Source organism: Magnolia sinica, chromosome 13 (genome assembly GCF_029962835.1).
Source record: "Magnolia sinica isolate HGM2019 chromosome 13, MsV1, whole genome shotgun sequence".
Taxonomy (NCBI): Eukaryota; Viridiplantae; Streptophyta; class Magnoliopsida; order Magnoliales; family Magnoliaceae; genus Magnolia; species Magnolia sinica.
The window spans coordinates 49,138,566-49,210,654 of NC_080585.1; the positions used below are offsets into that span (position 1 = coordinate 49,138,566).

A 72,089-nucleotide genomic window follows, 5' to 3' on the forward strand; every position below is an offset into this window, starting at 1 on the left:
TTTAATAAATAATGCTTTAGATGTTAAGGTCAACACCTTTATGACATCATAATTAGAGATTATTTTAATTAATTTCTTGTGAAAGGAGCAAGGACTGGTGTTATGCTTACCATGTGAGAGCCACTCAGATGAACTTGTTTTATATCAACTCCGTCCATCTATTTTTTAGCTCATTTAACTATGTTATCCCAAAAATTAAATAGATCCAAATTTTTAGAGGACCACACCATTGGAAAAGGTAGTGAATGACCATTAAAAGCTTTTTGTAGGTTTGTAGGCCAAAAAGGTTTTGGATCATAAACAAAATATATTGAACTTAAATAATGTTTAGACTTGTGGGTCATATAACACCTAATGAATGGATTTAAATAATTATTATTTTTTTAAAAAAAAAGATATAATCAAACTGCCATTAATCAAATGTTAGTATTATGGGGAAATTGGAACAAAGATAACCGGGGTCAGCCTGAGCGTCCCGAATCAGTTGACGAGGCTTTAGAAGGATGATACCACATCAAGTATGAGCCAACTCCTAAGCAACGATCGCAAGTTAGCTAGGGCGAGTTCTCCACTAATGAATCACGACTCGGAACTACAATCCTGAATGGCCGCTCCGAATCCTCATCCTCATTTGAAGAAAGGTGGCTGAGCCGAGCCCTGATCCTCATCCTCAGATTTGTTCCTCGAACTCCGACCTTAGTGATCTACCGATAGACTTCGACTGCTAGTACTCGGCCTCAGGATCACGCGGTACGAGACCAAGCCAAAGTACGGATACTCCATATGCCGAAGCTGAGCCCTAGCCCGAGTAAAGATGCTCGATATGCCAAGGTTGAGGTCGGGCCTTAGTGTGGACACCCTGTATGTCGAGCCTAGAGATCAACCTAGAGACGAACGTAACCAAAGATCTTGCCCAAGAATACGCACCTTTTAGACACGATACGTCATACGACCCTAAGATTGCAGATAATATCTGAGCGAATCACGTCGAGATTAACAGACGTGGATCGTGCAACCCACCAATATAAATACCAGGGGACCTCATTGTTACAGGTACGCAAGATCTCGCACCCTCTCTCTACATTCAACTTAGACCCATATTCCCCAGCCTGACTTAGGCATCGGAGGGTCCCCCGGCTGAGCCAGGGTCTCCTTTGCTTACCCTTTTGTGCAGGACCAAGGTTCATTGCTGGTTTGCAGCATTGAGTGGAGGGTGGTCCAGATTTTGACCTCAACAGTTAGTATGGCCCAATTTATCTATTTGTATTATTATGATCTATCAACGACCAAACCAATGATCCATCACAACCATCTGCTTATGAACCAATCCACAAATCAGATGGATGTGATACTTGATGAGAATTATAAGCGATCCAAGATGGCGCTGACCGAATGGATGGTTTAGATTGATAGTTGTAAGTATATTTTGTAGTGACGTCCCCTTCAGACCATTCTATTTGCAATCTATCGGTCAGATGGATAGAATTGCACAATGGGTTGCTATTTTCAATCATTTTCATCAAAGATTAACTGGTCCATGGAAGCTAAAATAGCTTAATTTATTACAAAATTTCAATGAGGTAGTGGCGACTGAAAGTTTACCATTGAGCCTTTAATTTGCCTCATTAGGACAATGAGAATGTTTTCATTGAAATAACCTTCTAAAGAAAACGTTTTATCATATATTAATTTAATTCAATGGCACCTAATGTTTAATATTATTGAATGGTTATGATTATTCTATCAAGAATAATATGGCACATGATCCATTACTTTAGGGGTTCTGTTTGAGAGATGCATGTGGATGGTACATAGGTGTGCTAAATATGACGGCATGACAATAGCATATTTTGTCTCATTTTCTCCAAAAGATAGAAATTAAGATAATAAAGACAAATACAATAAATTGCCAATTTTTAAACATTTATGGTTTATTTTTACTAAAAAGATTTTTTTGAAAAAAAGTACTTATTTTCAAATTTCATAATTTTTTTCACATAAATTATGAAATAAAATTTTCAATACTTATAAGTACTTGATTTCAACCGTTAATGCTTTCCATAATTAAATTAATTTTCAGACCTTTTTTTCTAATTTACCAAATGGTACCTTAATGAGATGGGAGCGGATTAGTAATAACTAGAATTACCCAAGATACGGCCTTTACCTTGAGGATCACTGGATATATGTATTCTATATCCACAATGTCCATTCATTTTTAACGATCATTTTAAAGCATTAAAAAATAATAATAATAATAATAAATTAATAAATAATGAAGCATATCCAATTATCAGGTCGACCATGGTATAGGAAAAAGTGATAATTGACTATAAAAGGGCCACAAAAGTTTTCGATCAAGCTGATATTTGTTTTTTACCTTCACCCAGGCTCACGTGACCGTATCAAGAGATTGGATGGCAAATAAACACTACGAAAATATTAAGGTACACCTTAAGAAGTTTTTAATAATAGAAAATTCAATCACCACTGTTTCCTATGATATGGTTCACCTGATAATTGGATCTACTTTATTTTTTGGATAATACCATGAAATAATTTGTTACTTTATTTTTGGATAATACCATGAAATAATTTGTAAAAACCAGGTGAACGGAGTGGATACATAATACATACAGCAAGGTGGGCCCTCATGGTGAGGGCCGTACCATCTTAGGCAAGTCCCGGGTCTCATCTAATCCGATCCCTTCACCCAAATAGACCTGGGGAAGAGTCCAAATCAATAGCCATGAGAAAGATTTTGTGACTTTTTGACCTGACTTGTTCCACATTCATACATAGACTTTAGGTACGCAGGGAGCGTGTTCACCACTTCGCAAAGAGGAGTTACTTTAGGTGCATGAGATCCACCCGTCCATCAGGTACAAAAATTCTATTTTTACTTCTATCTAAAAAACGAGGATGATAAAAGGCTTAGGTGGGCCACACCATAAGGAATTAATACCTGAATACCTCTGAATTCACTTGTTATGGCCCACTTGAGTTTTGGAATAGTGTGATTTTTGTATTGAGATAATTTAGATGGATGATATATAGACGCCACGTGGGCCCTACATAAATCTAATGGTGGGCATTGTATCCTAACTGTTTCGTATGACGTGGCATAGCTGAGTTTTGGATCATCGTCATTTTTGTCTTGAAGGTAAAGAAGAGCGCAGCGTACCTGATTAACGGATTGATCTCACACCTACGTGGCAGTAGGTGAGCGGACTACGCAACACGTTCTATTCCAGACGCTGCCCTGATTGCCTGCCTCTTCCTGCGGTCAGAAGCTAGCGTGACCCACCGTGATGTTTGTGAGAAATCCACTCCGTCCATTCGTTTTCTCAGATAATATTTTGGCATGGGGACAAAAATGAGGCAGATCCAAACCTCAAGTGAGCCACACAACAGGAAAAGGTGGGGAGGGAAATGCCTGCGACTGAGTCCATGGTGTCCACGTGATGTTATATACCATCTAAACCGTTGGTAAAGTCATTCCCACTGGGATGAACTGAAAAAATGAAACGAGAAAAAGCTCGATCCAAAATTTCTGTGGGCCATGAATGTTTAAACGGTTGACGTTCAATCTCCACCGTTTCCTAACGTGTGGGCCACGTGAGTTTTATCTGCCTCTTTTTTGGGCTCGAGTCCTAACATGGCCTGTAAAAACGGATACAGGGGTGGATTTCTCACAAAGATCATGGTAGGCCCCACCTAACTTCCGACCGAGTCGCAGGCAATCCCCGTCATTACAGATGTATGTGCGCTGTTCCCAGGGACGCGGATTGCTTGCCATGCGAAAGTAAGCTAATAAGAGAGGCCAACCATGATCTTTGTAAAAAATCCACTCCATCTATCCGTGTTGCCAGATTGTATTATGATATGGATTTTTAAAAAAAATTGAGGTAGATCCAAAACTCAAGTGGGTGGCATGACAGGAAACACTGAGGATTGAGATTCCACCGTTGAAACATTCAGACAGCAAAACGGATGGACGGGATGGATTTGTCACAAACATCACGTGAGCACCACCGAGATGTCAGTGAGAAATCAGTACGTCCATCAGTTTCAAAAATGGTGCAGATCCAAAACTTAAGTGGGCCACATTATATAAAACAGTGATGATCGAAATGCTCACCGTTGAAACTTTCTTTTGCCCACCGTGATGTTTATATGCCATCCAAACCGTTCATAAGGTCATTCCCACTGCAATGAACTGAAAGCACCCACGTCAGCCTGATCAATCACTTCAGAGGCCCCACGAAGGTTTCAATGGTTGGGCGTTCAATCCTAAATTCTTTCCAGATGAGTGGTTGCTGGAGATTGAAGACTCGTAAGTCGTAACAGAGAGCTGCCATCACTACTCGGGAATGTAGACGTCATAAACATATCAAATGTGCCATACTGCATCCGTTATATACATTCCAGGACCCGAGAATCAAGATGGTCAAATCATCCAGCATGCAGATCCGTTCGTTGAATATGGAAAAATTGGTCAATTTTAACCGTTGATTTTTACAGAAACGGGGCCCACTTGCACAGTATGAATTATTTGGCCCAACTTGCTCCCAGTGGATCCTACCAGATGAATAACCAAATCATTCAAACATCTCCCACTGCGAGTAGGATTTAAAAATGCCACTCTCCTTATTAACCACAGCATTTCTCTTTGGCAAACCTTATCAGCTGCACAGTTCCGTGCAACGCCCTAATTAATTAAAATTTCTATTAATTATGACTTTGTAAAGGTGATGACATCCTAATACCAAGTTACTGTTATTTTAGCCCTTTAGTCGATGAAAATGTATATTGTTGGCCATCTCCTTGTATGGTGGTAACTTTTCACTGCATTCGAAATGACGTTTTAAGAATAGAGAGTGGCCCCCATTAAATTAATGATTGGGGCCATGCCTCAGTTAATCTAATTTTTTTACTTTTATTTAACAATAGAAAACCTACGACAAAGTCATTTCAATAATTTTTTTATTAAAAAAAAATGGAGCTATGTGTGGCCATAACTGTATTAATATCGTGCATTAATTCTGAATTGTTTCCTCTAATGTAGTATATCTGTGAAGATTTTTTCCTCAAACTTCAATAGATGACATGAAATTAAAATTCCTTTCATTTGGACGGCTTGGATTTACTACAAGACGATCTAGTGGACTTCACACGAGATGTGGGATGGGTTCGATAGGTGGGTCCTTTATATATGAAGGGTCATTTAGCATTTTCTTTCTCTTTCTTCTTCATTATTTTATAGGAGGGGACCATTTGACCATTAAGGCTATTGTTACTTCTGTAGGACCCACTTTAGTGAGCTTCAAGTACCATTCCGTCCATTATGGCAAGATTCTGAGCCTTTTTTTTTTCCTTAAGATTTTTAGTTACACTCTTCGACATAGAAATTATGATGGCCAAAGGTAAGTTTAGGTTAAGATAATAATAGCTTTTGTAGGTATTAATGATGGGAGTTTGTAGAATGGAGTATGTGGTAGTTCCATTTATAATTCTTTTTCAATTTTATTTTTTTATCAATATGAATGATAGGAATTTGTAAAAGTGATGAATTTATAATAGAATAATGTTATAATAAATTATTTTTATAATAGAAGAACGTTGTAATTGATAAATTTTGAAATAGAAAAATATTGTAATGGATAAATGTAATGAATGTTGTAACGGAATAATGTTGAAATGAATGAATTTTCATAGTTGTCATAACTCTCTATGAGTCACAATCCCATGAAAATGGCCATAACTCCCTTGTAACATTTTCGATTTGGGTGATCTTGTACACGTTAAAAAGTTAATTTGATAAACTTTCAAATGACTTTAAAATCACCTCATTTGAACACCATTTGGTTTTCCAAAAGTGGGACCAAAGTTCATCATGTCATTTATCACTGAATAAAATATCTAAATAAATGAACTTTGGACTCACTTTTGAGTAATCAAATAATATTCAAATGAAGTAATTCCAAATCTATTTGAAATTTCATTAAATTATATTTTTAACAATTACAAGATCACCCAAATCGGACATGTAACGAGGAGTAATGATTATTTTCATGTGACAAACGATCCATAGTGAGTATTGGCGACCTATAGTAAATTTGGGCTCACTTTTGGGTAATCAAATGGAGTACAAATGAGGTGATTCTAAAGCAATTTAAAATTTCATCAAATTACCTTCCCAATGAATATAAGATTGCACAAATCGAATATATAACAAGGGAATTATGACCATTTTCATTGGATCGGTGATCAACATTACATACTAGCAATTCATGATCCTTAATAAATATTGGGCCCACTTTTGGGACAATCAAATGGTGTTCAAATGTGGTAGTTCTAAATTCATTTGAAGGTTCATCAAATTACATTTCCAATGATTATAAGATCACCCAAATTAAATATGTAATGAGGGAGTTATAACTATTTTCGTCGGATGAGTGATCCACTGTGTGTATCGGTAATCCATAGGGGTATACACGAACCGAGTTAGCTCGGTTAGCTAGCTCGACTAGGCCCGACTCGAAACTAAGTTCGATCCGAGTCGAACTATTTTTTACGGCTCGAAAATGAGTTCGAGCTGACCCCAGCTCGACTCGGCTCAGATTGATACTCGGCTCAACTCGGGGTGTGTGTGTGTGTGTATTAAAAAGTAAAAACCTTAAATCTCATTCCCCTTTTCAAAACAAAGCCACCCGACCCCAGTGCCCTCTCCCTGCCCTGGCCTTGCTCGTCCGATGCCCCTCACCTCTCTCTCTCTCTCTCTCTCTCTCTCGTCCCTTCCCTTACAACCGTTGGTGTAAAAATCCATTCAATAGCTCCACCAGCCAAATCATCCATCCATTCACATTTCCTCACTCATGATTCCAAGAAAAAGACTTTTTCATTTGATGATTCTACCCATTGGGTTGGGAGCTGGAGGCATCCCATTCTGGTGGAATCTATGCCATTCTTGATAAGAGACCAATGGCCAAGATCATCATCAAATCAAGTGGGGCATTTGATTCTCCTCTTTCTTTTTCAACCCTCATTCCATTATAGTTTTTGTTGCTACATCTTTTCTTTCCTTAGCCCAATCCTCAGAAGAGCCATATGAGTTTCTCTTCACATCTAACCCTGCAGTCTCTCTCTCTCTCTCTCTCTCTCTCTCTCTCTCTCTCTCTCTCTCGTGCGCGTGCGCATGCTCGAACTCGGCTCAAAATTAGTTCAAAAGCTCAAAGATCGAAATTGGGTCGAACTCGACTCGAACTGGTCCGATTGCTGACCAAGCCGAGCTCGAGCTGGAGATGTTGGCTCGGTCACCGAGCTGAGCCGAGTTCGAGTTGGGTGTGCCTGGTGACCGAGCTGAGGCCAGCTTGACTCAGTTCGGCTCGATGTACACCCCTACTAATCCATAATGAGGATCGCTGATATTAATTATGGTTCACCGATACTCACAGCGGATCGCTGATACTCACTATGGATCATCGATCCATCAAAAACGGTTATAACTTCCTCGTTATATATCTAATTTAGGTAATCTTATACTCTTTAGAAAGGTGATTTGATAAAAATTTAAATGACTTTGAAATCACCTCATTTGGACACCTTTTGATTGCCCAAAGTTACCATGGGTCACTGATACTCACTATGGATCATTGGTCTCACGAAAATGGTCATAACTCCTTTGTTAAATGCCCGATTTGGATGATCTTGTACTTGTTAGAAAGGTAATTTGATGAACTTTCAAATTATTTTGGATTCACCTCATTTGGACACCATTTTCCATTACAAAATTCTTCCATTCCAACATTCATCACATTCATCTATTATAATATTCTTCCATTATAAAATATATCCATTACAATGTTCTTCAATTGCAAAAATTCACTCATTACTATATTTTTCTACACCCTCCTCCCTTTCACATACTCTCACCACTTATACCTAACCCAAAAAAAAAAAAAAAAAAACTACAAATAGAACCACCATACCCTCCTCCCCTTCACAAACTCTCACCATTGATATCCACCAACAAAAACAAATACAACACACAAAAGAACTCACATTTGGCTGCCATATCTTTTACGTTGGAGATTATGGCCCGAGAACTTTAAAATTTAAAAAAAAAAAAACTCTCTTTTTTGTGCGAGGATCTTCCTCGAAACTTTGTAAGAGGTTGGCCGGAGTTTTTCGTTGTCGCTGAAGAGCGTAGTATTCATCTGTACAACTACTAATTAATGTCGAAGAAGTTTTGGCTCTTCGTGTAGTCTCCTTCAATGAAAAAAAACAAAAAATCAAAGAAGAAATAAGAAAATGCCAAAATGCCTGCCCACACACGTGCCCCACTTTTGAACTCACACAAGGCCTTATGTGAGGCCCACTAGATTGTTTTGGAGTAAATCCAACCGGTCCACATGAAAATGATTTTAATTTCATACCATCGACTCAAGTTTAAGGTAAACTTCATTAGCAATGGACTACATCAAATAAAATAGATTGGCATTAATGCACAACATTAATGTAGTTATAGGCCAAAAAAATATAAATTATTATTTTTTAAAATAACCCTATTATGAGATCCTGACTGTCTAATGAGAGTGAACGAATCATATCACCCGGGGGGGTGAGTCTAATTATTGGTTTAACAGGGCCTACACCCTATTCTTAAAAGGTCATCTTAACTTATTTAAAAAGCTACCGCTGTACTGGATGACAAGTCTAAACTACTCTCATACGAGAGAGAGAGAGAGAGGCCAACTAACGAAGGAACGTCTTCGTCTTGGAAAAAGTCAAGTAGTTTCAAATGAGTTAAAATAATAATAGCTTCACATGACGTGGTCATAACCTATATAACGGAACAAACTAGGGCTATTTTAATTAATAACCTTATTTCAGCACCGTCCAATCAAACAGTGGCAAATGTGCAAATTCCGCAAAGATTGGGGTTAAGCATTTTCTCATTTTCGAATGAGGATCTCCCTCTCTGTTTGCTCGGTTCCTCAGCTGGGGACCACCACAAAACAACAACCCTTGTTGGAACTGTGCACCACGTGTATGCTCAGACGAGTTTGGAAGGCAGTTCATCTAGAACCCATCACGTGTCTCAGTGCGGCACATTGCAGGAGGATCGCACCCCTCAATTGGGTGGGTCCCACTTGTAGATGTGATGTCTGGTTCACTCATAAGGTGGGCCACAGTATTGGAACCAGTTGGACAGCCAAGATCAACCTGCCTCATACTGTTATATCATGCTGGCACACGTGTGAACTGTCTACCATTCATGGTTGTAATAGAAACCAAGTGGGGTAAAGACCACATCTATGCCAGATCCGAACCTTCCCTCCTGTGGCCCACACACTGTTTAGATATTTTGTCCAAAACATCAGGTCGCTTTTCTCCATATGCGAGCCCGTAAAACAATTTATCACAGCCGTCCATATGTTTTGAACAACATCACCCATCCGAAGAGTGAAACAACATCATTTTTAGAACAGCAGAGATCTAAACAATATGGCCCCACCAGATGTAAAGCCTAGATCTCTCACACGTGTGCCATATTGGCATAATGATAAAGGGATGATTCTCTCTCATTAAGTGGTTGATGTGTACGAGGATTATAGATCCGAGGGGGGCATTATCGTCATTCCAAAAAAGAAATGTGTCGGTTCCTTTTCCTTCCAGATTTCGCAAGTTCCTGACACAAGTATCCTCCCCTCCAGATAAACGTACACGTGGCAGGTTTATTCGTCAATCTGAACCGTTCAACTAGTGGTCCTTACTGTCAAAATCCTTCATATCCATAATTTCACTTTATAGCGTTTGATATTGACCGCAGACTATTTTTCTTCATGAGAGTTGCTTTGAGGACCACACTTTTCAGATGGAAAAGATCATGTGATCAATATTTTTCTTGTGTAGTTACCATCCATTGTGTGGCCGAACAGTCCTGATCGACAAATAACACCTCCACGTATACTGTAGAGAGAGAGGGCTCTACCGATTCCCATGCTCCCGAATCTACCGTATCGTTCACTTGTCTAAAGCTTCCCGCGCACGCGTGTTGCAGTGCGAACAGCGTACGCATACACGAGTAGGGTGGAGCCCACCACCAGGGATGGGTGTGGCGTGTAGTCAAAGGCGCAGATTGCATGTACCGAAAGTGAAGGTGGGGCCCACCAAACCCTAAATCTCATCAACGGGCGTTAGAGAAGGAATCATTTCCAAATAAGATCTGCCTGCCTTTGGATGGGAAAGTACTGTCAAAGCTAAGACTGCCTTTTTCCCAACCCAAAGCCTGTCGCCTGTCGGTTGCCAAAACCAAACATGCTTCTATTCCAAGAGATGGTATACGCAACATCTTTAATTTCCATAATGCCCTTGCTCGGATGGCCAAAATTCCGTTGGAAATATTGGCTTAGGGGGGTATTTTCGGTATATGCTGCCATTTGTGCATGTTGTGTCCATATACTTTATCTAAGACGATCTGTCATGGGTCCCACACTTAGTTAGTGGGCATTTGGTCCCAACCAGATGATCTTAACCATCTGATGGTTGGTCATCAGATGAACGGCTAAAAAACGACGGGGCATACTGTGGTGCGATTTGCTATCATTTTAAGCCATCCAGCATACATACAGGGAAATCCAGACCACCTGTTGGGTCTGGACTGTTGGTTATTTCTTTTAAAACCGTCCATTTAATGGGCCCAATGTATGCAAGTGTGTCATGGTAGAGCGCATTAGGTGCGGCCCGCCCCACGGCCGTGACTGTGGGTCCCAACTTGACATATTTATATGTATATCCACACCGTCCATCCGTTTTTCCAGATCATTTTAAGCATTAGCCCAAAAAATGAACTAGACCTAAATCTCAGTATTACCACACCACAGGAAAACAGTGGTGAATGAACGGCCGCCATTAAAAACTTCTTATGGCCCACTGTGATGTTTGTTTTCCATCCAACCTGTTGATAAGATCACACAGAGTTGGATGAATGGGAAAATTAAATATCAGCTTGATCCAAAACTTTTGTGACCCACTAAGTTTTTAATGCTCAATCTCTACCGTTTCCTGTGGTATGATCCACCTTATATTTGGATCTGCTTCATTTTTTGTCTCATGCCCCTAAAATAAGCTGGAAAAATGGATGGACTGCATGGATATGAAATACATACATCAAGGTGGGCTCCACAGTCAGGGCCGCACCTAATCCGCTCCGTGCGATTTTGCTACGACCAATATACGGCAGAGGTCTTAATTTTAAGGGCGGAAAAAAAAGTAAGCGGTTAGAATTCTATGGTTATAACCCAATCATAGTAAGATCATGTTTTTTGAACGGTCTCGATGAGCAGGGCAGGAATGCCACGTGTATGGAGGATGTCTACATGGTACAATCGACCGTAGTCTTGAAATGTATCATAAAAATACCAGATGGCCATTTTGACTTGAGTTTCTCACAAAACAACTCTGCCAACTCTCCATGTGCGCTTCAATCGATGTGCTATTTGGGTCCCACGAATTGAAAAAGGTGACCCAAAAAATTCCATCCGTTAAATACCAGCCAACCACTTGCATGACCAGAATGCTCGGATAAAGCCATTTCTAGTTCGAGAAAAACTTAGATACTCTGGCAGATTGCGATAGATGATGCTCAGGCACTTGTAAAATGCATGCGTATCATACAATTGTTTCAAATCAAACCTGAAAAATATGGGTCCCAACTTTAGATGGATAATGAATTGAAATTTGCAGTTATTTTGGTAATCTGACTATTGGATTAGTGGATATTTATTGGATGGTTAAAAATGAAAATTTCCAGAGGTACCATTTCAAGAATTAGTTGTCCACGAATCAAAGGGTAAGATTGCATTGTAACTTCTTGGCCCACCTTCGGACCTGAAAACATTGATATTTAAAAAAAAAAAAAAAAAAAAAAAACGGTTAGAACCTCCTGACTTATGGAGAGATTTCACTCAGTAAGTATGGCATTATATTAGAAATAATTGGACGGGCTAGAAAACAAACATCTATCAAATTTTAACAACCGTACATTGGTTCAGTTATTTGGGACCCACATGATTAGTGGACCGACCTGAATATTTTGGATAGGAAACCTAAATAACGGTAGCCTTATGATGGACGTCTTAGATATTTCACCTGTATCCCACAATAGCGTATATGGTGTGTGTGTTCATTAGGTGGCTTGTACACGCGCGGGGGCTTAGCCAAGTTACGTTACAAACACTTCTATTCACATACATGTTTATTACGTGATTCTCTGAGTACTAATGGCATTTTTGTGAATAACATAGCCACTCAAACTCCCTTTACCATGCCAATTTGGACCATCCAAATCATTGTGTGGATAAGCATAGCTACAAAATCAGGCTGATCAGATTGATCCTACCCGTTTGATTTTCACGGCTGACCATTATATTAAGGATCGTCCATTCAATGCCCACAATTGGACGGTTAGGATCGACTGACCGCTATGATTACTGCTTGCTTCCATTCAAAAGGTGACCCTGATCTAGACAATCTGGATTGATGATCAATCACAATGGATGAGTTTGCCACATGTTTGCAAATGCAGTAAAGCCGCACAGCACAACTTTTTAACTTTGCAGTTCCTTGTTGTGAAAAAAACCTATTCACGTGCGTAAGCATAAAAGCATGTGCGAGCTGCGAAGCATATTCATGTGGGACTCAGTCAGAATCCTCTACACTTACCTTTTGTACGAAGCTTGCAACATACGTGCTCTGTGGAACCCTCCTTTATGTGTGTATGACATCCACGCCGTCCATCAGATCCGTGCATTCATTTTCACCGTAGATGTAAAAAATTATAGCTCGATTCAAAACTCAGGTTGGCTACAACAGAGAAACAATGTAATATCACGGCCAAAACCTCTAAATTCGCTAGGTGCGTTCAAACTGAAATTTTCTTTTATCAATCTGATTTTTTTGGAGTGCACCAGATTAACAGGTTGCATGCCAAATAAATAACACGATGGCCCCAGGAATGTTTTTATGATGTGTCTCCATTCCCATTGTTCTTATGGTGTGGCCCACCTGAGTTTTAGATCAACCTGATTTCTCGGCTAAGGTACTAAAATGGTCTTTCACAACTGATAAACAGCGTAGATGTTATATACACATCACAGATGGACCAACCGAGCTTGGGTGTAGTAGGCTGTGAAAATGATAACTAGATGAATTTTCAATTTGAATATGGACCATTCGCTCTGTCCATTGGAAAGTCATTATTTCATAAGGCTGTTTTAGAGATGTTAAAGCACTTTCGTCAATTCAGTTTGGCCATGTGGCTTTTCTTTGGTAGAGCCTCTAGCTGAATGGCCTGGATCATCAAATGGAGCAGATGGGAACCGCCTCAGCTCATCCATTGAAAGCTTCGTAACTTGTGCAACTGATTATCACTCACCTTCGTATTGTTGATGAGAAGCTGTGGTCAGTGAGGGTTTTGCAGCCAGGATCACTCGCAGCAAACGAGCATATGATTTTACAGAGTGAGCCCATGAGCTACATGTGCAGAAATCCGGAGAGTAAACACAGTTAATGAGGGTTAAAACCCTTCAATTCCTCTCTTAATTTTTATTGTATTAGAGAGATTTGGGTACCTCTTAACCACCTGATGTTGGATCCTTACTCTTGCTCGGGTGGTAAACTTCCAGGAGTTTCAACACCCGGTCAAGGGTTCGAGTATCCATAGGTGGTGAAATTCCACTAGTGTGAGTGTGTAGGGCGTGTGTGCGTGCGTTAAAAAAAAAAAAAAAAAAAAGGCCCACCTGATGTTGCTCATTTCTGAATGGATTCGATAATGAACACTAAAAAACACTACCTGAAGGTTTTAATGGTGAGCATCCCATCCTTGATGGATGATTCCACATGACCCTCACCAAATTGTGAGGTGGTGGGGCCCACCATCTCACAGGCCCAAAGACGAGAGAGGAGAGTCGAGTTTAAAAAGAAGTCAAAGTCACGTGGGACCGAACGAACGGACTATTTATTGTACATATACTACATGGTACAAATAGGGGCTGATTTATCAAAATAGGGGCTGATTTATCAATAGGCCAGCCCATTTAAGGTTTTTGCATAAATAATTTCGTACACAGGTAGCTACAGGCCACACACGGCCAAGACTGGGGTGAGGCCTACATCAAACAATGACTGCAGCGAGAGAGCTTGGAGTATATTTGAACAATGCAGGGCGTCAGTAGCCACCCCTAAAATGGCTATATGCAATAAGCACTACAGCAGGAGATTGGCCACCGGTTGATATTTTAATTGCGCTAACATGCACGAGGTAATGGTTTTATAACAGAGCAAGCAACGACTAACACTCCATGATCATAGTTATCAAATTCCTGCAACTTTTCTCCAACAAAACATGAAGGGGGCATTTGGATCTTAAGTTTCTTAAGATAAGCTACTTATCCCTCAAAATAGCTTTTTTATCTTGGTTTCTACTTGAATAAAAGTGATTAAGTAACTTATAATTTATCTTTAACCAAACTCATCTCTAGTAAGTTACTTATCGACTGCTGTACGTAGGAAAAGTAATTTATTTGGTGGTATCCAACAGTTTTATAATATACGTGTTTGCCACGAAGTCTACAGGGAACCACATAAGCTGCGAATTAGCTTTTTTCAGGTGTGTTTGGTTGCACCAAATTTCATGAAATTTCACACGGAATGAATTAATTGGAGGAATTATGAAATATCCCAACCAAATGCACCTTACGGGCCTGTTTGGATTGTAAGTTGCTTAAGATAAGTTACTTATGAAACAAGTAGCTTATCTTAGTTTTTATTTATTAAGAATATAAGTACGTTTGGTAAACAATTATGCTTATCAGCTTCTCCCCTCTTTCTTCTCCTATGCATCTATTCAGCAACTCGTGAAAAAGTAGAAAAGCGAAAAAAAATTAACTTAAAAAAGTTACTTATAACTAATCATAAACCAAACTTACTTATCTGAAATAAGTTACTTATCTTAAGCAACTTAAGATCCAAATGGGCCCTAAAATTTATATTAAAAAAACAAAAACAAAAGAAGAGGAAGAGAAAGAATCAGCTAAAAACTTTTAGTGATTGATCATAAGTTTCCACACTACAACAGAAAAATGAATACCAACTACAACAGAAGCATTTCATGATACACATTGCTGCAGATCGCAGGGTCCGCCCTACAAGGTGCAACAAGCTGGCGGTTCTCGCACAGCCCAGATGAGTAAAGGATCAATTGGACCATACATGGACAAGACCTTGCCTGTTCCCAGTGTAGATCTCATTGCGCTCTTCATCATAAAACAAGGCCGTTATGTCCTCTAAAGCTTCTGCAATTGAGTTCCTGAATCTGGGCAAGCGCCGCTTCTTCCTCTTAGGGTCCCAGTCAACAACATCGTGGTTGTCATTGCTTGCACGGATCTTAGCAAGGCATTTTCCAGACAAGATATTGCTGATATTGATAGACCCAGCTGCACAAAGAAAAACCAAAAATAAAAATAAAAATAAAAAATCTCAATTAAGAGACTAGAATGTGATCAGAAGTTCAATGCCCCGAACCGGGAATAAGACAGCTCTGAGGACCCATTTGGACAGACCCTCCAAAGAAGCATTCGAGGCATAAACCCCATTTGAGGCATTTAGATGCTCTTTGAAAACCCTGCCAACTCTTTAAAATGCCTTTCACAGCAACCGAGAGTCCTAACATGCCCTAAAGGGGCCATCCTTGACAAGGAAATCCCGAGTTCTCTAAATCTTCAACTGGAAAAATTCAATTTACGAAGGAAAAAAAAAACACTACGGGCATCCCAGGCCAAATCTTCAACTGGAAAAATTCAATTTACAAAAAAAAAAACACCAAGAGCATCCCAGGCCAAATCGTTAAGACATTTAAGCAGGGCATCTGTCACCAATTTGTTTCTTTCTTCTCCTCGTAAATATAAACAGAGAACATCCTGTCCAAATTCGATAGACGTGGCAGCGCATCCAGGCCCTACAAGTTCAAAGCTTGTTTGGACTTTTGCTAGTGCCAGAGTCCAAGCAATGACAGGAAATAAGTTGGATTGCCAGACCATGTTTGGGCAGCTTTGGAAGGGATTATTTGTCTCATTTATTTTACTCTCTTAGTTTGATCTCAAGTTTTTGTAGAGGCTATTTGCAGATCATTTGCCAAGCCACACATGTGCCAGATAGATAAAATGCTATTCAGGTGTCCCATGGTGAACATTTCCCCCAACCAGAATCAGGCCCGTCCACTAACCATGTCAGTGCATCACATCAAGCCTAGACTGTTAGGAAGCTTTTGTACCAGTAACTAGTTTTTCTTGTACACTTCAGGGACCACCAAGTCTGTTCCAGGGCATGCTTGCATTGGACCTACCAAATGAATCGCACGAATCTAGCTGACCATTGTCACTTGAGCCACAAATCGCCTCTTCAATCTCCCCCGGCAGGAATCACCTTAGAACTGGTCATTCTCTCACGGGATTTACAGGAATGTAACCTAGGCAACATGTGCAGTGTGCTGATGGAACTTGGTGCAAGCGGACCATTCACAGTGATATTGATTTGCCTGATGTTCCCAACATTAATTGGGGGATATCCCAAATATCTCTTGAATCCCAAATCAGAGTACAATGACCCCTTGATTGGCCAGGCTACAAATAGAAAATTATTGAAAAAGGAACCAGTCCACAAGAATCTCCAAAATGGAAGGCCATGCACGGCTAACCCCCAGTGGTGATCCTTTTTTTTGTCAGATTGTTAGTACACCCCACTGTCAGTTGACACTTCACTGTTAGCCACCCCCACTAGGGAACGATACCAAGACCTCAGTGTTGAAACAAGGTATCTTTCACTCAGTCTACCACTTGAGCTATGGATCAGGGTGTCCCCAATAGTGATCTTAATTCTGCTGTATATGGACCATTGTTGTCTCTCTTCCCAACCCATCAACTTGCATCTGGATTGTCTGACTGAATTGTGAATAGAGGATGCCCCATCCACAGAGATGGCCCACAAGCTAATGATGGATTGCATAAGCATGCACCGTGCTTGTACAATCTGAGACCCAAGTATACTGTGCAGGTAGGGTTGGTTGTGCCTCATATATATCCTTAATAGGATAATTTGAACCTTCTGATTCGTGGCCCCCAGAGAGACCTTTAAGAAGAGAGATGAAACGGTCTACGTGCAGCTGAAAAGCGTCCCAGTATGATTGTAGGGATCTTCCAATCTGGGAGCTTTCTGGGGTATTCTCAATCCAACAAGGAATGCACGGACCAATGGTCTGGACCACAGGTCCCACTTTTCAGGATTGAAAACCTACAGATACTGTTGAAAGATGCAGGCTACATATATGCAGTTCGTCATTAACACCCCCAAGCCACAAAAAGGGAATTTACAATCGCCTTCTACCAGTAATCCGGATAAGCAGAACCATTTGGAAGCCTCATCTCCACTCATTAGGTGGGCCACCACATGTACACTGAACAGAGACTGCAGGTCATTTTTTTCCTTCTAACTGATCATTTTTCTAACATGCAGGTGGCTCACCCAATGAGCTCATTACAGCATGTTCACAGTGAGACAGCCTAATGCACGATGGGTCAAAATTGCACTTCTCTTTTGCCTTTTTATTTCTAGTTGTTGCCAATTGAGGGCTTTTTCATAAATTGGCCTCAATGGGCAGGGAGAGGTTGAAGAGATTACCATTTCCTTTCACTGGTGAATCATCAGAGTCAGCTTTGCAGTATGAAATGATAAGATCCTGATCACTTGTGATGTAAATGTTGTTTGTGTTGCAATCAGGGTGCCACAACAGGTGATCTTCAAACGAAGTAACAAGCTCCCCCCGAAAGTTCCAAACAGCAACTGTCCGATTACGAAATGTCAAGAATAGCTGATTCTCGTATAGAAAGATAAAAGCTGATGGAGTCATGAATTCTGTTCTGCTAACTTCAGTAAGCTCAGCATTCCGTACCTGAGAGAACCGAGCCAAGGGTTACAATCATAGCAGGCATAGAATAGCACAATACTGGAAACCATGATAAATAGATCCTGATTGCCTTACTAAGTGCATTGCCCACCATTAATGGTGATGATTCATCCACCCACACACAGCATGGCCACACAAATGATGGTGCATATCCCAAGAATCACATTTATTTGATGATCATAACAGTGTCAACCCAATTGTTAGCTATAAAAATAAATGGTCAAAAAGAGTATGCTCAGTGGTCCGAATTTAGCGGTCATGTCAGATGGTTAAGATTGCCCAACCAGTGATAATTCAGACGCTCTGGATTGACTTAAAAGGTTTGCCGCGTGATCAGAAGATGAGCCACCAACATTTAAGAGATGGAAAACATGAAATAGCCTAGCCCTTTTTTTTGGGGGATAATGAACAGCAAAAGCTTACATCGAGAATCTGAAGATTCTCATTTTCTTGCTTGACGAGCAGCTTTTCATTGAACTGTTCTATGAAGTCCACCTTCTTATTCCGATGGAGGAGATGATTGAAAGCTTTGAGAACAGTTCCATCCTCTATGGATAGGATCTTAAGAGGGACATGACTGCTGGCTCTATTAAATATCAATAACATAATACCTGGACTGTTGCATGAGAAACAGGGTTGCATAAATATACATACACCATACATGGAACTAAGGCATTCATCCAAATAACCAAATGCTCTAATCTAGAATGGAAAATCATACAAAGCAGCTTATCAGATTGTATTCAACTAAAAGTGAGACTAGGAAACATGAAACTAAATTAATAAATAAATATAAGTACTAGAATCAAGCATGAATACATGAGAGCACAAATGCAAACACATACCATGGAATGTGGACATTGAAAGACGTGCCACCTCTCATTGAGGATGGAAAAGAATCACACATCAATATTGTTATAGAGAATGCTAGTGTATTGTATTTATTGTGTGTCCTTTTAGTGTAAGTGCATGTGCACACTTCCCTATTCCCCCGCAGTGTACTATATGCTTTTTCATAATAAAATATTATGTGTTAGGGCATGCAAGCCGAACACATCATCTCTCCCAAACTCTCCTCCTCCTTCTCTCTCAATATTCTCATCTCTTCTTCACATTATCCTCATCAAATCTTTTTCTACTTGGTATCAGAGCAAGTTCAAGGCATTCCGCATCCAACAGGTTGAGAGGCGACACGTCACCTTGCTGACGTCAGCAGCCGTATGGCTGACGTCAGCGTTGTACCGACGCATGGGCTCTGTTTGAGCTAAAAGTTTAGGGGTTTGATAGATCTTGATTTTACAAGATTTGTCATGATTTTTTCAGAATTTATTGGACCTCATTTCATGGTATTTTGGGCAAAATAGAGAAATTCGAAAATCGGTTCCAGATTCCGTTTTTCTTCAATCTACCTCAAATCGGTAAGCTTTTCTTCGGTTTCTTTGCTCAAGATGGACCGAAATCTTCCTCCCAAGCTATCCATGGTGGATTTTTTACTTAAGATCAATGTTTGAGAGGTTTTCAACCTCAAATAGGCGTGTGGCTGGGCCGTTTTTCACTCGGTCAGGCGCTATTTGACTGCGTTTCATGGTATTTTGGATGATTGATATTTGTTTGAGGTTTATCTCTTGTTATGTTGAAGGATTGAGTGAGATAGAGTTGTTTGAATCAATCTTTCTTGGCATAGGGGGTCTCTTGGCATAGGTTTATTTCTCTTGGACTCTATTATGGCTGACAAAGGGCCCTCATCTCTTGGCATAGGGTCTCTTGAATCTAACCCCTTGCAGATTACCTCCATTAAGTTGAATGGTGACAACTATCTTCAATGGGCACAATCTGTAAAAGTATTTTTAGGAGCCCGTGACAAGTTGTCGTATATTTTGGATGATTCCCCAAGCTCTACAGATGTTACCTACAAGTCTTGGACAAAGGAGAATTATCAAGTTATTGCATGGTTGTTGAATAGCATGGATTCCTCGATTAGCCACTCAGTGATGTTTTTATCCTCGGCTAAAGGCATTTGGGATACGCTTCATGATATGTTCTCGGAATCTTAGAATTTTTCACGGGTATTCCAGCTTATTCAAGAAATTGGTCGGTTTCAACAAAACTCCAGATCCTTAAAATACTACTATTCGATGCTTCGGGGTATGTGGGATGAGTTGGATATGTATCAGCCTCTTCCTTCCAAATGTAAAGAGGATCATGAACATGCTCATAAGCAACGGGATGATACTCGTATCATGCAGTTCCTCGCTGGGTTGAGTTCTGATTATCTTCACATTCGCGATCAGGTTGTTATGCAGGATCCTCTTCCCCCATTGACGACAGTCTATGCCATATGTCAGCGTGCTATGATCTCTACTCTTCCTTCTCATTCATTTGTGCCACCCGAGCGTTCGGCACATCTTGTTGGCGATCAGTCCTCCCTTGGTCTTTGGGTACCATCCTTGAGCTCAAGGCTCATTTCTGGTTTTAGTGGTCGTGGTAGAGGCCGCGATCTAGATCGCAGTCGCGGCGGCCGTAGTCTTCGTGGTCGTGGTGGACGTGGACGAGGACGTGATGGTTCCCGCATTTGTTCACATTGCGGTGGAACTAATCACACTATTGATTATTGCTAGCAGCTACATGGTCGTCCTACGTATGTCGTTGCTTCTGTTGCTTCCACTGTTGCTTCTGAGACAGTTGAGCAGTCTACTTCAGGGGAGTCTCTTATTATTTCTCGAGCGGCATATGATGCCCTTATGCGGCTTCACATTCGGGATATTCCTGAGCCTTCTCACGCAGCTTCGGCCCAGTCAGGTACCGCCCTTCTTGCGTCATCCTCTCCTACCTCCTGGGTCATTGACTCTGGAGCTTCCTCCCATATGACTGGTAAGTTGCAATTCTTTTCTTCTTATTCTTCTTCTTCTCCCACTCAGTATGTCACAGTCGCAGATGGAACCCAATCTCCCATCTCTGGGATTGGTTCCATCCCTCTCTTCTTCCTTGTCTTTGTCCTCCGTATTGAATGTGCCTAGTTTTCCATTAAATTTTTAGCTCTCTTACTAAATCACTCAATTGTTCCATCACCTTCTTTCCTTCTTATTGTTTGTTTCAGGACCTACAGACGAAGAGAGTGATTGGTGGGGGGCATGAGCGAGGAGGCGTTTATCTTCTCGATGATACACCTGTTGCCGCTTCTAGTACCCTTTCTCTAGATCAAGAGTCCATGACTCGGTGGCATTGCCGCTTAGGCCACCCATCCATTGCTAGATTGAGACTTTTATTTCCCTCCTTACCTGTCACTAAACCATTATGCTGTGATATTTGTGAATTGTCTAAATATCATCGTGCTACGTTTCCTCCTAGCTCTTCTGGGAGAAAATCTCAACCTTTTCTTCTGGTTCACTCGGATGTTTGGGGACCAGCTCCGGTTACCTCGACTTTTGGATTTAGATATTTTGTTACCTTTATTGATGATTATTCCCGCATGACTTGGATTTATCTTTTGAAATCTAAAAGTGAAGTGTTTGATGCGTTTAAAGTGTTTTATCATGGTGTGCACTCAATTTCATTGTTTCATCAAATCCCTCCATTCTAATAACGGGAGAGAATACATGTCTACTGCCTTTCTGTCCTTCTTGCAGGAACGTGGTATTTTATCTAGGACGTCATGTGCTCGCACTCCTCAACAAAATGGTATTGCAGAACGAAAGAATCGTCATCTTCTTGAAGTTGCTCGCACCCTTCTACTTGGTATGCATCTACCCAAACATTTTTGGGGTGATGCTCTTTTAACTGCTACTTTTCTTATTAATCGTATACCCTCACGTATTCTGTCTTATAAATCTTCATTTACTATTTTGGATCCTCATGATAATCCATTTCCTCTACCACCTAAAGTTTTTTGTTGTACATGCTTTGTTCAAATTTTAGATGGGAGTAATGATAAACTTAGTCCCAGGGCGATTAAATGTGTCTTTATAGGGTATACTCGGAGTCAGAAAGGTTATAAATGCTTTGACCCATTGACTCACAAGAAATATGTCTCTGCCGATGTCACCTTCTTTGAGGATCTTTCTTTTTTCTCCTCTCCAGGCCGATCCCTCTGTGATCCTCTTGCGCGTCAGGGGGAGTATAACCCTTATCATCTTTCCACTAGTGATCATGGGAAAACTCCTCTCCCCTCTATTCAGCATCCTATTGGTGATATGGGTGAGCCTAAGCCTCTGCGGGTGTATCAGCGTCGAGATAAATCTTCACAAGCTCAGTCATCTACCCTTCCGCTTACTTTGGATGTTGGTTCAGGTGACTCTCCTAACTCGAGTTTAGATCTTCCCATTGCCTTGCGCAAAGGGTCACGATCTTGTACTCAACACCCCATTAGTAATTTCATTTCATATGATCATCTTTTACCGTCTTTTCAGTCGTTTGCAGCTTCCTTTTCATCACAGACTATTGCTAGATCTCTCTCACATGCTCTTCAGAGTCCTGATTGGACAAAGGCGATGATGGAAGAAATGTCTGCTCTTGAGAAGAATCATACCTGGGATCTTGTCCCACTTCATGTAGGCCATAAGACTGTTGGCTGTCGATGGGTTTATACAATCAAGTTTCTTCCAGATGGCTTAATTGATCGCTATAAAGCCCGTCTTGTTGCTAAAGGTTACACCCAGACTCATGGTGTGAATTACTTCGAGACATTTTCTCCAGTGGCTAAACTTAATTCAATTCGTGTTGTGCTCTCCTTGGCCGTTAATTTATCATGGCCCTTGTTTCAGCTTGATGTTAAGAATGCATTTCTCCATGGGGATCTTACAAAGGAAGTTTACATGCATCAACCTCCTGGCTTTGTTGCTTTTCGTAACCCTGCACTTGTATGTCGGTTGAAGAAGGCTCTTTATGGACTCAAACAATCTTCACGTGCATGTGTAAGACCCGTATCCTAGTCCGTATTGTTCGGCTTTGTTCGTAGTCATGCTGATCATTCTCTCTGTATATGTCGTCGATCGACGGGCATCATGGTTCTCATTGTCTGTGGATGATATTGTTTTGTCCGGTAGTGATTCTGCTGGAATGAGGGAGGTCAAAGATTTTTTGAAGACCAAGTTTGAAATCAAGGATCTTGGTCCTCTTCGCTACTTCCTCGGAATTGAAGTTGCTCGCTCATCATCCAAATTGGTCTTGTCACAACGAAAATATGCGCTTGATCTTCTCATGGAGACCGACATGTTAGGGTGCAAGCCTGCTATCACTCCCATGGATAGTTCATATAAGCTTCGACCAGATGATGGCGCTCTCCTTACTGATCTCGAGATGTATCGACGACTTATAGGCCGGCTTATTTACCTGACTATTACTCACCTAGATCTCTCATTTGCGGTGGGGGTTAGCCAATTCATGCAAGCTCCCCGTACTTCCCATCTCACGGCTGTCTACCGCATACTTCGGTATTTAAAATCAGCCCCGGGTCTTGGCCTCCGCTTTCAGTTGCATAGTCATCTTCATCTTTCTGGCTATTCCGATACTGATTGTGCAGGTAGTACTTTTGATCGCCGCTCTACATCCGGCTTCTGTACCTTCCTAGGTGGCAATCTTATAACCTGGAAGAGCAAAAAGCAGCCAGTTGTTGCCCGGTCCTCGGCTGAAGCTGAATATCGTGCTATGGCTCATGCGACATGTGAACTTGTGTGGCTTCGCAATCTTCTTGAAGAACTTGGCTATCCTCCTTCGGGTCCTATTCCTCTTCACTGTGTCAATCAAGCGGCCATCCATATTGCTCGTAACCCAGTTTTCCACGAGCGAACCAAGCATATTGAGGTTGACTGTCACTTTATTCGGGAGAGTCGCTTCTAAGGAAATTGTCACTCCTTTTGTTCGATCTGGGGATCAACTTGCTGATGTTCTTACAAAATCCTTGAGTCGAGATGCTCTTTATCGTGTTCGTGACAAGTTGGGCATGATCAACATCTATGCTCCAACTTGAGGGGGAGTATAGAGAATGCTAGTGTATTGTATTTATTGTGTCCTTTTAGTGTAAGTGCATGTGCACACTTCCCTATTCCCCCGCAGTGTACTATATGCTTTTTCATAATAAAATATTATGTGTTAGGGCATGCAAGCCGAACACATCATCTCTCCCAAACTCTCCTCCTCCTCCTCTCTCAATATTCTCATCTCTTCTTCACATTATCCTCATCAAATCTTTTTCTACTATTGTCCCTTTTATTCGTATTTATGACTTCATTCCAAGAAAAATGCGGAAAGAAAGAAAACAAAAACAAAAACACAAACAAAGAGACGACTTATGGGGAGATTATTTTTTTTAGTGAAATGAAAAATCTAAATAACCCATCTCTGATCACAAGGCTAATGGGTCCATTGCAACATGGCTTGGCTGAATTGAACTACTAAGGAGGAGTTAGAGATGTCCAAAATCTCATCTATGAGAAACACCGGTCTGCAAGGGACCCGTTTCCTCTTTGAAGCTCCATGATATTGCACTTATCGAGTCACATTCCACAAACATGATGATTAACCAACTCCCTGAAAATAACAAACCATGTGACAGAGCTCTCACCTTTTCTTTGCAATGTTTTAAACATTTTTTAGCAGATAAGGCATGCTAAGCATTCCCTGTTGTAAGAAACACCCCCAGAGGTTCTAGAGTATTGGTTAAGAGTGAGACTTGCCAAGGAATAGAAACAGCACGGCTCATTCCAACCGGTTCCACGCTTGGTCAAGCTCACTGATCATTTCAAGCAGGTGACATGTTTCATTCCCCAGCAAACTTCAACGACTCGGTATTGGACAATATTTACGACCATACCTCCAAAAGGATTACTAATGCAGGGCGGTGTAAACTAGAATGCATGTGTGAGCATAAAAATTTTCCAGTGAAATAAACTAAGCAAATCAATTGAAATATTCAACATTCCACATCATAATAAAAATAATAATAAAGGAAACATGCAATGGTTGAAGACCCTCATCACAGTCCTGCAGTACTGTATTCAAATCATGTATGGATTGGATCCGGCGAGGGATGGGACCTCCCGATCTTGAATAGTTTCAATCCAACAGTCAATGTGGATTTTCCAATCCAAGAAATCAAAAGATTTCTGATATAGGGACGACTGGAAAATCTGAGAGGTTTAGAATCAATTCTCAAATTTTCAGGGTAAGGGGACTTCAAATAATCTAATTGTAAACAGTAGCAATCAAAAAATACTAGGCATAGAAAGAAAAAAAGGTTGGTAGGTTAGAAACAAAATTTAGAAGAAGACGAGATTATGGGAAGAGAAGAAATTACCACAGAGAGAAGAGGAGGCACCAAACTTTCATTAAAAAAAAATCATCCGGTTTAGGGTAAAAAACACCCTATTTATAAAATTCGGATAAAAATGACTAAACCACCCCTTTAACAAAAATAAATATTTATATAACAAAAAAATCATGTTCCCCTATATGGTCTTCTAACTCATCCTACACATGTCCTCCTAACGTGCGGCCTTCAATTAATCCAGGGACACATTTAACGTCTTCAAAATCGTCCTTGGTTGTGCCACGAACCATCATCGAACCATAAAGATGTATTCGCCAGCCGCTTTCTTCTTTGATAAACTTTGAAGGGTCTAATGTACTCATCAATTACCATTTGAACTTTTAATGTACTTTAGTTCAATAGAGCCAACTAGAGGTTCTTTCTATTTCATTGCACTTGTTTCTTCTCAAGTACCACCATCGACTAACATGTATTAATCGGTGGTTCTAATCTATTTATATCTTAAAGCTTACAGCCTAAAAACTTTTTCAAACCAATGCCAAAAGGTGGGAAGTAGGGGTCTCAAAGTTTTAAGGTATAGGATTTGCCAGGAATCACTCGAAGACCAACAAGTCCAGGGCCTAAGTTCGATTAGGGTGAAGCTTTTCTAGGCCCAAGCCTAACCAAATAGGAAGCAATTAGGCCAAAGGGTGGCCCTTTATGCAATTCCCCATTGAATATATTAATTACAAGAGATTCTCATTAAAATACATGGTTATCATTAAGGCCCAAACAAGAATTGGCCAACTAGACCCAATGGGCCAAGAAGCCTCAATCAAATGTTGAAACCTGGTAGTAATTTGGCAAAAATTGTAAGAACCACCCCATCAGCCAATTAAATCATGTTGAAAGGCCAAATAGGGTGGACTGACCCACAGACACCCTATATGAGAAGATACATGATCGTCCTCTCAATTTTGACTCTAGAACCTTATCACAAAAGTTTCTCATTTCTTCCCTAATACCCACAATAGAGAATAAGGATTGTTGCACAAGCCCTGGTTCTAAAGACCAACTTGAGTGAAGCATTTCTAGGCCACACCTGACCCAAAAAATGAAGTAGGCCAAATACTGAAACTTTATGCAACTTTCCCCTAGCCCTATCACTTAAGAAAGCTATATCATTATAGTATATTATCATCAAGGGCCACACCAACGTTATCTGGATCATGGGTTGCTACAGTACATAATACGGGAACGGGTAAGAGACATGCAACTTCCTCCAATATGCGGTATGCTATGGGAAATGTCATGTAGGTTGCTCACTAATATTCAATGGAATTTTATACATGAATTGGTATTGTAATTTATATATGAAATGATAAACGTTATTATTATAGATCCTAAATGCATAGCGCTATTATTACACGCACACTATTGAAAAAAAAAAAAAAAACTTTTGAAGGGTAACGACATTATTAGAAGAAAAAGAGGATGGCAAGGCATCATCCAAATACAAAAGAGAGGAGAATGCCCATAGATGGTTTGGCACAATCAACATCATAAGTTTATAACCCTTAGCTCTAAAGAAGACCCCCTTCATCATGGCTAGACTTATCACGTGGGGTACAATAGTTACGCCCCTCCCACACCACTCATAGAACAGTGGGCAAAGAGATTAAGAGAGGCTCCAAATGATTGTACTCCTCTCATCTCCCCTTTTACAACCATGCCAATTGTTTAGAAGCTCCTCCATAATTTACTAATGCAGGACAATTAACCCACTTGCTCTTAAAGCTCAAACTAAAAAAGCTCAAACTGTTAGAGCATGGCGAATCAATCCCTTTATCTCATAGCCCAGGCCCCACATTGCATGGGTTAGGACCTCGGCCGAACCCCCCTCGTGAGCCTCAAATCACATGGGTACTACCTCGCACGGGCCACCCACCCCAAGTGTGCCCATGCATCCCACAAGCAACCCCACTCGAGCCCGGTGTGAAAATGCCCCTGCATTATTTACAAATTCACCCAATCCATGTTGATAGGGATAGTGACTCCCACCAAATTATTCGAGTGAAGGGGCAATGGATAAATAGGTGATTTACCTATTCTGCCTCTTAAGACAAAGGATGTAGGCATTCGTAACAAGCATTTTCCTTTTTCAGCTACTAGGGTTGGAGAACCCAGCAATAGCCAAATTAGAAGCATTTCACTGAGAAGCAACCCAACCTTCTTTTTTTTTTGCACATGCACACACCACCCCACACTCACGCCATGGTGGGATTTCACCACCTATGGGTACTCAAACCCTCAACCAGGTGTTGAAACTCCTGAGAGTCTACCACTGGAGTAAGAGTAAGGACCCAGAAGGAACCCAACCTATCTGCTTTACACACCCACGCATCCAGATAAGAGAGCATAGTGCCTGATTGCTGAACCAAGGCCATGACACCTAACAGATCTTCCATCTTGCCATCGGCAATGTTTTTGTGAAATATCAGGGACCAAACCAATTTCAACTGTATAAATAGAATCGTATCGCAAAAGCTTTTTTTCAAAATTTCCTAGAAAATCAGGAAAAAAATGAAAATTGTGCGTGCATGCGTGAGTGTATGCATGTGTGTGTGTATTGCTAGGCTCGAACAAAACCGGAAAACGAGCAGGCCCGGAGCTTGGCATTCACAGCCCCCCAACCTATGCCCAAGTTATAAATTAGTAAATTACATATTCAACTGCGCAAATGTTCTCTAGTTGTGCTCACAACCCATGGCACTCCAAGTGAGACCTTAAATTAGTAAATTGCATATTTAACTACTCAAATGTGCTCTAGTTGTGCTCGCAACCCATGGCACTGCAAGTGAGACCTTAAAATACAAATTGTCGATCTTTGCAAGTGAGACCTTAAATTAGTAAATTATATATTCAACTGCTCAAATGTGCTCTAGTTGCGCTCACAACTCGTGGCACTGCAAGTGAGACTTCCAAATAAAAATTGTCAATCTTTGCAATTCCCATAGCTTTCCCACCATAAGCCTATTATTATATCAGTGAAATATCAATAAAAGGTAACAAGCAAATTAGTAAACTAAGAAACTGTTAACAGAAAAGTAGTTAAATAAAAATATAAAATGTGCTTTGTTGTTTAGTCTTCCTTGTGGCTTTGGCCATCCTCTCGCAAACATTCCGTCAGCATTCTTGAACGCCCATTTGTTCATCGATCTTGACATGCTCTCTTGAAGCTGACACCATTCTCTCTCACAGCAGTCATATAGCCTGGTCTTAATTTCTAAATCTGCTTGAAATTTATCGTCATACTGAAATCTTGGATTTAAACATATCCAGCCGCAAGCAATGGCCTATTAAAGTTATACAATCCATCATGCATCAATGTTGTTCCAAAATGGGGGAATTTCTCTCCTTTACGTCCCCAAGATACTTTACGATAGTTGCCTTGGTTTGATCCATTGCTTCATAAATGTATATGATAGGCCTCATCCAAGTCTACTAATATCAAGACTTTCACTAAGGAGATTAATCAATGGTCAAAACTCCAATCGGCCAACACGATAGCATGGACTCACTTTTGCTTAGGACTCCTTGCAAATTCGCTCCCTTGCAACTCCTTGAGAGTACAAAAATGGCCTAAAAATTGCCCAAGAAATCACCAGAAGATGGAAGAATGAGGACACAATCCATCCTGCCAACAAACAATGAACATCCTATTTTCTGCAAGTGAGACGATACGCAATAAAATATTAAGATCTTATTCACCAATCCATCAATAAAAGGCTTCGTGTTAGGACAGTGTTCTTCACCTTGGCCATGATGCACCCTAGAAGAATTCTCCAATTTAGATATCATTTCCTTGGCATGATTCACTTTCATTGCTTATTATGTAACTAGATTCTGTACCACAGATGCGGCCGTCACACGATTCCCTTCATATTTACCTCACTACGCAAGTCTCTTTCACATCAGACTAGCTTCTGGTGGGATCATTTATGTCCAGACCAACCGTGATATGCATCCCCTGCAAGCACATACATTCACCACTCCCCTCCACTACCCTGCTAACAAATTTTCAGCATTTCAAGGAGAGAAAACTTGGAACCACTGCAGCAGTTGAATCTCAAGTAGGAAGCAAAGTGTGATCAACCTACTAATTGAAGTGGACTTCAAATGAACATGTCTCAACTCACACATCAAACAAAATCGACGACAAAATAGAACCCACTTCAGAATTAAATAACCCTTTAACGACAGAGAAAACAAGGTCAAATTTTGAACAAGCAATAATCATGTCAACCAGAAACATCACAAAAGGAAGTGTAGATTATTTTAAGCGGAATGCTAACTTTACCACAAAAAGCAACCAGTTCAGTTAAACTACGGAAGGGTTTAGAAACAGATGAACTGGAGTAAGATAACCGGTTTGATACCTGAAAAAGGAATGTGGATCCAGTTACTGAACTCAAATGATCAGGGACAACTACCCGGTAGCAACATGCTGAGTAGCAACCTTGATGAACAATATATAATGGAGAAAGCAACATGCAGGTATCTGCATGCAAAAATATAAAAAGAAAAGAAAATCCAGTTCTACTAGTCACGAGAGAGACTGACCTGATCTTAATTTCTTGGACATTTTTATCCGATATAGAGTACAACATCGTATAGTTTTTCAGGTCAAACACCTTGTATATACTGATCAAAAGCAGAATAAACATACATATCAGATCCGAAAAATACGAAGGCATTGGAAATTTCACAATCTAACATGAAAGTTAAAAAAATTCACCAGTCCTGTGCAGAATATGTAAGGACCTTCCCATTTACATCATCAAATTCTACAAAGCCTGGCCACTTCAGTGACTCCGATTCGAAAAGAGCAAACCCAGCATTGGGCTTTCCCCTTCGTATATACCTGGATCAGTTATGCAAGTAAATTTCTCAACAAGTGCGCATGATAGAATGTAAATTAAACTAGGAGCTTTGCTAAGCCAGCATGCACCTCTCCACAAGAACTTCACGTGGCTGCATGCACCCATTGGGCATGTGTGCGGGGCATCACAGCCATGCAGTAGTCGTGAGCCACATGGTGCAGATGAGGTGGGTCACACAGAAAAAAGATGCCCTAAAAGTGATTAACCAATCGTCCACATCCAATTTATACATGTAGACCCCTTAATGGGTCATTAGGATGCCAGGAAAGCTGTACTTACAGAAAGGGATTCCTTTAATATTCTTTTTTCTTCTTGTGTTTGGACATGAGGAAAGTCGTAGAAAGAGTTTACAGCTTGAGACACTGCCTCCAAAATTACCATAAAGCCTTTCTGTCATAGAAAGAGATTTTTTCTTCCATAGCAACATTTTCTCCATAACAGTCACATTTTGAAATATCTTGCACACTTTCTTCCACATGCAAATCTCCCATGTATGTGCCATGTTGAATCTCTTCGACACGTGGGCTAAAGAAAGATCATGATGAGCCCACCTAATGAATGTCTCAGATCTCACACAGGTGGCACGGCTGCTGTAATTCACTCTTTCCTCCTGCGAATGCCTATTGACATGGTCTTTTCCTCCAAGATCCAAACATAAAATCATGATTCCATAGATACTCTTTCCCATCATCTAAACATGATTATAAAATTCAATCCAAAGATCCTCTAGGAATCCACCCCGTATTCCCTGCGTCCAAACCCCTTTACAAATTCATTGGCCTGATTTTTTAACCAGGTTTCTGAAATGGTGGGGCCAACCTGCTGCATCAATCAGATGTCCAAACACACAATTGGCATGTCTTGCTACATCTGTAAGTGCATCTGGGCTTAACAAAACTCATAACTGCAAGTCAAAGTGAGTGATTATACATACTCAATTCTAGTGGTCCTGCATTTCAAAGAGCTGAAGCTATCTGAAGCATAAACTGAAACTGTAATAAGTGAATCGTTATTCTTATTATAAAACAAGCTTCGAATGACTTCATCGGGACTCACGTTCAAAAAGCATATCCGCTGGTTTGTCTCTGCATTTATAAGTTCACCAATGAAGGGACATGTTATAAAAGCAATTCTCAATTTCATAAGAAATAGGAGGATTGATAGAGAGGCTCGCACATAAGGCACTCCATGTTGCCCTTATAAAGTGACATTAGGATCTTTATTTGCCATGCTCTGAAAGGGCAATGTGAATCCAAGTCTGGGCCAGGCAGTCCCAAGGGGCGAACATTTCTGGAAGACCTCTTTCTAAATCCAAAGGCAATTTTTTGACATAACTGTGTCAATGATTATGACTATTTGTGCAAACCTCTGCTAAATGCCGCACAGACACCAGACTGTGTTAGGGCAAAGACAATGTCACGGGCTGCAACTATTTCAATAATTTTTGACCTCTTTTTCAGAAAAGGCAGTTCCAAGTAATCGCTTCCCTTGGGATCATGGGTATCAAATTCCACCTGAAGCAAAAGTTTATTAAGTTCATCAGCATATAATGTAGACATTAATGAAGCGCATCAGCATATAATGTAGACATATGGCAAAGAGGAAAAACGCAATTCTGTATATGTAGTAGAAGATGTCAACTGGTTCATTGAATTATGAAAAATGAAGAATCAATTCATCATGTATCTTTCAACGTGACATAACATGTTGCTTTCAACATCTTCAATAGAGGAAGGTAGCTCTTAAGTGGCATTGAAGTGAGGATAATGACCGTTACAGGGCAGGGATTTAAAACTTCAAATCAAAGTGGTTTGGACAGAAAGCTTGAGTGGGTCATTTTGGGAAATTTTGAAAAAAGAGAAGTTCCTATTTTTCTTTGTGAATTTTTGTTGTAAATGATGAAATCGAAGATGAAAACATCAAATTGACATTATCTTGCTAGATTTTTTCTCAATTTGGTGCTTTTTATTTTTCATTATTTTCCAACAATATACTGTTTTTTTAATAGAAAAATTAAAAAAAAAAAAAAATTTGTTCGAATTGGATGCTTTATTTTTTGTTAGAATTTTATGCATCATGGTTGGAATACATGTATAATGGTTGCATCTACAATCACATGTCGAATATCAGTCGGAAGAATGCTTCTTCTTTTTTACTTTCGGTTGAATTTTTTAATGAATATGAAAATTTGAAAGAAATATATATATATATATATAGAGTAATTTTTTTTGGTTCAAATTCGATGGTTTATGGTTGGAATTCAATGGTTGCATCTAAGATCACATTTTTTTTATTTTCACTTTCGGTTGAATTTTTAATGAATATCGAAATTTTTGAAAATTTTTTTTTATAGAAATAGGGTTTTCTTTTTCCAATTCAATGTTTCTTGGTTCGAATACATGTACAACGGTTGCATCTACAATCACATGCAATAAATCAGTCAGAAGAATGGTTTTTTATTTTTTTTATTTTTTATTTTTGGATTAATTTTTTAATAAATATTGAAATGTTGAAAAAAAAAAAAGAGAGAGTAGGTTTTTTTTTTTTTTTGTTCGAATTTGATGCTTTATAGTTGGAATACACGTACAATGGTTGCATGTACAATCACATAAAGTAGATCATATGAAAGAAAGCATTTTTTATTATTTATCTGCAGATTAATTTTTTTAAGAATATTGAAATTTTCAAAAAAAAAAAAAAAAGCAAGGTTTTTTTTTTTGCTTGGATTTGATGCTTTATAGTTGGAATACATGTACAATGGTTGCATCTACAATCACAAGCAGTAGATGAACTGGAAGAATGCATTCTCTTTTCAGTTAAGTTTTTTAATAAATATTGAAAATTTGAAAGGAAAAAAAAAAAAAAAGAAGTAGAAAAACTAGGTTTGTTTTGTTCAAATTCTATGCTTTGTCGTTGGAATACATGTATAATGGTTGCCATCCATAATGGTCAGTTGGGAGAATGCATTCTTTATTTTTTATTTTCAATTTGAATTTTGTTAATGAATATTGAAATTTTCAAAAACAAATTGAAAAAGTAGGTTCTTTTTGTTGTTCGAATTCTACGCTTTGTGGTTGGAATACATGCATAATGGTTGCATCTACAATCACATGCAGTAGATCAGTTGGAAGAATGCGTTTTTTTTTTTTTTAATGAATATTGAAATATTCAAAAAACGAAAAAAAAAAAAAAAAAGTAGGTTTGTTGTTGTTGTTCAAATTCAATATTTTGTGGTTGGAATACATGTATAATGGTCGCATCTATAATCGCATCCAGTTGATCAGTTGGAAGAATGCATTTTTTTATATTTCCAGATTAATTTTTAATGAATATTGAAAATTTGAAAACAAATAGAAGTACTAGGATTTTTTTTTGTTCGAATTTGATGCTTTATGATTGGAATACATGTACAATGGTTCCATCTACAATCACATATAGTGGATTACTTAGAAGAATGACGCTTTAGTTTGAATTTCATAATTTTCCGATACATTATGGAATGAATAATGACAGTTAATAGAAATTTGAAATAGAAAATCTTTTCTATTGACTTGATTTGTTTATAATTTGGCAGGAGAGGAGAGCTTGATTTATTTTAATTTTAGAGTAGTTTGGGAATTTCGATTTGGATTTTGAGGTTTATTGTAATTTGCAAACTAAAGTGTAACTTGTACTTTTGCAGAGTCGTTTGGGAATTTAGATTTGGATTTTGAGGTTTATTGTAATTTGCAAACTATAAAGTATAACTTGTACTTTTGTATAGTAGTTTATGGATTTGGAATGGGGGTTGTATTGTAATTTATAATGTGTAACTAGTACTTTTGTAGAATAGTTTGGGGATTGGGATTTTAGGTTGTATTGTAATTTCTATAGTGTAACTCATACATTTTTTTAACTTCTAAACTTTTAATAGTAGTGAGTTAGAGAAGAGTATGGCCACTTCACTCAACAATGCCCCACCAGAGAGCCAGGCAAGGCACTTGTAATTGGCGAGATGGCTGAGGATGAGCAGCGTGAATTTGAAGATGAAGAGCTCTACGAACCTTAGGCGAGTCCTAGAGATGAAGGAGATGAGATCACGCCACTTGCAGTTGTTAGACACGCCTTGGTCCAAATTGTAGAAAGTGGTGATTGGCGCAAGAATTCAATTTTCCACACTTATGCCATGTGGTGGCAAAAACTGCAATGTCATCATTGATAGTGACAGTTGCACCAATGTGGTCTCTAATAGTTGATGGGGACATCAGAGCACCATTCAGGGTCTACCAGATGAAGAGGAGAACATCATTTTGACAAAAGAACTTTGGGTTTTCTCTTCTTCATGTGATTTGGAGAATATTGCATGTAATTTGGAACTTGGGTGTGGTGTGACTCCATTCCCTATTCAATAGAGGTGCAAGGCTTTCCATCAATCATCTTCCTTTCTATTCACAAAGAGGTATTTTCTCAAAAACTTCATCTTTCTTCTTCCCATCCAAAACCATCCAAATCATCTTTATAACTTTTCATCATTCAACTTCAACCCCAACTGAACCCAACCATTATGGACCCCAAAACCCTAGCCAACAACCCACACGTGTGACCATGCGGCTACATGTGCAAGCCCCTAGGCTGACCGTACAAACAACCCTTGAAACCCTTGATTTTCCCTTGCTTCCCCCATCAAAACCCATTGATTCTCCATCCCTAACCCTACCCTAAACCCTAATTCCAAAATCCCCAAACCCTATAATCGCAATTTCCCTAATTAACCTAAAAGCTCAAACCTCCAACCACTTGAATCCCTAATTCCCCTCAAGTAATACTGATGCCCCAAAATCCCTTAGCCAATTAAACCGTCTAAAACCCTAATTTTACCTTCTCCCCCCAATTCTTCAAACCCTAGGTTAGCCTACATTCTAATCGAGCAAACGCTAGGTGGTAATAGACATTCCTTTTTGAAATAGACTTATTCCAATGCTATTTGGGTGTTCTTACATCCATTAGATCATAATTTCTAGTATTCAATGACCATGCATGGCATAGTTTCTTGATTGTGGCGTAGACTATTCATAGTTTCATGTTGGATTGTTGAGATATTTGATGATTTTGGTGTGATTTTTTATTTTGATTATTTTATTTAATTTGTTGATTGATCTCACTTCACTGTTTATCCACATGCATGCGTCCCGCATCAAAACGGGAAAGTGGTGATATTGGTTAATAACATTGAGAGAGAATGAGTGGGGGTAAGCATGAGATGATGAAGTGCATCTACTGTGGCCGAGTAATAACTGGAAAAATCATGCGAGTAAAGTAACATTGGACACAAAAAAGAATGAGTTGCGAGGTGCGACAACGTGCCAAAAGAAATAATGATTATGATGCAACAGAGTTTACAAAAGTCGAAACAAAAAAGGAAAAAAAAAAAAAAAAAACCTGCAGTGTGGAAGAAAAAAAGAGATGCTCTTGATGCGGCCCGGAGAGGTGTTTAGTCCTGACTACATGGGCATTGGTAATGATGATAATGTTGAGTCCGGTGATTATTCAAATCAAGAGGTCACATTGGCGAGGAGAGAGTGCACACACCACTTGCAAAGATAAATAGCGCCGACGCGGGGTTGGCAAGCACAAGTTGTAGTAGTGGAAGTGGGAGTATGTTTGGTGGTTTATAGTGTGCCTTTAGCCGAAAATAGACATCACGTGTTCCTGGTGTGGAAGACGATGTGGTAGGGCCCAGGAGACTCATGTAATCTAATTTTGCTTAGGAAAGAGACCCTCCTATGAACAAGAACTATAGTTGAGAAGCTTGGTAGGGCAACTACTAAGTTATTCATACATGCAACATAGCCCCCAATGTTACCAACTCCCCTACTCGCAAGTGGTGATTTATGCAACAGCAAAGGCAAGCAGAGGAATGAAGGCACCCACGGCTCATGACAATAGGGAAGAAATGGACAAATGTATAATATTGGGATGTAAAGGCATATGTAGGCACCTTTGAACTAGAGGATACACTATTAACTATTATGTGTGAAATGTGATGATTGGACTAGCCCAACCAAACATAGCATGATCACTTTCATGTACTCCCACTTGGGAATAGCATTTCATATATCGATTGATGCATCAAAGGCAACACAAAATGTAAATTACATATTCATCCTAATGGATAGGGTAGGGATTAGATTGGAGAGGAAAATGTAGTCCAGATTGTGACCAACAATGAAAGAAACTACAAATCGACACCAGAAAAGTTGATGGAGAAGAGCCCACATTTGCTCTCGTCAACATGCACCACACACCGCATCCACCTCATCTTAAAAGATATTGGAAATAAGAAGAATGTCGGAAAATTTGTTGAAAAGGGAAATGACAACAATCACCTACAACCACAGCCAACTAGTTGCCAGAATGAGGAGGTCCAAGAAGGGGAGGGAGCTCCTTAGGCCTATGCCAACTAGATTTGCAACAAACTTTAGCTCTTGAGAGTTTGTACAAGCATTGGGAAGATTTGAGCAAGATGGTCGCTTCACGAGGTTGGCTCAAAACAAAATAGGGATGAAAACATTGGGGACAGTAGTTGAGGTTGTGATGATCACCAGGAACAACAAATATTAGACAAGTGTTGCAAGCATCTTCAAGGTGATGGAACGATTGATGAGAGCACTTCATCTTGCCGAATTCGACAAGATACCTATCATGGGCTTCCTCTACGAAGTCATGGATAAGGTGAAGCTTGCTATTCGTCGGGGTTGTAAAACTATTTAAATTATTGAAAAATAATCAGCAAGCGTTGGATGAATGACCTTCATTACCATCTTCATGCAACAGGTATGCAACAAGTAAACTCTTTGTTATTATGCACTCTATCTTCGATGGTTAACTAAAGTTGAATATTACTGAGTTCATTATCATAATATAGGATACTATTTAAATCTAAGAAATAGATATTCTCATACATATGTCAAGGATGATGAGGTCCATATCGAGCTAAAGAACGTGATAAAAAGATTAAAGCCCGACTTAGATAAACAGATAAGGGCGTTGAACAAAGTACACCACACAAGTTTTTACTTTTCCATACTTTAAATAGTATAAATGTTTTGTGGCTTTTGTCGTGTCGTCCACGGTTGGAAATACATGAACTTCGCCAGGGCAACTTCTCCGACGCACTTGTGCAAAGGGCAATCAATCAAACAACTCTGGGTAATTAACTAATATTTAATAGTATAAATGTTTTGTGGCTTTTGTCGTATCGTCCACGGTTGGAAATACATGAACTTCGCCAGGGCAACTTCTCCGATGCACTTGTGCAAAGGGCAATCAATCAAACAACTCTACGTAATTAACTAATATTTTATTACTATTATTGTACAAATTGTATCATGAGTGATATAGAATGGATTTGACAATTCACTAACTAAAGTTTTTCTTTTCTATATAGCCAATTGGTGGAAGCACTTTGAAGAGGGAAGAGACTCTTAAGACAATTGGGATTGAAGTTTTGGGGCTGACAACTTCTTCCTCTAATAGCAAGGGGAGCTAGAGTTACATTGCACTCATTCATTCGAAGAATAGGAATATATTATTGCTCGAACGTTGGATCAACTTGTTTATATACATAACAACATGAAGCTACAGTTGCGGAATGCAAAGCGCGAAGAATTTAGTTGATGAAGACAACTTCTATCCAATAAGCATGAACCACATTTGTGATGAGCACTCACTTCTACCTTGGTTGGATAGCGCCCATAGCGTAGCGTATCTACGACGCCACATAGCATTAGCAAATAGTGTAAATCCCCTGTAGCGTACACTAAAGGGGTTGTAGCGTATGTGATGCAGGACAATTAACCACTTGCTCTAAAAGCTCGAACTGTTAGAATATGGTAAATCAATCCCTTTATCTCATAGCCCAGGCGCCCCATATCTCATGGGTTAGGACCTCAGCCAAACCCCCTTCATGGGCCCCAAATCACATGAGCCGCCCACCCCGAGTGTCCCCGCATCCCACAGGCTACCCCACTCGAGCCCGGTGTGAAATACACATTAATCACCCCCGGTGAGGAGTCTCGAACATGAGACCTCCCCCGTGGGCCCCAAATCACATGGGTCACCCACCCCGAGTGTGCCCCTACATTAGTATGTAGCGTACGCTACGCCTTTTTTTAAATAAATGGTAATTATATTTTGTATCTTTTCAAAGGTAATTATATTTTGTATTTTATACTTAATACTCTCTCAACCTATGCGATTTTAATTTCTTTTCGTACTTGTGACTTGTGGTTTCAATTAGACATTCTCAATTATAGTTTGCTTAAAAAGCAGTTGATGTGATAATAATTTGATTTGGTTTATGTATGTGAATTGACTTTAGATAAATGATGATTAATAACTTGTTTAAACATGCTTATACTTGAAAAAATAAATCACCTTTTAGGTATTTGTTTTATTTTTTTCTTACAATTTATCATATTTTTTCATTAAAAATATAAGTATCGTGTAGCTTATGCTACATGCTATAGAGGGTTGAATGCTCTACAACACGCTACCGCTATTTAAAACATCGATTGGAACAAAGGCAGAAACAAGTAGAATATGACAATAAAGAAGTCAAAGTCAACGATCCAGAAATACGTGCGGCGCAGCAAGAGCATTGCGCGGCTGTCTTGGATCCAAAGAGGACTCCACCTACCAAAGATTTGACTAAGAAAGTAGCAGTGAAGAAACCGAGACGAATGCGGTAATGATGATGATGATACACCTACTAGACTTGCTTCTGGTGTTGCTTAAGACATTGTGCAATCATCTACAGATCACGAGGCCAATTAGCATTGATGGACTAAAAGAGGCCAAACTCATGAGTACGATGAGGGGGCAACATGGAGAGGCTGGCACTAGTGGCACTGCGGGAGATGAAGCACTAGGACATCAAACCGCTAATGGATATGGATATGATGAGTCATATGGCCATTAAGAATATATGGAACCTGTTCAAGCACATTCATGTTATGCTAATCATGTTCGAAGATGCAATCCATATTATGGTCAATACAACAGATACAAATATCCAGATTCGAATTCGAGCTACACATCGTCCTAGCCTCACTCTCAGTCTCAGTACGAGCAATACCAAGGGTAGAGGTGTAGTATGGTGGTGGCTACAGGTCATCGTCTAGCACTTATTCTTACCCATACTCCAATGCGGCAAATACATAGTGGCAATGAGGATCGTGGTTAGTCATCCTCGAGATTTATTAATGTGGTCTTCCCCTCCAGACCTGATTATTATGGTGGATATGCGTTGCTTATTCGGCAGCCACAGCCATATGACGACAACATGGAAGCCAACCAAAAGCAGCAAGATTTTCTTTCTGGTGGTGACTAGAGTATTAGACCGATGCTGGTGGTGTGAATGACACAAATGGTATATGTAACTATAAATTCTAATTTTCTAAAACTAATATTTTGTATTTATAACACATTGTCCATGGTTATATGAATTTAAATAATTAATTTGGTATCGTTATTACATCCATCATTGATGTTAATATTATCTTATTTATATTGAATCATTGATAAAAGATATTTAGGTAATGAAACACTGACTTTTGCAGCCAATCCATGCCTGTCAAGTTCCTAAATCAACAGACATGTTGAGGCAGCATTCTCACCAAAAAGTGGATCGTTACACCATCATAAACATGTTCAAACTAAGAAAAGTACTCGTTTGGAATCCTTTAAATTTATGGGATCTTTCCCCTATTTTTTCATATTTCTTAAGAAAAGAAAAACAAAAAAGAAAAAAGAAAAAAGAAACTGTCACAAGGGCATAACGGTCGTTACCCATATTAATAACGATCGGGACCTTTACACCCACTGTTACCGTTACGGAATACCTTTGGCTTACCATCAATGCTACTCAATGATCAACATTGCCCAAATGATGCATTGATTATGATGTCTTAATCAAAAATTGGTAGGTAAGACTAACATACTTTTAGTAATACAAGCCACATCTTACGATCCTACCATTTATGTTTATAAGGGGCTATGTTAAGGGTACGTGCACCAATTTCAATAAGGAAAAGATAGTGAGGTTCCACCAAAATTAAAATTTAGGATATTTGCACGACAGAGATTGGTCACCAGTAATGAGTATAATCAATTTAAAATTTTCTAATGGTTATTTTAAATTTTGCTACCATTTTAAAACATTTCCCTAATGGATTTCACTAGTCAGGTTTGTTGCGTACGGAGTTCAAAACCCCAGTTCTAGAGTAACAATCAAAGGGATAGTGGATCCTTTATCCTTACCATTTTCAAGGTATCTAAGGCACTTTAGTTCTTTTAGGCATTTGAGTATTATAGATGTGACGGTATAAGGATGCAATCCTCAAAGGAAAAACTGCTTCCAAGGAGAAGATCACGGAAAGAAACAAGTTTCTATTTCATTCTTTAATTTTTATTTCATTCTTCATCAACGATGGAATTTTTATCACATGGGAGAAGAAAAAAAAAATTAAAGGACACTATCATTACAGCAACGAATACAACATACCAATACTAGATAGGGATAGAGAGACCTGCCTCATGTCACAAGCATAGATAGGGTTGTCAACGGGTTAGGCCTGGGGTAGGTCTCGACCCAAATTTTGAACTGTTTTGGGCCAGGCCATCGGGCTAGGCCTATTCAAAATTTTAGCCTTCTTTGTACACATGACGCTTGTACATAAATGTATAGTATTACACGAGGTGGTAGAGTGGAGTAGATTCCTATAAAGTTTTAAGAATCTCTAGGATTGTCTAGGGCTAGATTTACATGAAGTTCTCTAAAACCTATCCAGAGTCTTCTAGGCCATTGGATGAGTGCCACTTCGCACAATCTTAGTGTTACATCCCCTTAAGGCATGTTTGATGAAAAGAAAAGAAAAGAAAAGTATAATAGTTACTCAAGGATGATTTCCATAGCACTACTCAATCATGGATTCCTATGACTTTCAGTTTTAAGGGTGTTGTTTGAATACCAAGTGGAAATCTCATATTCCACTCACATAGTTCACTTCATTTCTTTTGTTTTAGAATTTGACTATGGAAAAGTGTATGATGGTATTAGGAATCCTCTATTTTCTTTCCAAAGCAAACATAGTGAAATGTCCCATCGTAAGAGAAGTTCTCCATTTCCTTTCTTTTCCCTCCCATCAAACAGGCCCTTAAGTCTATGTAAGACAAACAACCCCCTCAATTGTAAATCACTCAAGCATTGTAAACCTTGTTTTCTCTAGTGCACTACAACCCCCTCAATTGTAAATCACTCAAGCATTGTAAACCTTGTTTTCTCTAGTGCACTAAAAGTTCCTCTTCACTCTCCCTTGTGTTCCCTTAATAATCTCTTGCATTCTCACTAACTTCTTAATGGTGCAAGTTGCATGCGGGCCGACAAGTACGCATCAAAACATTACATGAGTGCCACACGAGCATTGGAGCTAAGGAGTTAGCAAGTCTGTGGCACTTGGCTAGAAAATTGTTAGGGAATTCACCAGTCGAACCGCTTGAAGACAACTTGCTTCTCTATGGCACAAGGTACAATTAGCAACCATGGCCTTGATATATTTTGCATTACATACTTTCTCTATGGCGCAAGGTACAATTAGCAACCAAAGAGTCATCGAAGAATTAGCAACCAAATGATGGTCAGATAGAAATCAACTTCAACTAAAGGTGGGGCGGTGAAGGAGTCAAAAGGAAAAACAAAAGAAACAAAAGAGAGCAATCCAAGGAATCAACATATAAAAATAAAAAATAAAAAAGGGGCCATTGAAGGAGTCAAACAAATGTAAAAACCCCTAATATATCTTTAACTTGGCAGAGTTGGAAAAACCCATTCTAGACAAACCACATAACAGAGTTCTAAAACTCATTGACTCAAATAAAAAATCGACCGAATCAATTCAACTAAATAAAATTTCAAGCCGGGTTAGTGAGAAAATCACTTCTAAGGGTTCTAAGGAGTTGTTTGGGTGCATGTAACTTTTATTAGTTGTAAAGGGTTTACAAATCACTCACTGGTCATGTTTGGACAAGAAATTTCACCTATAAGTGAGTTACAAGTCGTAAGTCACTTACGGCTTTTCACTTATTTGTAAGCAATTTACAATTTATACAACTTAAAAATACAAGCATCCAAACAACCCATAATTGTAACTTAGCCGAGTTTCTAGAGGACTTGGCAAGTCCTCCCACCAACTCGATCGATGCAATGCGACTCAAGCCAAGTCACTCGCCCGCCCAATCGACCATTTTTTTCCAAAACAAATTGGGCAAAGGCCAATGGTTGAGATTCGAACCCTGGACTTTTTGTGAGAAGCAACATCTTTAAACAGTGCAATAAATGTGATTTTGATACCTAATTTTCCTATTTTAATAAATGCAACTACCTATTACTAATCCAAATATTTTAATCTAATTATTAAATATCAAGTCAAATCACGTAAGACTCAATTTAAGTCTTCAAGTCAACCTAACCCCACCTCAAGTCGAGTTTTTGAATTTTTAAACTATGCCTCATAAGGCAAGCAAACTAAACATGTTTCATACCTTTACCACAACTCCCAATACCAAATTCACCAAGATTCCTTCTCGAGCTACTAAAGCCTTTAAGCTCATTTAGCAGCATGCATTTTAAACCCTGCATTTTCATTTGTGTTTTGCAACCTAGATTTCAAAATTTATGCTTGGCACATAAGATTTTGACTTTAGGAATTCCTACAATAATTGTGTATATTCACAAGATAATAAATGTGATAAGAAAAATCGTCTCAAATATTCTATCATGACGTAGTACGCGATATATAAGACAATCATTTCACTAAACCCATTATAAAATAGTCTTAACTCTAAAATAAAACAATTTCAAGCATCAAGTAGCCCACAAAAGTGAGCCCACTAATTTCATAATTGAATCAAACCCCCAAATTTCTTTTTGGGTGGTTGTCAATTTTTTTCTATGGTGCGGCCCACATAATGATTGTATATGCCTGATTTTTAGAGCATCCCATCACCATAGTGTGAATGCAAGTAAAAATATTCAACGATGTGAATGAGTATGAATGCCTTGGGAAAAAGTATTCAAAAATGGTCAAGTAACAGTCATAAAATAATGGTAATGATAGTAATTTTTATGCATTACAGAGCCATAATGGCTATAACAGAAAAAAATGGCCTATGTCGAAACAATTTTTTTTTTCAAAAAAAAAGGGGGGAGAAGGCCATAACAGCCGTTAGTGCCTATATCATAACAGTAATAGTGGTGACCGTTACAACCACCATTACAATTATGAAATACCTTGCTTAACAATCATTTAGCATCATGAATTTTGGTTACTTAAGAATTGAAATCCAAATTTTTAATCTAAATCATGTTTGGCACCCTTCAAAATCTTAGATTTCAAATCCAAAATGGATTAGAAATCTTCAAAAGGCCTCCTTTAAAATCTAAGAGAACAGTTGAAGTGCAAACTCTTGAATCTCAAATCTGCTCCCATAGTTATAACCAGTCTCCTAACCACTTCAAGGCATTACCACGCATTCACACAATTGGATATTTTCACTTTCATTCACACCATGATGATAGGATGCTCCAAAAAACCAAGCCTATGCAATCATTATATGGGCCACACCATAGAAATAAATTGACAACCACCCAAAAAGAAATCTGAGGTATTAGTTCAATTATAAAACTAGTGAACACACTTTTGTGAGCCACTGGATGCTTAGAATCACCTTATTTTTTAACCAAGGCTATATTATAATACATTCAGTACAATGATTGTCTTACATGTTGCACATGCATGTCATGTTTGAATATTTGAAACATTTATCTCATCACATTCATTATCCTGTGAATATACACAAAATAATTCCACATGTCCTATGTCAAAATCCAAGTTGCCAAGCAAATATTCTAAATTCCACAACGTTGAAAATATAGATTGCAAACTCAATTGAAAGAATGCAAAATTCATGGATTGAAAATCCAAGATTTTGATTCTTGGATCAAAATCCAAATCCATGTTGCCAAATGCACCTTAAACAAAGGAGGAGAGAGTAGTTATGACAATTGGAGAGGATTAAAAATCCAGAATTTTGCACCCAACTTTTCTCTTGAATTTTAAAAAGGGCTTTTTTAAGGATTTTAAATCCAAATTAGAAATAAAATCCAGGACTATCGAGGGTGCCAAACATGATTTCAATTAGAACTCATGGATTTCAATTCCTAATTGCCCAAAATCCATGATACCAAACGACCCCTTCGCTTCATCCAATTGGAGCAAGATGCTTCGAATTTTCTCTGTTAAAGTTTTACTCTAATCAAATATAACCGATTTCCAATTTCTACCCAAGTAGGTTTTTTTTTTTCATTCCATGGGGCATATCTAGAAAGAATCCATGTCATAACACTAGATAAGAGTATTGAGATCTTGGTTTTCCCACTGATTGTTCTTGTACTTCTTCCTCTTAAAGCTTCATGGACAACTAGGTCTTCTTAGGCATCAACTTCACTATGAACACTTTCCCATCCTTCTCAAATGAATGGCATTCCTATACTATATCAAAGGTCTTCCAAGAAGAATATGAAATGGTCCATTGGAATGACCACGGACCACACATCCTCCAAGTAGTCTTCCCCAAAGGAATACAACAACTTCCTCTCAATGATGTTTAAATCTATCTTTAATTCTTTATTCAGTTTGTTAACGTTCAACATGGTCAAAGGAAGGGTTTTTTAATGACACATAAACTTCACTTTCGACCGCTAGATCATGATGCTCCAAAGCACCAAGACATGACAGTTATCAAATTAGTTGCTTAATTCTCCCCACAAAACTTGTATTCCTTCCATCTTTCTATAAAGAATGATCCACTTAAACCACTGAGGCATTAATCCTCAATTTGGAACCACAATTCACTAAGGAGCAAACTTGTTCTAACACCCAACTATTGCAGGAGAAACTCTCAACCACAAAGATTTCTTAAGAGCAACCGAGTTCTATTTAAAAAATCAAATGACTGGATTGCATAATCACCAAGATGTACTTGCAGACTCATGGCAAGCCCAAAAAAAATGCCACATGGCATGCATGTACACTAATCTAGACCATCCAAATCATGGCGCCACCACAGGAGTGGAGCCAAAAATCACATTGATTGGATATTTCCCAACATCCATTCAGTGGCCATCAGGCCAACATTCAGAAAGAAAATGTCAACAGTACAAAATTTGGAAGTGTTGTAGCTTATGCTCCATCAGTGGGACCCAAAATGTGGAAATTCACAGAGTTACTACTTCCCTCTTGCGGCATAGCAAACTCAGACTGTAATTTACTAGCCCTTGCACAAAACAAGAGCTAAAAGGATTAAAGGAATTGAAGTTGTAATGTATGATTGCTGTAAATGTGAAATGCCACAAATTTGGTTAGTCCCAAATTGAGGTTACATTTATTTTAAGAAGTAAAATGAACAAAATAATTCCACTAATAATATTGGGAGGACTACCATTCTTTTCCTAACTGGAGAGATTTTTCTTGCACTTGGATGTATGTTTGCAAGAATTGTAAGGTGCCCAAATTTGGTTTGGTCCTCAATTGTGATCGCATTCAATTGAAAAGCATAAAAGAAGACACAATGCAATGCTACCAAGTGAACTGATGTTTATAATTGGATAAGCATCACAATCATTCATTTCCGCTATGCTGCAATATTACAATGTAAAGCGATTCTGCATCCAAACACGCCCCAAAGAAGTCAAGTAAGAACTGAGAAGTTCCAACAACTAACCTGGAGCGATATATTCCTGAACCGCTCCTGCGCATTGCTCATACTGAAAGCTCGGTCGCGCTTCGAACATATCTCCCGCCTCTGGAGCTTCTTCACGCTGTTGCCAAACGCAGGCTCGACATGTGGCCGCTTACGCGCAAGGATCCGGCGCGTGCAGGAAGGCCGAGGGCTAGCAGAAATGTTCCTTCCCTCCATTTGAAAAGGAACGAAAACCCTAGAAATTTAACAGGTAAACGTTAATTTCATAACTGAATCTGATGCTCAAATCCGTCTAATGAAGCCTAAAATCGCCAAATGAGGAAGATGGAAGATCAACAGAGTGAAAAAAAACAAAGAAACCTCGCTCTATCTCTTTCTAAAGAGAAACCCTAGAGAATCAACGGGGAAATAAATTTTCCATACGAAGAAAATTTCAAGCTCGATCCACCTCATAAACCCAACAATGGCCAAAAGCAGAAAAAACGGAGGATTGAACCAAAAAATCCTAAAAATCTATACCTCCCTCTCTCTCTCTCTCTTTACAGAAAACGAAAACCTAGAAACTCGATGGGGGAAATGAGATTTTCATAGGTGAATTTCAAGCTTCCAAGCTCCAATCCGCTTTATAAACCCTAGAATCGACGGATAAGAGGAAAGAGCGAAAGAAAAAACCCAAACACTAGAAATCTCTCTCTCTCTCTCTCGGAGAAGACAAGACAGGAGGGAGAGAAATTGAAGGAAGAGTGTCCTGAAAAGAGCAGAGGGTGGGAGGGGGAATTTTAGGTCGGATTTGATGGAGTTTTGGCGTCCGATCAACCAGCTTTCAATTTCAAAACCTGGCCATGGCCTACTTACATATTTCGCGCTGGATGGCGTAAGGATATTCGTCGCCCAATATTCTATAGATAGTAGGATTTTCATGGGTGGAAACGTTCTCATCCATGGCTCCATTTGATCAAAATCACACTGAAAGGATGATAAGGTACGTCAGAAGTTCTTTTAACGATCTATATCATTGTGACCATTTATTTGAATATTGTAATATAAAATAGTCTTTAGTTCTTTTTTTCTATTACTTTGAAGCTATTATTACTACGGATCAATATATTGGCCGTTTGGATTTTCCTTTAATGGAGTTAATTTACTATTTCGTATTGACAGATGTAACCTCCTGATCCGACGCGTCAAATGTGAAGACTCAACCCATTTCAAAAACCTGAAGGAGCTCTGCGGCAACACGTTGAGTTATATCGTTACAGGATACGTCGAGACTACAGTTGTAGTATATCGGATCACGTTCGGTAATCTAATCCGTTGATCTGACGAGATATACACGACTTAGTAATGGAACCAGTAATTTTTAGTATTTAAAGATCCTAATCATATGATCAATGGCCCACAAAACAGCATTTAAAGAGACTGGCCAGAATTCAAAGTGAAATAGCTAAAACATCAAACCGTCGAAATATTTCAATTTTAGAGTCAATTTATGGTCATCGACGGTGTGGATCATCACATGAACTGTCTGTATGTTGAAACATGACCACCTATACATCGGCTATAGTCCCGACGTACCCAACTACAATATATCCGCGCGTGCTGTACCAAACCACTTTGGGCATAGGCGCATTATACAAAGCAAAACTACAACCGTGGCTCGCGCGAGTGAGATTCGGGGGTTTCGCCTGCAAGATACGTGCGCCAATGTCGTTCAAACCCGTCCGAATCAGGACCTTTCTTCGGGTGATGCCTACCGTAAACATACGTTGGCCAGGATCAGGCCAATCTGCTCATGATGTGGGAAAACTTGCGTTAAAATAAAATGAATGGACGGTTGCATTCAAAAGATATGGTTGACCCACTTGATAACTGATTAATTAAAAAGATTAGGCCATGATATTTATACGTTCGGCCCCACCAGATAAATGGAGATGATATAGTACAAGTAAGCCGTGTTAATATGTGTGTGTTGCAAGGGCCGTTCTCGTTCTGACTCGCGCCTCATATTTACATTTCCATTAGTGCGATGTAAACTCGAGTTTTTTTCACGCCCACAAGTACTAACTCACACGTGTCAATGCTAGCACGTGTGGAATCCATATACTAGCCCGATGACACGTGTAGCCGGTGAGAGGCGTATGTGGCTAGGTTCGGGAGAGCGGGGCTAGGGTGAGGCCAGGGAGCGTATTGCGTCCCAACCGCGGTCGTGCATTACACCGTCCGACGCGGGCTCATGTGGAGCTAGAGGTGGTCACGGGATGACTTGATCCGATTAACTCAACTCATCGGACTCCTTTATATTCGACTCTGGCCGAAATCGAATGAGTGATTCAATCCAACTAAGTAGGCTTCACCCAATCCGAACTCAAACCGAATTGAGTTCGAGTTATCTAGTAACTCAACCTGACTTGATCCAAAACTCGATTCGGTTAGACCTAGCTTGATCTGAAATCCGACTCTCTAACCCTACCTGCGGCACCTTACCCCATCTCAATCCTAAAATCTCGTTCTTCCTCCCTCCCCCATCCTCCTTATCTTTCAAGTCCGGCAACCACCCACCACCCTCCTCCTCCTCCTCTCTCTTCTCCACTCTCTCGGTCTCTCCCTCTCTCATCTTTCAATCCGACTTTGTGCCAACTCGACCCGACTCGGTACTTCTGACTGGATCGGACTCGATCTGTATCAATCCAGGTCATATCGGACTTAGATCAAGTCAGGCATGCTGGACTCAATATCGAGTCGAATCGAGTTCGAGTCAAGCCTGTTTCAAAACCACATGGAGTCGAATTAAGTTCGGGTCAAGCCTATTTCAAAACCGGATCGAGTCAAGTCAGCCTTAACTCAATCCGACTCGACTCAATGCCCAGTTCTATGTGGAGCCCACCATAATGTATCCGTTTATCCATGTCGTCAATCCATTTTCTCACATCATTTTAATGTATGAACTTAATAATGAGTCCGATCCAACACTCAAGCAGACCACGCCAGGATAACTTTTGCGATGCATTTAGCGTCTGTTTGATTTTCCATGATACTTATAAATCCTCGTAAATAATTAATTATTAAAATTTCACCTGGTTTGAAAATGTGAGATTAATTCCACCTCAAAAATCGATACAAATATGTTGACTTAGATATGTAGACCCCACCATAATGTATATGATATATCCGCACCGTCCATCTATTTTATTAGAACATTTTGGGACATGAGCCAAAAATTGAGGCAGATCCAATACTCAAATGGCCCACATGAAAGGAAACAATGGCCTTAATTCGTCCACCATTGAAACTTGTTTCCTTCATTAGGCCCGCATTGCAGTTTTTCATCATCTAACCCGTTCATAGGGTCACACAGTCATGGATAAGGGGAAAACACAAATATCAGCTTGATCCAAAACTTTTAAGGCCCCTAAAAGTTTTTAATGGTAGGCGTTAGATTCTCACTGTTTCCTATGGGTGGTCCACTTGAGCTTTAGATCTATCTCATTTTTTTGCCCATGCCCTAAATTCAGCTGCCATAACAAATGAGTTGTGTGGATAAGTCACATACATCATGATGGGCCCACGGTGATTTTGTAAATTTCTCGATTGAAGTGTTAAAAAGTAAGTTGTCACATCCTCATTGGGAAAGATGTAGTAATTACCTAGCTAAATAATTATTACTCATTTACATGGTAATTACGATTGAGCCGAAAAATCAAACATGCCATTATTGCTTAGTGCATTTAATGCAACTCATGCTTACTATTTACATTATTTGGAGTGGTCCGCTTTAGCATTATATTGCTTTATTTTTGAGCTCATACTTTAAAATAATATGAAAAAATGGATGAACGGACTTGGATAAACAGATATGTCACAGTGGGCTTCATAAGAGCTTTGTAGTGGGACAGCTACAGCTTATTGTCCGACCGAGTTCGGACACAATCCACTAACAAGTTAGGGAAGCAGATTGCCTGCAAATCCCGATCAGACAATAAGCCATCCGACTAAAGTTCCCGTGGGTCCCACCGTGATGTATCTTTTTATCTACACCATTCATCTATTTTCTCATGTTATTTTAAGCTATGAGCCCAAAATTAAAAGTAAACCACACTAAATAGTGACCTTAGTTGCATTAAATGCAAAAGTCATCTCTGTTGTGGTCCACTTGAGCATTAGATCTTATTCATTTTCGGACTCATACCTTAAAATGATATGAGAAAATGGATGGATGGCATGGATAAATAGATACATCACGGTGGCCCCCCACAAGAGCTTTAGTTGGATGGCCTATCGTTTGACAAGGTTTCGGAACCAATCCGCTTCCAATAGGTTAGTGGGTGGGACGCCAATTGCACATTGAGTGTGTACTAAGTAACGTTATGCGGCCCACCGTGATTTAAGTATTTTATCTACTCCATCCATCCATTTTACCCCATGATTTTACGACTTAATCAAAAAACGAAGCATAACCAAAGCTCAAGTGGATCTCGCTATAAGAAAGAGTGTGCATTGAATGCCTACTGCGCATTGAAAAAATCTTAGGGACCACATAAGTTTTAAATCAAAGTTGATATTTATGTTTTCCCTTCATTCATGTCTGTGTGATTTTATGAACAAGTTGGATGATAAATATGAACAAGTTGGATGATAAATAACATCGCTATGGGCCCTAGGAAGGTTTCAACAATGAAAATTATTATTCTCATTTTCATGTGGTGGGGTCCACTTAAGCTTTGGACATGCTTCATGTTTCGAACAAGAAACAAATGCATTCAGTTTGGGAGATTATCTTATTCAAATATAACAAAGAAAGAGTACATCAAGAACAATCATCGTATTATTGATATTGAGTTCATTTACATCCTCAAGTGTCCCTTGATTCTAAGATAAATTATCTATAATATCGAAATTAACAAAGTCCAAATGTCGAATCCATATGTCAAATTTGACAGCACTTCGACTCGTGATTTGATCATCTCTTTTAAGAGGAATATTGTGCGAATCCGATCAGTTTTTTCTCTTCTCGAAGCTTGGATAGAAAGAGAACTGAAGCCTGATAATTTCGGCAACATTTCGACCATTTCTCACTGCTGACTACATGGCAGTCTGGTTGCGCGGGACATGATTTGCACATTGGACTTCTCTACATTCTACCTTCGGTCTTCTCTGCCGCTCTGCACTTCTTCCAAAATCTTCAATCCCCCTCAAATGAGAGGGTGATGAGGGTATTTATAAACCTCCACACGTGCGAAACTTCGATCTTGGTGCCAAGGAACCTACCTTTCATTAATTATTTTCATTCATGTACAACAATTCTAGAAACCAGTTGCGTGACCCCGCGCAACTGATATTACTGGTTGCGTGGACCTGCGCAAACCCCATTCAAAATACTTGTTCTTCTCCATCCTCTGTTTCCTTCTTTTTTGCACATTTAATCTTCTAATTCTTCAATTCTTTCTTCTCTTTTTTATGCCTCGACACTTCAATTTTGGGATAAACCCGTAAAATTAGTTAGAAAAGTAGATGGACAGCGTGGATAAACCACATAGATTGACAATGGGCCTAATTTGCTTTATTTATTACTCCATCTGATTTATAGTGGGTGAGGTGTGACCATGGGCCCCCTTGATGTATGTGTCTTATTTATGTCATTCATAAGTTTTTCAACTGATTTTTAAGATAACTGATTAGCAAAAATTTTGGAGCAAACTAATATTTATGTGTTCCCCAGCAGTTAACATCATACTTAAATCACGAAAACACTACTCTTGATCTCACTAACTAACCCTTGATGAAACCACACCTAAAACTTTTAATCATCGTCGAACCCCTAGTAAATTTGGAAGTATAATCAATGCTCGTCCCCAACAAAATTATCGAACCCAATCCAAAGATCTCCGACCCCACAGCCCTACATCAAGAGCCCTTAGGCAACCCTTACCAAAATCCACTATCTTAATAGATTTCGATAAAACTGCATTTATTTGCCAAAGAGATCCTTAAAAACCCACAAAAAAAAAAAAAATAGTCAAGCTAAAAACTTTCTCCAAAAGAGATGAATAGATTATTTATCTCCAAAAAGAAGCCATGAAAAGTTGAAATGAGAAGGAAAATCAACCCCCCCTGCTGACCAAAGATATAGATACTTCCTGATTAATCTCTTCATGATAAATTTCTACGAAGTGTTCATTGACAGCCTATCATGATCTGATGGTCTAAGTCTATAAAATTGACCCCACAACACTCATTTCAAGGGTAGTGGTAGTAGCAGAAACCCTCTTAATAGGTCACTTTCTCCGAATTCATGTCTCCATACATATAACTCGAAAACTGCCACCTATGAAGCTTAAGACTGCCATCTCACACCTAGGCCTTACTCAAAACTAGCAGCAAGAAAAGTCAACTCAACATAAAGCAAGTCAGTCCAATAGTAGGGTTAGATTTAAGGACATCTAATTATCATTTTTGGCCAAAAAAGAGTGTTTGACTTCCCCTTCATCTTTCTCACATCTCTATCAAACTTAGAACACAGTACATTCCACACATTTCAACATATCAAATGCTATCTCATGTTATTTTAACTGACTTTAATTTCATTTGTTTATTTTACTTATGTTACATGCATACCCAAAATCATCTGATTCTGCGTAGCATGACTATGAATAATTTCATTTTACCTACCCAATCCTCTCGCAGGGTTACATGAAGCATGACATGTCTTAACCAATCAGTCTGTCTATATGTGAGCATAAAATTATTTATCCTTGGTAAGTACTGCATCACTTTTTTTACGACCTCTAATGATTTATTACTAGATTCGATATGTATCTCCCAAGAATTACTACCTTACAGTCTATATTATGCCAAGTTTAGACTTGTGTATATATAATGCTTCTCACTGCAGATGCATATGGAATGTCTTGCATTTCCTTACATTTGAGATCATTCTTAGGACACTATAGAGGCTAAGGTTATCATCCTAAATGACATGAGCCACTCCTAGTGCTTAACTCTGCATGTTATATTTGTTGAGAATCCTTTCAATGTAGGTTTTTTAGAATAATTCCAAAATACCTCTGGCTCAATTACAATATATTTTTATACATATGATAAATGATGCGACACCAATATCATTCATTTTAAATTTTTGTGATAGAAATTCCTTGACATCACGCCTCATTTATTTATCATTGCATGTTAACAAAATATCATTGACATGTAATACTAGGAACATTAACTTACTTCCACTCTCTTTATGTTACACACTGATCAATGTCATTTTTCTTAAAATCATATGAAGAAAATACCTCATAAAATTTTAAGTATCATTAATGTGATGCTTGCTTTAAACCATAGATAGACTTCTTTAGCTTATACACCAAATATTCAGATATATGGATTTCAAAACTTTCTGGTTGTAGTACATATATATTCTTCTTTAGTTTTTCATTGATAAATATGGTCTTTATGTACATTTGTTGTAGCTCAAGATCATATTGAGCCACCAATGCGATAATAATCCGAAAGGAGTCCTTTTTAGAGACTGGTAAGAAAATCTCTTTAAAATCAATATCTTAATTTTGAGTGAATAACCTAATAAGTAATCGAATTTTAAATATTTCAATCTTCCATTTAACATCTCTTTTAGTTTTATAAATCCATTTGCAATTAATAAGTACCGCCCCTTTGGGTAGATTAATTAAATCCCATACATTATTATCTTTCATATACTTTAATTCATCTTCTATGACATTGATCCATTGAGAGAAATTAACATTTTATTTGGCTTATATGTAAAATTCGGGGTCATCTTTCACACTTACGTCAAATTCAAGCTTGTTATTGATTTCATCGAGTACAATTGATTTCATCCCCCTTACTGATCTCATTAATGACACTTCTTCCTAATCAGGTGATCCTTCTATCATTTAAGTGTCTTGTGGAGCTTGTGATCAATTTTTCACTAAATTCTCATTTATGGAATGAGGAATAGGTTGATCATCCTTTGCAATTGATGTCAAATCGGTCACCCTTTACTCATCAAAGACAAAGTTCCTAAATTATGCACCACTATCATTGTCCTCAAGAAATTTTACAATCCTTGATTCAACTATTCTTAAGGCATAGGAGGGACAATAAAACTTGAATCCCTTTGACCTTTTAGGATAGCTGGTAAAATAGTCATTGATGGTTATTAGGTTCAATTTTTTTTTTTCTTGTGGATTGTATATCCTTACTTCAACAATGTCACTTTATATGTAGAGGTGATTAATACTGGATTCCACTCCTATCCACATTTCATAAGAGTTTCATTGACAACCATAATTAGAAAATGATTAAGGATATAAATTGTTGTCTTTAAGGCATCATCCCACAGTGATTCCGGAAGTGTGGAATTACTGATCATGGACATAACTATATCCTTTAGGGTCCTGTTTTATCTCTCGGATACATCATTATGTTCTAAGGTATCAGACATGATATATTGAGCGATGATACCATGTTCTTTTAGGAATCTAGCGAATGACCCTAGATTGTGTTATGATTTACCATATCTATCATAGTACTCTCCATTACGGTTAGATCTGACGACTTTAATCTTTTTGTTAAGTTGATTCTTAACTTTAACTTAAAAAATTTTAAATATATTCAGAGCCTCTAATTTATCATGTATTAAGTATGGTACTCATGACGAGAATAATAATCCATAAATGTGATAAAAAACTTTTATCCATTATAAGAAGCTATATAGAACGGACAACATATATATGTATGTATCATCTCTAAGTGACCAATACTCATGATACACTCAACTTCCTTATTCTCGTCCACTTTCCCTTTATGCAATCTACACAAACTGTAAAGTTGTGGATGTTGGATCCCGATGCAAGGGACTGAATCATGCTTACGGGGCATGTTTTTCTAGTGTTTTGAAATGGTAAGAGAAAAGGGAGTAGTATACTTGACAGAGTCATCACTAGCTAATTACTTTAATTCTACAATTAGTTAGACCCTATAAAAACGTTAGGAGAGAGAATCTGAAGGTTCTCTTTCGTAATTTGACTCCTTGATCTATGAACGAGAATTCTGAGTAAGGAACCATAGTTACAGGAAGGAAGGTGTTAGACACCTACTATGCCTGTACAAATATAAGGTCTTCACTTCACAGGATCAATCGAATTGTTGAAGTTTAGTTTTTGTGTTACGTATGTAGTGTTCAAAGAATGTTATGTTTAATGCACCATTACTACCAAACAGTCTTTTGGGCTAGATAAATCTGCCCTGACTCACTTGTCGAGCGAAATAACCAGTCGACCCAAGTTTTTAATAGGTAGGATTCAATGAAATTGACAAACCTCAGAGTATACACTTGAGTTGATTGGGTGAAAATAATATGATATGCAATGCGATGCAATGTGATATGATAAATGGGTGTGATGAATGTGTTAATGCAACATCGTTGCTATGTCTCAAGCTAGATAAATCTCCCTCGACTTAGTTGTTAAGTGGAATAACCAGTTAGCCCAAGTTTTTTATGGGCAGGATTCTATGAAATCAGCAAGTCTCAGAGCATACCCTCTAGTTGATTAGGTAAGGATCATATGTATGAAATATTATCATAAGCAGGAAGATTGAGAAATGAATGGATGTTACACAATGCTTATGTAAGGTTAGATGAAGTTGATCTCATAGTGGATCAATTAGATGAACAATTGTGTAGTAAGGATTAGATTAAGTGGGCTTGGATCGAGGGTTAGATGGCTCGAGCTGCTAGGGTTTTGGGTTAGACTAGGCTAACTTGGGTTGGATTCTTTCATGTTGTTCTTTCATCTCCTTTATGAAGGGATGGAATGACTAAGACAGTATAGATGGGTAAGGATACTCTGGTAGGTTATGAATGCTTAAACCGAGTTTTCTTGCAATTCTTGGTAAGTTTAAGGTTGAAAAGGGTTTGAACGGTTTGAATTTGGGATTATCATGTGGCAATATCTCAAGGGTTGATTTGGACGGCATAGGTTGTAATTTTGGCTAAGGGGAAAGGGAACCGAAGTTAATTCAATTTGGCAAACGGTTGAGGGTTACAGAAGGAGGTAGAGCATTCGTATCAGACCCTTGCCAAAGCAATGGAGGTGCTACATGGTAAGCGGCACCCTGGGCACCACCCAAGACATACGGACTCCCTTGTTTTGGCAGGGGAACCCCCCCAATTGTGTGGAAGTTATGCCTATTTTGGTGTTTGGTGGTTGGTGTCTTAAAATTTTCAACGGGCTTGAATTTGGGCTTTGATTTGACTAGGTGGGTTAATTATATGGGTTAACTAGGTGAGTTGACTCGGCAGTTTGACTCAGTAAGCTAGGTGAGTTGATAGGGTCGACTAAGTTGGGTTTAGTTCAATCCAATCAAATCAGCTTGTCAACTCGAGATGGGGTGTCTATAAAAGTCTATGAAGTCCAATACACTTAGAATTCCTTCTTTAATAAGCTTATCAATTCTCTCGCGAGAAATGTGATTGAGTCATTGTGTCATAATATGGAGAAAATTTTCTGTTTGGAGTTTTCTTTTTCTTACGCTTATATTTATATTCTTATTCGCATATACAGATTTGGATCGGAGATATGAATTATCGAGGTCTAACCGATATAGTTATTAGGTTATGAGCCAATGACAATGATATTAGGACCACATGATGATATAAACTTTTCATTCTCAAAAGAGACTAATATCATTAGCATCGAGATGCAGTACAAAAATTAGACTGCATCGTATAGACGACACATAGAAAGTGTTGTTTAGGTCCAAATAATGTCCTGACTTCAACCTCAACCTATAAACCCCTCCAGCCTTAACCTCCGCCTGAGTGTCATTGGCCATGAGAACATGGTGTTCTCCATCTATTGGCCGACGGATCCTAATGAACCAATACATGAAATTAGAAACATTAGTCATGACACTTGAATCGATTCATCATGAATTTTCAAGTACATCAAAATTGAATTGCAAGCAGATAATAATTTTTACACTTGATTCTCTAGCAGTTTCGCTTTCATGATTGTGACCCCGAAGGCTTTTCATTAAGTGGATCATACTGAGATCTCAACGAAACCAAGATTTAAATAATTTTAAGAGATAATATGTAAGAATTCAAAACTCACATTAGAAAACATTCAATGTTTAAAACTTTATCCAATCAACGTAATTAAATTATCTAGGATGACAGGCCTAAATGACAAACCTGGTGTGAAACTTAGTACATCATTGCATTCCTTCATTTGGGTCAAGAATACAACATGCCAGTGGTTCTCACAATCATAAGGCTAAGTGAGTATTAATAATATGTACCCAAATGGTCCAACACCTTTGTGAAAATATCGCAATCTAATCCCACAATATTAACATCATTCACCCCATCCTGTTTGGCTCCCACTTGACTACAAACTCCATTGGGTTAAAGAGAATCTGTTTGGAGACAAACACCACAAAAAAAGATCCTTTAATGCATGACCTGCAAATTGTACCCTTGATTATAAGAACTGGTTCACGTTTCCAGTGCCACCACTTTAGTGGAACACATAACTAGATACACTTATTAATCCTTAAAATTAGGATCCCACCCAATTCATTACCCCATACAGATATTCTCTAAGCCCGTGGGCCAAGAGGCAAGCAGCAGGTTATGATGGTTACAATTTGGAATATTGACTTGTTGTTTTATTAGTTTTGGACCATTTGGAATTTGAACAGGTATAAACCGGCAGTTTAATCCAAAACCACAAACTAGTAAGGGAATAAAAAGCCTACTGACAACCATGACCTAGATAATATTATTTAGTAACAAATTTTCATATAATCTAATCGCAACATAGTTTAAATGAAACCGATGCATCATTCAGGTGCAAAAGGAAAAGTGTAAATAATGTAATATAAAAAATGCTCGAGAAAGTAAAAAAATATATTTTAATACTAAACATGCTATGGCAATAACCAACATTGCACTTATACATGTAAGGTCTCTATAGGACTTCCATGAAGCTCTTTGCTGATATGATTAACCACTTTTTCTAATTAAAATGATTATAAAGGAAAATTTATGAATAAACATGGAGGGATGACATACCATGGATGTTGGGTCCTACCATCTGCAAGAACCTCACTATATGGGTCACATCTATAGGCCTAAAACTAAACCTATGTGAAGAAATGATTAACAGCAAGTTCACACGATTAATGTATAACAAAAAACAAGGCTATTAGATGTACATATCTTAGTGTTTTACATTCGAGTTATCAAGCACTAGTTTCCCACCATTACTGCAATCACACTAACTCTATAGATTAACAATCTGAAATTTGAACAAGTGCATTGATATAAATGATATCCAATGCATAGGTGAGGCAACATAGTCCATTCGTTGTATGAATGGACAACCCCACTTCCTACATTGTCACAAGTGAGAAATAACAACCATGCTTCTATTTATTCGTCTTCTTCCTGCCAGCAACAACGGTGGTTACAGGCATTTTTTAGCTAAACTCAGACCATTAGATGCCACCTTTCGACGACCGTGTGTATAGGAGCAAGAAGAAGAGAAACAAAGAGAGATGCCTGAAGTAATCAATGCTTAACAACCATCCGATTTTAATGGTTGTAATCAGTTGGCATGACGAAAGTTGAACAAAAAATCATGGCTGAGATCATTGGCGCAATGGAAGAATGGAAAGGAAAACTATTTCATGATGCATAAACAGAGAATTTTAATGCTCTGATACCATATCTTAATCAACGTTTGTACTCCATAAATCAAATTACAAGAGGGTTTCAATCTTATTTGTTAAGATCCATAAAAAACGGCCATTGATGTCAATTCTGCGGTTGTCGAATTCTTAGAGCAGGGCCGACTTCTTCCTTCTTTCTCTCCGTCCTTAGCAATGGGAAACTTTCTCCCTTCTTTCTCTCCTTTCTTGCTCCAACCTCATGAAGAAATTCGAGGCGATGCAAGAAATGATGATGATGATGATCGCTTAAAATGCTACTTGGATAACTTCACTGGCTACTTGTCAATCCATGGAAGAATCACAAGGGGGCGCGAACTGTCTCCTGCTTAAAGAACTACAAGTTCAACCACCAATAAGCCTCATAAATGCACACACACTCAGCCATTGCAAATTTCAAGAGAAGAACTATCTCAAATGGTCTCCAATGCATTGAGGTTGGAAAGAGAGAGAGAGAGGAAAGGAAAGTATATATATCAGGTGCCATGGGTAGCTGAAGCAGATGAAGTCCCCCTTCCGACTATTTTTAAAAGCACTGATTTCACAAAGTTCGATGGTCGTGGGTCACCTGAAGAACACCTGACATACTTCATTACAATGATGGGAAGTTCCACGATGTTTTCTCAGGTTGTTCGGATCTACATTAATAGGTAAGCTTTTCGATGGTAGTTTACACTACTAGCAAGGTCTATCAAGATATGTGAACAGATGTAGTATCATTTATCACGAAGTTCTTCCCTATAGAGAGAGGTATTATTGATAGACCTAATGTTAGTACAACAAAGGTTGTGGGAGTCTGTAGAAAAATTCATCGACCGATGGAGGTCTGTAAGTGTGACGTGCCATGAATTACCAAATAAAGAGCAACATGTTATAATATGGAACCAATTATAGCCTATGAATTAGCCAGCAACAACTTCTGGACATTTTGAGATTTGGCTACCAAAGCTCATTAGGTGGAAGAAGCCACCGCCAAAGCATCTTTTAGGATATAGCGATCTAGAAGGGAAATAGGCCGAGTAGTTGCGTCAAACTACACTGACAAGAAGAAGGATTCAAAGGATAGGAAACATGGAAGCTTTGACAAAAAGGAGGAGGTGAGAGCTGCAGAACCAGGAAGGGAAATGAAAGTGCATAAGATCACTCACTCCACAACGATAAGAGAGAAGGACAAAGCTAATGGGCTGTATACTTTTCAACTAGAAGATCTGGTCCCTCTAACGGATCATTTAGTCGAAGGAGTATTGAAGTTGCCCAAGCTGTCTCGGCCAGAGGAAGTGGGGTGTGTGTAAGATCCAAAGTATTATCGGTTTCACCAAGTGGTCAGCCACAAAATGGAAGATTGTTTTACCCTGAAAGGGATCATTCAGAGGATGATTAATCATAGAATCATCAACCTAGAGCTAGACGAGGTCGAGAAAAGAGGAGTCACAATGGAGTCTTCATTGCCTAATAGACCAGAAGTAGTCATTCACTCTCCAAGTATAAGGTTGTGATGTAGTAATAAACTTAATGAGACCGAGGTTGAATCCCAAGGGACTGAAACCTGTACGTAGTCTCAAAACTAAGTAGAACTAGAACTAGGTTAAGATGAAATCCAAATCGTATATAATTGAGGGAATAATGATAAAATATTTATCTAAAACTTAGAGAGATTAAAGGTAGGAAACTAGGGTGCCAAGGATCCACTTGTAGCAATTGGGAAGCTACCTTGCATAATTCAAGGACGCAACCAGAATCAGAGTCCTATCTTATCTAGTTGGTAAAAAGTGATTTGTCAGATCTCTAAACTTCTCATGGATCTAATCATTAATAGATAAGATTGATGAAGATTTGGAAGTGATTCTATCACCTAACCATGCCCAGGAGACGATGGTAAACAACAGCAATTTACCAATCTCACAGCCAATTATAAGAGAATTGTGAAGGTTTGGAAGGATTCTGTCACCCTACCATGGCCATGAGACAATGGTGAACAATAGGTCTTACTAATTTCACAATCTTAATAATGGAGAGAACATACTTAAAGCTATCACAGATCCATTGTAATTTAAGTCACAACAAACCATTAAAAACTAAAAGCATACCTTTATAGTTAAATTAGAATCCAAAAGAGTTCAATAAACATGAATCAAAGCAAAGCAACCATCCTAATCACGCTACAAGCTTCACCTCTTAGCCCTAGCTAAGAGGTTTAGCTAGCCATGGATATGATCAAGCTATAATCTCTTAAACAAAAATAAAAAGATAAGAAAAAACTCTTCCACGTACACCAAATGCCTCCACGGCTGCTGATTATTTTGTGAACCAAACCATTCTTTGTATAACTTGGCCCATTTTTTATGATCCAACTGCCTACATAAATGTACTGATTATAATGATCCAAACCATTCATATAACTAGGCCTATATTATTAATCCAAATCATTGATGTTGTTGGGCCAATCTCATCCAAGGCGTTCATGTGATTGGGCCAGTTATATACCTAGTCTTGTATTTAGCTATCTTAGTAGGCTACTATGATCCCAATGATTTTAGATGGGATGCATGGTTAGGTCTATTTTTTGTGATCCAAACTTCACATATGACTAATCAATTTTTCTGAATTCTAGATCGTTTTGTTTGGATGAACTCATTATCAATGATCCGAACCTTTCATATGACTAGACCCGGACTTAATGATCCAAATCGACAATGTGAAGGGTTAATTTCAAATGATTTTTACCATTCATATGATTGTGGGACTATTTCTTACACCAAAAAAATAGATGGTATCTCAGTTTAATTTGTTAAGGGACTACTCCCTGGAAGACAATCGGCCATATTACACCAAAAAAATGAAAAAAAGAAATGGACTGAGAAATCTTACATGGCCCCATGAGATCTTTACAAAAAACAAGTTGTACTGTTGCATTGGATGTATAACGCCATGGATTGACTATTTAGAAAATAGGTTTCACTGTGATTTAGAATTCACTAAATTACAATAAGCTTATATTCCTGAAATATAGCAAAATGTTCTGCTATGGACAACCTTCGTAAACACTTGATGGTCCTTCCAAACATCTGTCTTCTCTGCCATGTTTTGTTTGCTTTAGCTGCCATACGCCATGCTAGTTTATATATATATATATATATATATATATATATATATATATATATATATATATATATATATATATATATATATATGTTCTATATATATATATTTTTTGGTTCAGTGTTAGATCTTTGTGGCAAACATATGGTACTCTTATGCTGGATGTGTTTTGCCATAAACTGGCTGCTCAGAAAGATCAGTTTCAACATGACTTAGAATTAATTTAATTATAGGTTTTTATCTGCCTCTAATAATACAAATATGACATACACAATTAAGATTATATTAGCAACATTTTGCTTGCTTTTCCTCTTGTAGACCATATTGCTAGTGTTTCAGTTTTTCCTTCTACATATGGTTGCCTTTGGGCATGTTGAATGATTTTCAATCATAAGAACCCCTCATATGACTGGACCCATTTTAAATGATCCAAACCCTTCATATGATTGTGGTTGTTTTTAGTGATATGAAGCATTGGCATCCTACAATATGTTAATCAATCCGATCAGTAGGTGTTTTACAACCTTTGTTCAACGCCACATGCACCAAAGTCAATAGTTTGGGCAAGTTCTTACAGATTTAACGTTGAAATGATAAGTTAGGGCACATGCCACCACTGATATGGCTAGGCTCACACTCAACACTCCCAAAATGCTAGTATGATTGGGGGCATTATCCTAGTTATAAATAATTTACATGAAAGGGCTTATTCTCATGATCCAAATTGTTCATATGAATGAGGACCCTTTTATATGATCTAAACTACTTGCATTATTGAGCCCATTTTAAATAATTGGAACCATTCATATGTTTAGGCCCCCCCTACTCAGTGATACAAATCGTTTATATGGTTGGGCTAGTTTTCAGTGATACAACCATTCATATGATTGGGACCTATTTTCAATTATCCAAACTGTTCATATGATTGGGCCTATTTTTAGTGATTGACTCAGCCTACCTTATATGATCAAACCATTCATATGATTGTGCCCATTTTAATGATTGAAACCATTCATATGACTAGGGTTGAATTAAGTGATCCAAATAATTAATATTGTTGGGTCAGTCTTCCAATATTAAAGTCGTTCATATGATTGGGCCAATCCAAACCTGATGGGGACATCATGCACACACACGCCGCCCCCTATGCATGTACGGAAGGAGAGGGAGGGCCCCACCATTGATCTAACTCGATGATGACGTCCAGGGAGGGCCTCCTAGTTGGAAGACGGAGTTTTGGTTCATTAGAGTGGGTCCGATAATCAAGTAAAGCCTATCATGGGATCTCATGATTAGGGCCCACTAGTCAGATTGATTTCATATTTTAGGTTTTGATTATTTATGTTATTCAAAATCTCATGAACGCTTTAGATTTCTTTGATTAGTTATTATTTTGGTTTACTTAATCACCAAGTAATAGGTTGCGCACGTGGCGTGAGTTTTGGGGTATAGGGTTTTCCTATAAATAGGCACCCCTTGTAGTTTTTTTGATTCATTGAAATTTAATAAAAATTTCTACAAGTTTTTTTCTACTCTCTGAGTTTGTGAGTTGTGAAAAAATTCAAGTGGGTGTGAAGCACTCCCTTTTCGAAGGGCTAACTATTATAGTGCGAAGCCACATCTATCTCCATCCGCCCCTACCTTCGTCCATCCATATCTCTCACATTCTACAACCATCCTTTCTTGAAATTCATCAATTTTTGTACCAGATCTTCTCCTTATAGTAAATTTCCAGAATCTGGTCTTGCATGAGGGCTGGAACTTCGGTGGAGCACCACGCCCATGCCGTTCGTTAGATCGACATGAAATTTTGGGGTTTTGAAGCTTAGGTCTGGTCGACCAGACCTAAGAGAGCCCTTTTTGGATTCGTGCGCCCCACGCACATGCGGCCAGCCATCAGTGCACGTGCGTCAGGCCCCCCCTTGCTGTCCACGCACATGACTTAGTTCCAGGTTATTTCCTCCTCTCTTTCACTCTTCTCTCATATGATTTCTCTAACCCTAACATTAGATTGTTCTAAATCTCCAATTTTTATCCCTTCTCCCACCCTAGGGTTCCTTGATTTGAAATCGGTGAATTCCTGGGATTAGGGATTGATTGATATGCATGTGTGGATGATTTCTATTTCCCTTTGAGTGATATTGTTTGGTTCATAATTTTTATTGATCCAGCCCTAACATGTGTAGGCCTGGACCCACATAGATTCTCCTTAATTGAATGTTTGGACTTTTATGTGGGATATGGAATTTGTGTAATTGTTTCTGAACTAACATAATCTTAAGTTTGAAATCTTGCACATCATATCTGAATTTCATATCCTGCATCAAAACCATTCATACACCAAGATCTGTATTTTGTGATCAAATTTATTGATATGGTTGGGTTAGTTTCTAGTGATCCAACCCATTTGCATGGTTGGGCCTATTTTCAGTGGTCCAAACTATTCATATGACTTGGGCTGTTTAATACATTCTAAACTGCTTTGTTTTAATGATTCAAACCAGTCATATGACTAGGTCCATAATCGGTGATCCAAATCGTTATATGGACGGCTGGCTTTTAGTTATCCAAAAAATTTATGTGATTAGGACTATTTTTAGTGATCGTAATTGTTGTTATGAATTCGGTCATTCTATGATTAAACCGTTGATATGATTTTAATGATATAAACCATTTATATTGCTAAGCTGCATTTAGTGATCCAAATTGCTAATAAGGTTGCACAAAGCTTTCGTGATTCAAGCCATTTATATGATTGGGCAAATCCAAACCATTCATATACCAAATAGGTGTTCAACGATTGAATCCATTAATATTGTTGGGCCAGTTTCCAATAATCTAACCTGTTTACATGGTTCAATGCATTTTTAGCAATTTAAACTGTTCATATGACTCGGCCCATTTTAGCCATTTAAAATGTTTTATTTGGAATGGATGAGCTCATTCTGAATGATCCAAACCATCCATATGACTAGACTTGTCCTCTATGATACAAACATTAATATGGAGGGACTAGTGTTAGTCTTTTTAGTGAACCTAAATGATTGTATGACTTGACTCATTTTCTATAAACAAATTGTTCAAATGACCGAGCTCATTAAAATGATCAAAACCATTCATGACTAGGCTTTCATATTAAGCAGTCCAAATTGTTAATATCTTTGGGCTAGTCTTTCATGATCTATGTCATTCATATGATTGGGCCAAACCAAACAATTAATATACCTAAACTGTCACTTAGAGATTCAGTCCGTTCACATGATTGAGGCTATTTTCAATTAATCAAATTGTTTGTATGACTCGGTTGTTGTCCAAATCGTTGTTTGTATTAGCTCAATTTAAATGATTCAAAGCATTCATATAAATACTCTTGTACTTAAGTGCTTTAAATTTTAATATGGAGAACTAGTTTTTGGTGCTAAAAAAAAACCATTCATACGATTGAGACTTTTTTTTTTTTTTGTGATCCATGCCAGATAAGTCAGCCCTTTTTCTACATTTGAAACAGTTTTGTTTGGAAGCACTCATCTTGAATGATCTAAACAATTCATATGGCTAGGTTCGTACTCGATGTTCCAAATCGTTAATGAGAACAATTAGTTTTCCATGACCCATACCATTGATATGATTGGGGGACTATTTCTAGTGATCCCAAGTTTGTACTCAGTGTTCCAAATCATTAATGAGAGGAGGGTTAATTTTCTATGACTTATAAAATTGATATAATTGCGGGACTATTTCTAGTGATCCTAATTGTTCCACTGACTTTAACCCATTTTGAATGATCAACCAGTTTATATGACCGAGCTCATTTTAATGATCCAAACATTCATATATGACTTGGCTCGTCTTAAGTAATCAAAATCATGCATATGATTGGGTTTGTCTTCCTTCATTCAAGCTATACGATTGGGCCAATCATATAAACAAAGTTGTATCTAGAGATCTAAGTTGTACATATGGTTGTGCCAATTTTCAGTGATTCAAGCTGACTGCATGGTATGGTTGTGCCAATTTTCAGTGACTCAAGTTGACTGCGTGGTTGGGCAATTCAACGTCTAGGCCCATACTTCGTGTCCAAATTGTTAATGCTAAGGCCCCAAATTCGGAAACCGGGCTCACAAAATTCCCGATCGCCGAATTCGGCGCCGACAGCCTCCGTAGAACCCCATTCTCGGCTCCCAGTGCCCATTCGCCAGGTTCCAATCCTGGGATGCTACAAGGAGGATTTTCAACATCAGTTTGATTCGTAATAAGCATAACCAAAGGCATAACCCACAAACAACAACAAAAACTTCATCACATTTTCACTATGATCAAAAACTTTACAAGTACAATGAGCATAAAGAGAAATACAATGAAGATAGACCAAAAGCTCCAAAATGATCTGCCACGTGTCCAAGCCTCAGCGCTGCTGCGATCCAACGTCACCTGCACGCAACGGTCGTGCATAAGCTTATAGAAAGCTTAGAGGGTGGTGAAAGTGTATGCTCAAGGTGGTAATGCAGTTATGCAGTATCAGAGTAATGCGGAACATGCTGATGAATGCCAAGAATACCATTAGCCGTACCAAGGCCATGCGATGCGAAATGCAACTCAAGCATACAAATTCTCATCTAAGTCCACATATCGATACAGCTCAAAATCTGAAATATCACCGGGGTCTAGTACACTCCAAGCCAGATTGCCGCCCCATCGCGCGCAATAAGGTGAATGGAAAAGACCTCACTATCCGCCTGCCAATATCGGGCTCGGCTCATCAATAGCGGACCCATTCCTTCAGCTGGTCAGACTCAGCCTAGCATTGCCCCCTACTCTCGGGCGGATAAGGCCGCACCCCCTTCCAACCGACCACGACACAGTGGAAAGTGCAACCGTCTGGTAATCGACACTCAGCGCTCATGCACCCACTCGGTCTAGACGTTGGAGCAACCTCTTGGTACCATAAGGGTTTAGGGACTTTCACCCAGGGATATCTATTGCACCCCATGTAGAACAGTATTTCCGGTATCCAATCATGCTAACCACGATACGTCTGTGGAGGCTACGGCCCTGATGTCGCTAGGGCGTATAGTAACCATATCACACAATGCGAATGCATGAATCACACTATCCAGTCATACAGCAATCATGCGCGTATCGTGCGCTCATGTAGGGCAACACCCCCTGTACGGGAGCCCCTAAACAATCTGCCCAAAGGCATATGCTATGATCAGTCATTTCTCATATCAAGCATACGTATGATGCATATGATCATGAATCATAGAACTAAACATGTTATATGGGATGGATGATGTTCATAACGAAGATGGGCCTAGACGGCCTACACATAACACGTACGAGCCTAATAATGGGCCCTAGGGAAAGTTATAATGCGGACATTTAACCACATTATACTTGCAATGTGGACGTCAAACCACCATTGCTCCCAAGGCATAGCCCGACGTAAACATCATTACATAAATCATGTTGGGATCGTACATTGCAACGGACATTAGGTACATCCCATTGGGCCTTAAATACGTCAAATGGGCCATATCATATGGGCCTTATATTCATCAAGTGGGCCACATCATTGGGCCGCACCAATGGACCTTATGTGCATTGCAATGGACCATGACCCGTGGGCCTTAGAATGCATCAAATGGGCCTAATCTTATGGGCCTTATGTGTAACAAATGGGCCACCCCAATGGGACCCCAAATGTACATCAAAAGGGCCTCAACCCATAGGCCCCAAAATATTTTTTTTTGGGCCATAACCCATGGGCCCCTAATACATCAATGGGCCTCGACCCATGGGCCTTACATGCATATCAAAGTGGGCCTCAATCATGGGCCACAAGTAACTAAGGCGGGCCTTACATATATATCAAAGTGGGCCTCAACTATGGGCCACAAGTACCTAGTGGACCCCCTGTCCATGTGAATATAATAATAGTTATTATAATAATATATATATATATATATATATATATATATATATATATATATATATATATATATATATATATAATATATATCTATATATAAATATATATAACACACGCACGACACCACCATGCACGCATTCAGCCACCGCCCTGACGGTGGGGATAAAACACTTACATCCATGCAGGCCTCACAGAGCGCCCCATATAATAAAACACTTACATCACTGTGGGCTCTATGTGGGGCCCACCATAATGTTTGCTTTCCATCCAACCCGTTGATAAGGCCACGTGGGCCTAGATGAAGGGTGAAAACAAATTTCACCCTGATCCAAAACTTCTGTGGACCCCAAAAGGATTTCAAAGGTAGAGGTTCAATCCCACTGTTTCCTACGGTGTGGGCGTCTTGGATCAGGCTGATTTTTGGGGTGGGCCCACGTCAGGTAGTGGCCCACCCTATGAACGGATTAGATGGTAAATAAACATCAAGGTGGGGCCCACTGCTACAGCCGTGGGTGGCTGTACGTACGTCCGTCCGCCCGGACGCTGTGCGTAGGCAGCGTCTTCTGCTCTCTGACACTGGTATATATATATAGTTTTTTGATTTCCAGATTTTCTGAGGTTTTCACCAGTGGGGTCCACATTTGGACAATCCGCTCCGTCCAATGGCATTCCATGGCTCAACACGAGCAAAACAAGTCCAATATTGGACATATTTTGGCATATTATAATTGCAGGGAAGGCTTCAATGGTGAAATCCACCATTTGATATGGTGTGGCCCGCCAGAACCTCGGATCAATTCTGTATTTCGGTTCAACGCCTAAAATGGGGTTGAGAAGGGAATGGACGGCGTGGATTGAACACATGCATCAAGATGGAGCCTACACAAGTGGACCACCCTCATTGGCTTGGAACCAAGCTATTTGTGTTTTAAAAAAAAAACGTCCAGCGTCCCTGGACGCTGGACTGTCTGCCGAGCAAGGTGGGCCTCCTCATGTGGGCCACCACTGATGGATGGTGTGGTTCAATACATGCAAAGTGGGCCCCACTTGTAGGTGATTTGGATGGAATACATACCTTGTGGTGGGGTCCATTCAAGTGAGCCACACAACCTCCTTATCATCAAACATAAAAAAAATAGAGAGGGAGAGAGAGAGAGATAGAGGGTGAGATCCGCATGATGGAGGGACCCCGGCACTATGGGCCCTCCCTTGCACTAAATCATACATCAAGTGGGTCCCATTACATGTGGGTCCATGAAATTGAAATCCAACGGTGGAGATCCCTTCTCCACTAAAATAGACGGTCTAGATGACCCTAAGAATGCAAGGAAAATAAACATCATGATGGGGTCCATGGAGAATGGCCCCATCATGGAATGATCATGATGATCCAAGTGGGCCATTGGCCACATCTTAGGGTCCAAAGTGAGATCCAAACCATTGATCGGTTGGCCTCACTTGGCCCATCTTAAAAACATAAAAAACTACCCTATCAAGGCACCCACCGCTTGATCTTCTTGCTCCCTTGGCTTCCTTAGCTCCTTGTGCTTCTCTTTGATGGAGGAAGATGAGAAATGGATGGTTGAGATGAGAGATCTAGGGATGGAAATGTGGGCCACACATGAGCATTTTTCTCACCATGGGAGGGCTTAGAGAGGTTCATATGTATGGGATTTCTTGCTTAAGGGAGAGTTTGAAAATGAGAGAGACTTGTAAGGGAGAGAGAGAGAGGGATTGATGGGTGATGGAGTGATGGATGGGAGAGAGAGGGATGGGTGTGTAAGAGGCTTTTTGACTTTTTTGGCAAAAGTTGTAAGAGATGGTATGGGTTTATGTAAGAACTTTTGACTTTGGGGCTTGCTTGGGAAAAAGTGAAAGGTGATGTGTACTTGACATGATGGGATTGATGGGATTGATTGATTGATGTGACACCTTGTAGAGATTCTCTCGAAATTCGCACGCGCGGCGTTTCCTCGCACCGAACGCTGGCCCACATCTCCTAACCAGGGTATGGCCTCGGCGCACAAGTCGTGGCATCGGAACAGCAGCGATGATGCGGTCGCTAAGGTTCAAGTCCTGGGTTGAGCCGACTCGGGTTGACGGCATGAGAATCATGGTCGCGCGCAAATACCGATTAAGGGTCGAAGGTTGCTGGAATTCGACCGAGAAGACCGCGGAAGCCTATGGAACGGTACGGTCTAGGATACGGGGCTTACAACTAGTTTTTAGTAATCTATATCATTCATATGATTTGGATTATTTTTGGTAGTCTAAATTGTTCGTATGACTTGGTCCATTTTCTATGATGATCCATATGCATGGACTCATTTTGATAATCCAAATAATTCATATGACTAGGCGTATGATATTGATCTCACTCATTAATATGGTTGTGCCAATCTTATCTACGCTATTTACATGATTGGGTTAGTCATATACCAGTCCCGTATTTAGCAATCTTGTAGGTTGGTATGGTTCCATTGTTTCAACCCATGTACATGGTTGGCCTAATTTCAATGATCCTAACCATTCACAAGACTCATCCAGTTTCCTGAATTTTAGTTGTTTTGTTTGGATAAGCTTATTATAAATGATTCAAATCATTCATAAGATGAGGTCCATACTTAGTGATCCAAATTTATAAAGTGAAGAGCTAATTTTTAGTGATCCATACCATTTATTTTATTGGGAGACTATTTCTATTACATGACTCATACCCATCCCCTTTTCTATGATCAAACTATTCATATGACTAATCTCATTTTAATGATCCAAACATTCATTTGACTAGGGTCATATTAAGTGATCAAAATCATTAATATGGTTAGGCCATCTTCCGTTGTCTGGGCTGTTCATATAATTGGGCCAGTCGTATACTCATGATCCTATTTAGCAATCCAAGTTGTGAATATGTTTGGCCAATTTCTAGTGACCAAATTTGACCATGTTATTGGGATTGTTTCTAGTGATCCATGTTGTTTAGATGAGTTAGCATGTTTTCTACATTTTAAATTATTTTGTTAGGAAGGGTTCATTCTAAATGATCCAAATAATTGATATAGCTAGGCTTGTACTCGGTGTTCGAAATCGTTAATGCGGATAGCTAGTTTTTGATCATCCATACTATTCATATGTTTGGGACTATTTTTAGTGATCCAAATTATTCATATGGCTCGGCCCGTTTTCTATGATCAAACTGTCGATGTGAGCAAGACTCATCCAAATAATTTATATGATGAGGCCTGTATTATTGATCCAAATCATTAATATGGTCTTGCCAATCTTATCTAAGTCGTTCATGTGATTAGGCCAATTATATATCCTGCCCTGTGTTTGGTGAGAATAGTAAGTTAATATGGTTCCAATTATTCAACCCGTTTACATGGGCCTTTCAAGGATTTAAACTTTCTATATGACTTGTCTAGTTTTATAAATTCTAAACTGTTTTGTTTGGATGAGCTCATTATCAATGATCCAAACCATTCATAGGACCAGGCTGTTGTCAGTGATCCAAATCAATAATGTAAAGGGCTAGTTTTCATTAATCCACACCTTTCATATGATTGGGGGACTATTTCTAGTGACCCTGCTTGTTTTTATGACTAAGACTATTTTCCATGATCAAATTCATATAACTTGAACCATTTTCCAACTTTTGAACTTTGTTGTGTCAATTTCTAGTGACCCAAGCCGAGACCTCATGGTTAGCCCTATTTTTACTGATTCACATTTTTCAATGGACATGGTCTATTTTCTACATTAGAAACTCTTTATTTAGGATTAGCTTATTATGAAAGATCCAAACAATTCATATATATGGCTAGGCCTGTAGTAAGTGATCGTTGATGTGAATGGTTAGTTTTCAGCTATCCATACCATTCAAATGATCAGAACTATAATCTTTTAAAAAATGATTAGAACTATTTTTAGTGATCTAAATTGTTCGTATGACATGAGTTATTTTCCATGACCAAACTGTCTAAATGAATGGGCTTATTTTAGTGATATAGACAATTCATATGATTAGGCCTGTATTATTGATCAAAATCATTAATATAGTAAAGCCAATCTCATATAAACTATGTATATGATTAAGCCAATTGTATATGTTGTCCTGGAATTAGTGATCCTAGTAGGTTAATATAGTTCCAATTATTCAACCTGTATACATGGTTGGGCCTATTTTCGGTGATCCATGTTGTTTAGATAAGCGGGCCTGTTTTCTACATTTAAATATGTTTGGTTTGGATGAGTTCATTCCGAATGATCTAAACAAATTGAAATGAGCCTGAT

General features: G+C 38.9%; 1 protein-coding gene across 2 annotated transcripts; it reads right to left on the minus strand.

Annotated features, from left to right (window-relative positions):
• Positions 1-15,093: 15,093 nt before the first annotated feature.
• On the minus strand, positions 15,094-46,803 carry LOC131223749 (uncharacterized). 2 transcript variants are annotated; one of them, XM_058219250.1, is made up of 8 exons: positions 46,031-46,803; positions 31,578-31,725; positions 31,146-31,203; positions 30,067-30,192; positions 29,892-29,972; positions 18,449-18,641; positions 17,740-18,010; positions 15,094-15,500 (listed from the first exon to the last, which is right to left on the minus strand). In XM_058219250.1, the coding sequence occupies exons 1-8, from the start codon at positions 46,223-46,225 to the stop codon at positions 15,262-15,264; spliced, it is 1,311 nt and encodes a 436-aa protein (XP_058075233.1). In that variant the 5' UTR covers positions 46,226-46,803; the 3' UTR covers positions 15,094-15,261. The 2 variants fall into 2 exon arrangements, with proteins under 2 accessions (XP_058075233.1, XP_058075232.1); XM_058219249.1 differs by having other exon boundaries at positions 31,146-31,296; positions 46,031-46,802.
• Positions 46,804-72,089: the final 25,286 nt, after the last annotated feature.

Bases quoted from the DNA above. Each gene is read 5' to 3' on its own strand.
- LOC131223749 (XM_058219249.1), bottom strand. From the start codon at position 46,225: ATGGAGGGAAGGAACATTTCTGCTAGCCCTCGGCCTTCCTGCACGCGC. The intron at 31,297-31,577 runs GTTTGCACAAAT...TTATAAATGCAG, and splicing joins CTGTGCGGCATTTAGCAGAG to AGACAAACCAGCGGATATGC. The intron at 30,193-31,145 runs GTATGTATAATC...TAACTGATCCAG, and splicing joins TGCAGGACCACTAGAATTGA to GTATATACGAAGGGGAAAGC.